Raw genomic sequence first — 72,089 nt, 5'->3', positions numbered from 1 at the left:
CTCCTCCTGAGGATTCTGCACAAGATTCAGGAGGAGGGGCATACACTCATACTGAAAACCCTGGTTTCCCCAAGGAGACTGTGGTTATCTCAAGTTTTGCAAGTGGTGATAGAATATCCATTTCATCTCCTTTTGTTCTACCTCTACTCCAAATTCCCCAGCTCAAGCCTTGCAAAATCCACAATTAGTTCACAGCAGGTATCCTTGGACATGCAAACCTCAAGAAAGCAGTCAACATTAACCACATGCGATAAACACTATGGTGTTTTTCAATCTATGTTTCTAAATAGACTTTTAAAACCTGAGTCCAATGACCCCTTTAAAATTCAGATTTCACTGAAGAGGAGTTCCTGAAAGGCTTAGCTTCGGTGACATTGCCAGCCTAACACTTATCAGTAGGCTTTTCAGACACCTTCCTATGACGAGATAAAAGTATCGAATTTAGGCAGTAGGCTACTTAAAGGTTTTAGGCTAAGAAAGTCAATATAGTCCATGTTCATTCACAACTTGGGATTTCTCTGTTGCTCTAAATGCTCTCCAGGAGTCATCCTTTGAGCCTTTGGAGCCAGCGCAGCTTACATGGCTATCTTTTAAAATATTTTTCTCAATAGCCATAAGTTCAACAGGGAGATGGGGGAATTGAATATCTTGATTATTTATTACCACTATCTCAGGCTTTTTCCTGACAGTGTGGTATTAAGACCAGACCCTTACATTTGTACGAAAAAATCATTCAGTATTCAATTTATCACAGGCGAGTAGTCTCCCTGTTTCCATTTCTAAGCTATAACCCAAAGGACCTTCTACCTTGGGTGTTTAGAGGTCTTTCCTACATTATTTGTACTGGAAGTGGTCATTCTGGGTATCCAATTCTATATTTGTTTCTTTTGGTTAAGGCCAACAAGCCTAAGAAAGTTTCTAATCCTACATTCAGCAGATGGAATCAGTTGGAAATAATTCAAGCACATCAGTCAATCCGAATGGATCCTCCTGATAGTGTTCAAGGGAGGTCTACATATCCATTTCTTCTAGTTGAGGTGGAATAGGGAATCTCCCCTTATAGATTTATTTAGGGCTGCTACACGGTCTTCTCAACAAAACATTGTTAACCACGATAGCGGTCAGTAGTTCGTTTCCCACTCCCTGGCTGGTATAAATGCCTACTAACACTACTTGCACACGTATGCAACAAAAAACAGAGCACATTACTTTACAGCAATGAGCTCACGGTTTAGGCTCTCAGTTTCATACCTGAGTGTAGCAGCATATCATCTCAGCACCATGTCACTCTGAGCAACAGTGCACTTTCAGACCGGTAGGAGTGACAGAGGTTACAGTGATCCTACCCTCCTTTCCTACTTTTTTTGCCCTTTTTTCTCCTTACTCGCTTCAACTGAATCACAAAATGGCGGCCAACACTTTCTAGTTGCAACAGCTCGCAGTGCTTGCATCCAATGAGCAGCAAGCTCGTGCTCGTAACGCCTCGGCCAATCAGATGGCTGAATTCCCAAATATCGATATCTGTAAATTTCAATATTTCTCCAAAACTACTGAATGGATTTACACCAAATGAACAAAAGTGATCTTTCTAGACCAAGACCCTTCTCCCTGCCAAATTTGGGGTAATTCCGTTCACATGTTAGACCTGTAGCATTGTCTAAAGTTTTCCATTGAAATTAACATGGAGAAAACACGTTTTGAGGCTCCCCCTTTTATCTCGGCCCCCATTGAACAATAACCCTCAAACTTTCAACATAGGAGCTGATATGAACATAGAATTTGTTTGTAAAATTTCATGAAGATTCATCAAATGACGCTAAGGTAATATGAAAAAACAAAATGCTCTTTCTATTGAAACTTGGTCCTAACTATCACTACCTACAGGCGACAGCCAGTAGGTAATATATATATATGTATATATATATATATATATATATATATATATATATATATATATATATATATATATGGATATTACTGCTCCCAGCTTGGTGTCGTCGTGCGAGGTGCACTCTAGGAGAGGTGAAGAGCTCCAAGCCCCAGCTCCAATAAACAGGTAAAAAGGCACCAGCCAGCTGTTTCCTATCCACAGTCCAGCTACCATCGTAGCCTTATGCATTTCAAATTCTTTCTTCCTCAGAGGCTGATGGTGATGGGGCCAGTATCCCATGAGCCTCTGACATGGAGCAGAGGTGCTGGATCTGAAGACACACGCAGACTGGGGCTCAATCCATGAGCTTGAATTACCCACAGTAAAGAAAGATGCAACGAGAATGAAATGGATGCAAATAATAATTTTTTCCGACCACAACTCCCACAAAGCAGCACGCAGTCTCAACACGAGCAGCCCATCAGAGGGCGTGTTATCAAGCTAGAAAAGGGACTGTGGTTGGATACTGCATGTTGCTTTCCTTCACCATCAGCCTCTGAGGAAGAAAGAATTTGAAACGCGTAAGGCTACAATAGTAGCTGGAATGTGAATAGGGAACAGCCGGCTGGTGCCTTTTTACCTGTTTATTGGAGCTGAGGCATGGAGCTCTTCACCTCTCCTCGAGTGCACCTCGCACGACGACACCAAGCTGGGAGCAGTAATACATAGGCGGCGGTCCTGCCGCCGAGGGGCACCACCCTTTGAAGCAGGGAGCGACGGGGGCCAGTATCCCACGAGCCTCTCACATGGAGCAGAGGTGCTGGATCCGAAGACACACGCAGACTGGGGCTCAATTCATGAGCTTGAATTACCCACAGTAAAGAAAGATGCAACGAGAATGAAATGGATGCAAATAATAATTTTTTCCGACCACAATTCCCACAAAGCAGCACGCAGTCTCATCACGAGCAGCCCATCAGAGGGCGTGTTATCAAGCTAGAAAAGGGACTGTGGTTGGATACTGCATGTTGCTTTCCTTCACCATCAGCCTCTGAGGAAGAAAGAATTCGAAATGCATAAGGCTACAATGGTAGCTGGACTGTGAATAGGGAACAGCCGGCTGGTGCCTTTTTACCTGTTTATTGGAGCTGAGGCTTGGAGCTCTTCACCTCTCCTCGAGTGCACCTCGCACGACGACACCAAGCTGCGAGCAGTAATACATAGGCGGCGGTCATGCCGCCGAGGTGCACCACCCTTTGAAGTAGGGGGCCACGGGGGCCAGTATTCCACGAGCCTCTGACATGGAGCAGAGGTGCTGGATCTGAAGACACACGCAGACTGGGGCTCAATCCATGAGCTTGAATTACCCACAGTAAAGAAAGATGCAACAAGAATGAAATGGATGCAAATAATAATTTTTTCCGACCACAACTCCCACAAAGCAGCACGCAGTCTCATCACGAGAAGCCCATCAGAGGGCGTGTTATCAAGCTAGAAAAGGGACTGTGGTTGGATACTGCACGTTGCTTTCCTTCACCATCAGCCTCTGAGGAAGAAAGAATTCAAACGCATAAGGCTACGATGGTAGCTGGACTGTGAATAGGGAACAGCCGGCTGGTGCCTTTTTACCTGTTTATTGGAGCTGAGGCTTGGAGCTCTTCACCTCTCCCCGAGTGCACCTCGCACGATGACACCAAGCTGGGAGCAGTAATATATATATATATATATATATATATATATATATATATATATATATATATATATTACCTACTGGCGTTCGCCAGTAGGTATATATAGTTAGGATAAATTCCCTATGGGACTTTTGAAAATTCTATGTCTAATAACTTTGGCGTTTGTGGATGGAATCGGCTGAAATTTTCAGGAAAATGGCACATTTTGTTTCTGAGCAGCTCCTGAAAATTTGGTGGGGTTTCGTCAAGGGGGGGCTGAGAAAAAAGGGGGGTCCCAAAACGCGTTTTTTGCATTGAGTTTTCCATAGGGCGGTTGGACTCACTTTTAGCTCGAACGGCTGAATGGATTTGCACGAAACTTGGCAAAATTGTAGGGACTGTTAGCCCGATGTGCCTTTGCTAGGTCTCAATATATGTGCTCCAGTAGTTTTTGAGAAATTAACGTTTAAATCAAGATATATATCTGTAACAGCGCTCTGGGCAGCGATCCGGTCCGCTTACTTTTCGCTTATCGGAACTTTGCGCGCAGAAAGCTGATTGGCTCTCCGGTGTCTGTCAACATTCTAAACAGTCCGGAGCGGCCGCCATCTTGTCTCTCGGTAGGATCGAGAGAGAAGAAGAGGTGAAAAACGAAGGGTGAATTTAATGAAAGGGGGCAAGGTATCCCCCTTTTGACCCCCTAGGAATGCTGTTGGGGTTATTAAAGGGACCCGTGGGGAAAAGAAAAAAAAAATGATTTTTCACGGTAGAAGCGCTTCACGGGCCGCGAACTGGGCCGCAAACTGGTAGCGAAACGGGAATTCGCCATTTTGTGCTTCGTAAATTAAATTACTAGTTATAAGTGGGTACGGGAGACGTATCCTAATCCCCTATGTTTCCTGAGGGTGGGTGAGGAGGCTGATATATGTTGATACATCTCTTCCAGCGGCTGTGCGTGAGCTTTTTTTTTTTTTTTGCTGCGTGACAGTCCGGAGCGGCCGCCATCTTGTCTCTCGGTAGGATCGAGAGAGAAGAAAAGGTGAAAAACTAAGGGGGAATTTAATGAAAGGGGGCAAGGTATCCCTCTCTTGACCCCCTAGGAATGTTGTTGGGGTTATTAAAGGGTCCCGTGGGGAAAATAAAAAAAAAATGATTTTTCACGGTAGAAGCGCTTCACGGGCCGCGAACTGGGCCGCAAACTGGTAGCGAAACGGGAATTCGCCATTTTGTGCTTCGTTAATTAAAGTACTAGGTATAAGGGGGTGCGGGAGACATATCCTAATCCCCTATGTTTCCTGAGGGTGGCTGAGGAGGCTGATATATGTTGATATATCTCTTCCAGCGGCTGCTCCATCTTGCCTTTTTTCGAATGCCACAATTTTGTCGTGCACGGCAGCCATTTTAGATGCCAGGCTGGTCCCAGGCTATCACCTACCCCTGCGGATGTAGTTTATGGCCCCAGCTGTAGAGAATTCAGACATGGCAATCCTCCTGATTCAGGCGTGTGAGTACTGATTTCAGTGCTAGTCTCCCGCCTCCCGATTTCTGCAAGCAAAAACCCGGGGGCATATTACTAACAACTAGCGATAATTTTTGTCTATAACTTGTTTAGAGACAAAAATTATCGCCGCACATCGGCGATTTTTATCGCAGATAAACCTTGCTATTATCGCAGAAAAGTCAGCGATATTCATGTATTATCGACCTAATGCTCTTAGCCATGTTATCCACCTCCCATTGGATAACATGGCTAAGAACTGCTCAGGGCAGGTGTTAGATTTTGGAGATATTCGCGCTTAGCGCGAATATCTCCAAAAGTTGGTAATAGAAGGTAGCGATGTTAGGGACTGTTTCCAGTCGCTAACATCTTGGCACGCCACTTTGCATGTCATTAGTGATAAGTATCACTGACATGCAAAGCCGGGCCCAAGATGGTCGCTATCTCCTTTTAGGTGTCACTAACTGGTGTTAGCGACAGCTTGATAATAGGGAAATCATTTTATCTCCGCTTTCATGGTTTTTAAAGCCAAAAAAGCGGAGATAAACCCCCTTGATAATATGCCCCACGATTCCTTGGGGGTTTCAGCTGACAGGGCTTGGTATTGTGTTACATGGTAATTTTTCCATGAAACGTCAGAGGGTCGATGTAGGGGTTCTAGAAGAGGTGATAAACCATTTAAGCCTCATGAACAAGCGCATGGTCTTTTAAAGATTTGTGAAGTACTCGGGGCGGCGGTGTGTGTGTGCCCTCTTTCAGGAGCGGGCGGGGGGGCACTGCCAGCAACTTGCCAGGTCAGGTAGTGTTCAACACGTGCATCACTCTTTCTCTGCCTGCTATTGCGCTCCATGCTTCGGAAAGGTAAGAAAAAGAACGTGCATTTGAGTTTGAAATGTCCGATCCTGCAGCAGCACACTTCCAAAGCCCACACATGACAATAACCCGATTCAAGGCCCCATTCACCCGTTTTTCAAAAAATAGATAACACTCCAACAAATTAAGGTTATAAAACTTTATTAACTTTTAACGATAATGAACAGAACAAAAACTAAAAACATTTAAACATTTATTAACACAAAAAGCAACAATGGTTAGAAGCTGTCTTTTGTGCGAATAGTCCCAAGGCAGCACAACGTGCAGAGTTCTGGACGGCACCCAGGTGATGTCGCCTGGGTGCCGCACTTGTTTAGGGATCCTACAATGCTGCTCCGAAAATTGGCGTGGGGCGTCCCGGGTGGGGCGGGGGGAGGCCTCGTCAGTAGCGGTCTGTTGTGCGAATAGTCCCAAGGCAGCACAACGTGCAGAGTTCTGGACGGCACCCAGGTGATGTCGCCTGGGTGCCGCACTGGTTTAGGGATCCTACAATGCAGCACAGAAAAACAGCGTGGGGCGTCCCGGGTGGTGCGGGGGGAGGCCTCGTCAGTAGCGGTCTGTGTCCAGTGTCACATGGCTGACACAACATGTACGACAGGCACCCAGGTGATGTCCAGTAAACTGCCGCACTGGTTTTGGTATCCTACAATGCTGCTCCGAAAATTGGCGTGCGGCGGCCCGGGGGGGGGGGGGGGGGAGGCGGCGTGAACGGGCCTCCCCAGGTGGCGGCCATCTAGCTGAGTTGCGCTCGCTCTTGCGGCCACAGCGTCTCGCTCACCATGTTGTGGAGTTGCTCCCACTCTTGCAGTGCAGCGATAGGCGGCTGCCACATGGCTGTCAAAATGGCGGACGGCTCTTCGGTTTTGGGCCTGGTCCACTGAAATGGCCCTGGGACACCTTGGAAGTCGGACGCTTGCCTGCTAGGGCTTGGGCTCCATTCTCGAAAAGCGTCCCCTCAGCCGTGAAGATTGTATAAAAGTCTTGGGGGCCCCCGACTCCCGTAGGCTTCCGGTGGGGAGCGGCTGCCATGATTGCTCGCGGAATGACCATGACGGAGCCACGAGATGGTGGTGCTCTCATGCTGACGCCAGCTTCAGTCTGAATGATCCAGAAACAAGGTGGGGCTTTCATCGTTTGGGAAAAAAAAATGTTCTAAACCAATGAAAAGTGTTATTTTTAGGTCATATGACCAAGCCTTCCATCTTTAGGAAACCAAAAGTAAAATGAACCAATGAAAAGTTTTATAAACAAGTCACATGACCTGTTATGCGACATAGGGCTACAAAAAGCGTAGAAAATCCGTTGGCACGTGAGGCGGCGTCAGTAGCGGACCGATGTGCGAATAGGCCGAAGGCAGCACAACGCGCCGAGATCCGGATGGCACCGAGGTGGTGTCCAGCAAATTGCCGCACTGGTGTGGCCATCCTACAATGCTGCGCCGAAAGACGGCGTGTCCAGCTGAATTGCGGTCACTGTTGCGGTACAGTGACTCGAACGCGCCGAGATCCGGATGGCGCCGAGGTGGTGTCCAGCAAATTGCCGTACTGGTGTGGCCATCCTACAATGCTGCGCCGAAAGACGGCGTGTTCAGCTGAGTTCCGGTTACTCTTCCGGCACAGTGACTCGAACGCGCTGAGATCCGGATGGCACCGAGGTGGTGTCCAGCAAGTGGCTGCACTGGTGTGGCCATCCTACAATGCTGCGCCGGAAGTCGGCGTGGGGTGCCCCGTTGGCTTATGAGGTGATGTCAGTAGTGGACTGATGTGTCAATAGGTCGGAACCAGCACAAGGCGCCAAGATCCGAATGGCAAGTCCTGGATGTTGAGTGCCTCAGTTGAGATTTCTGAGAAGTGCTTGTAGAACTGTCTGAAGCTTATTTGCACCTGCTGCAGCTTCACTAGGTCCGGCGGAACTTGTTGCCTTTTCCTTTGTGCTTCTTTTCCTACAATGCGTTTCTTCTGAAGACACGACCAGGTCCCTGAATGTGTGCAGGGGGACGCTATTGAATGAATGAACGCGCCGAGATCTGGATGGCACCGAGGTGGTGTCCAGCAAATTGCCGCACTGGTGTGGCCATCCTACAATGCTGCGCCGAAAGTCGGCGTGGGGTGCCCCGTTGGTTTATGAGGTGATGTCAGTAGCGGACCGATGTGTGAATAGGTCGGAACCAGCACAAGGCGCCCTGCACTGTTGAGCCTTTTTCAATGTCTGTTTTTTGTTCTTTCCCCTCCATCAAAAACAAAACAAAAATACAAGGCGCCAAGATCCGAATGGCAAGTCCTGGATGTTGAGTGCCTCAGTTGAGAGTTCTGAGCAGTGCTTGTAAGACTGTCTGAAGCTTATTTGCACCTGCTGCAGCTTCACTAGGTCCGGCGGAACTTTTTTCCTTTTCCTTTCTGCTTCTTTTCCTACAATGCGTTTCATCTGAAGACACGACCAGGTCCCTGAATGTGTGCAGGGGGACGCTATTGATTGAATGAAAATGGCGGCTTGACACAAAGCTGACTCAAGCGTTACTGTTGGTGCTATACAGACAAAAATTGGTTTTCAGTTTGTACATTCTTCAGGTTTTTTTTTCCATCCAAGTCTGATTGAGAGTTTGTAGAAAAATGGCTTCAGATTTTCCACATACTACTCTTCAACATTCTTCCTAAATGTAACAATGTGAAACTCACTAGGAGAACGGCTGTTTCTGTTTCCTTTCAAAATGCTGCCACCAATATTTTCTGAATAGAAGACACCATCTTGTAACATAAAGGGCCGAAAGGGGTTCTGGTCTGGCCGATGGTTGGTGGAGACATTTTGACTATATCTTGGACCTGCCCGGCCTCGCCCAAAATGGCGCCGGTATAAATGGGACTCGTAACTCTTTGCCCGCAAATGTATATCTAGAAAATGTTATTGTAAGTGGCCCTGTCGTATTTTAATTACAAAATGTACGTCCACCGATTCCGCAACTGTTAGACACCTTTGTTCTTGTCACCTAATGGCCCGCTCGTTACGTTCTTCTACAGTGTAAATGTCTCCTCATCATATACGATTTGAGTTTGCTCCGTGGCCGGCCCACGTGGTTATAGGCCCGTATTTGTATACTGACATTTTCACAATAAAGGTTTTTAAAACAAAACACGGTAGTAGTATTTTCATTTGTAAAGTTTTTACTTTTAGTGACTGTTTTCGAATCAGTAAAAGGCAAGTGAAATAAAGCAGTCCAATTACATGACGGATAAAAGGTATAATATGTAGGAACGCAGTAAAGATAAATGGTCAAGGGCAGTTGTGTTTTTCATGTCTGCAACATAAAGTGATCGATAAGAATCTGATAATCAGGCGTATCGGCGACTAAGACAGCAGGCCGAATCTCTTTTACTCAACGGCTCCGTCATGGAAGGAAGAAACGCCCTTTTTCTCGAGAAAGGAATATATTTTACTTGCAAGACAGTTGTAAATTTTCCGGGAAAGTACATTAGCCTGGAATATTATAACATATGTTTGAAAAAAAAATATTGTTCGAAAATAATAAAAAGCGTAATTTTTAGGTCATATGACCAAGCTTTTCATCATTAAATTAACAAAAGTAAAATGAACCAATGAAAAGTTTTATTAACAAGTCACATGACCTGTTATGCTTACGTTACGCGCTGCGCGCCGCGCCTCGGATCACTTCCGGGTGCGCTAACGCGGCGTGTCATAAAACGCATTACGCGACAACGTAGGTCAAGAATATAGTCTAAATGTCTCCACCAACCAGCGTTCAGAACACAACCCCTTTCAGCAGTCCAAAAAGTTCTGTTAAATGACAACAGAGGGGACAGGCAACAAGAACCATCAGTCAAAGAGGGGAGGGCAAGTTCTTCTCTTCCGGGTCATGTTGGGGCGCTACCGGAACTGATCGAATTGGTAGTCTACAGTGTTTCTGGATGTTTCAGACTAAAGCTGGCGTCAGCATGAGACCACTACCATCTCGTAGCTCCGTCGTGGCCATTCCACGAGCAATCATGGCAGCCGCTCCCCACCAGAAGCCTGCGGGAGTCGGAGGCCCCCAAGACTTTTGTAGAATCTTCACGGCTGAGGGGACGCTTTTCGAGAATGGGACCCAAGCCCTAGCAGACAAGCGTCCGAGTTCCAAGGTGTCCCAGGGCCATTTTAGTGGACCAGGCCCAAAACCGAAGAGCCGGCCGCCATTTTGAGAGTCCTGTGGCAGCCGCCTATCGCTGCACCGCAAGAGCGGGCGCATCTCAACTACATGGTGAGCGAGACGCTGTAGTCGCAAGAGCGGGCGGAAAACAGCTGAATGGCGGAAGAGGCACAGTGTAGCAAAAGCGGGCGGAATGGCAACTAAAACGATAAAGGGGCGCCCCACTACAGCTTGTCTTCAGGTCAAACGGATTGTGGGACAAGGTCCAGAATTGAAGAGTCATCAAAAGGCAAAAAGTACCGCCGGACCCCGGGAGCCGGCCGCCTATGTCGGGGGCGATCTCAGGCTACACCAGTGCTATAAGACTTGGGGAGGGTGTCGGAGCCAAGCGTCTTCTCCGAGTCCATGGCCATCACAGCGTCCCTCAGGGGCCTCCGTCAAGCTGTTTAGGAAGGTAACATATCACATTGTTTTCTAATGCAGTCAGGTCCACAAACGACACTCACTTACTTTGAGAATAGTGAAGCTGCAGTAGGTGGAAATAAGCTTCAGACAGTGTTACAAGCGCTGCTCAGAACTCTTAACTATGGCACCCAACATCTAGAACTTATGCTATTTGAGAATGGTAGTGACATCGAAGCATCTCAGGGACCAAAACCATTAACGTACTTTCACGTATGAAAATCTTACTTGGGGAGGGGGCAGGAGCGAAGCGCCCCCTCCCAGTCAGCGCCACCACACCGTATGTTGAAAATCTGAAGCCATCGTTCTACAAAGTCAACCAAACTTGGATTGAAAAATCTAGAAAAATGTACAAACTGAAAACCAGTTTTGGTCTGCATAGCATCAGTAGCAACGCTTGAGTCAGCTTTGTGTCAAGCCGCCATTTTGATTCAACAAAGCACAGGCATTGAAAAAGGCTGAAATTCAGAACTCTAAACTATGGCACCCAACATCCAGGAGCTTGGTATCCGGATCTTGGAGCCTTGTGCTGTTTTCGATCTATTCACACATCGGTCCACTACTGACATCATCTTATAAACCAACGTTATGTAAATAGTTTTTTAATAAAATGTTTTACCCTGTTTCTTTGCTGGTGTGTTGTCTATATTTTTAATATTTGCATAGGGTTTGTCATTATTTTGTGCGGGATGGGTGATGGAGCCGAGCTGTCTTGCAGCCCTCATGGTGTGGAGCTCAGTTCATCTCACTATTTTCGTATTTCTCAAGAAGGGTTGTTCCTAATATTTCTATTTTAGCGAGGTCAAAAAGAGATCCAATTAGTGGCCTACTGATTTTGCTCGATTACTTTTATTTTTTTTACACGATTTTTCACTATCTGCAAAGACTAAACAGAGTATTGCGACTTTGTGCTTGTTTGTAAATAGAGAATGATCCAAAGAGAACCAATTCTAAAACAGTAAATGCTTGGACAACAATCAATCAAATGGAGAGACAAGGAGGCACGACGGATTACAACGGGGGTAAAGGCCTGCGTTAACTACCCTTCAGTATCTGCAAAGAGAGAGTACTACTAAGGCAAAAGAGGGGAGGGGGGGGGCAGCGTTCAAAGCACATCAGCGTGCATAAATACGAAAATGTTTTTATCTATCACGTACTTGACATTTTAAAGCTTTTCATATTTGCTATTAAAAAACCAATGAAATTCACAGAAAAAACCATAGGTTATAGTGGATATATAGTTAGGAATTTGCATTTACAAAACCTTGAAAATTCAATGAAAAAACCATAGGTTATAGGCCATATATAGTTAGGAATTAGCATTTACAAAACCTTATTTTACTCGCATAAAACCATTGAAATTCCATATATAGTTAGCTAACTATAAGCGCTAACTATATATCGCGCACCCGCAATCCACTGCTGATGATGTCACATATTACATCATTCATGACATGGTCAGTGACATCACTGATGACATCACTGATGACATCTCAAATGACATCACTGATGACAACTCAAATGATATCAATGATGACATCTCAAATGACATCACTGATGACATTACTGATGACAACTCAAATGACATCACTGATGACATCTCATTTGTCATCACTGATCACATCACTCATGTGATAATACAATGAACCTCTTCAGACTCTAATATAACCTTACATACACTCAGTATAAACAGACACTCACAGACTGTCACTCATCCATGGAGTTACTCACACACCTAGTCAGTCATGCAAAGAATCAATCACACCTCCATTTCCTCAACTATACAGTTATACACATCTTACTTATTCAAACATATAATAACACATATTTACTCTCTTATATAATCCCTGATACAAGCTCACAGTGATCGATACAGCCACTCACACATTCACTGGCTCTTATGTTCAGTTATTTATATATCTCAACTCTCACATGTATTGTGTTTTACATACGTACTTACTTGCACATGTAGCAATGAGAAATCCATTCACTCACCAACACACCCATGCACAGTCAACCGCCCATATAGCTGTTTCCACATGCACTCTTGAACTCATACTCCTAGTGAATCAACTGCTTACACATCTATGCACAGAGTCACGCACCTCCCAGCCACCCACACACACACTCAGCCTCCCATTCAAATATTTGGGCAACCAATCAATAACCCATATGGCCACTCTTATAGCTACTGATCAACACATGCAGCAGCTTACACAACATCAAACATACTGATGCACGAATTAAGACAGTTTAGTCACTAACCCATGTACTCAGTGAGACACATTTAATCACTCACTCATACAGTCAGTCATGCACCTACTAAATTCTTCATCCAGACACTTATACATCCACTCATTCTTCAATATGTGAAACATATTTAAACTTTACAAACACATACAATCACTGGATGTTGTGATCAGTGATGTCATCAGTGATGTCACTGACCATGTCATGAATGATGTAATATGTGACATCATCAGCAGTGGATTGCGGGTGCGCGATATATAGTTAGCGCTTATAGTTAGCTAACTATATATGGAATTTCAATGGTTTTATGCGAGTAAAATAAGGTTTTGTAAATGCTAATTCCTAACTATATATGGCCTATAACCTATGGTTTTTTCATTGAATATATATATATATATATATATATATATATATATATATATATATATATATATATATATATATTACCTACTGGCGGTCGCCAGTAGGTAGTTATAGTTAGGATTGTTTTCCATAGGAAATCCTCAACATTCTATTTGGAATAACTTTGGCCCTGGTGGATGAGTCTTTGCGAATTTCTCAAAGAAGATGGCTAGGTCCGCTGCGCTCCTTCCCTGAAAGTTTGGGGGGGATTGGTCAAGTGGGGGCTGAGATATAAGGGGGGTCCCAAAACGTGTTTTCTCCATGTTATTTTCCATAGGACCTTTAGACTCGGCTACAGTTCGAATGGGTGAATGAATTTATAAGAAATTTGCCAAAACTGTAGAGTCTTGTTCGCAGATAACGCTTTTTTTGGAATGGTGTAAATCCGTTCAGTAGTTGTTGAGAAAATTAAAGTTAAAGCCAATTATATATCTATAGGTGCGCACACGTGCGCGCACCCAAACGGCTGCGCGTGAGCGGAATTTTTTTTGGCTGCGTGACGTCTGTTAACGTTCGATTAGAAGGAAATCAGGAAGTTTTGTCCGCCATTTTGTCACTGCGAGTAAATATATTGTTCATTTCAAAGCGTTGAAACATGGAAAGGGGAGAAGGTAGAGATTGTCTTGCTGCGTAGCTTTTCTCGGGGTGTGCAGTAAGGCCCTTAAACGCAAAAAGATATAATTTTTCCCCCCAAAAAAATACGGGGTGCGCGCACCTGGTCACGCACACCTATTTACAAGAGTGTGGAAATGGAGGTAAATCAGAAGTTTGAGTGCTTAGATATAAGGTGGCTCTGAAAAGAGCCCTTGTGTTAATTGAGTGTTTTCTGCATTTATAAGTAAGTACCGATGCAGAGCCTGATGTTGCAGAGGAAGATTCTGTTTCCCTCATTCGTGAAATGAACACCGTCTCTCCTATAGACGTCTTGCATGTGGTATCGCAAGTTGTTGTGGTAAATAGAACCCATGCTATAATCTCTGAGGAACGCAGAAACAGATTTATTTACATGTCTGCTTGCTTTCTCAAATTGTGCACAATGGTGATTGGACCAATTCCATTTCTGTCTTTGGCATATATTGGAATATACCAAGGCAGATCGAGGAAAAAGTGTCATCAATTGTCGAAAGGTGTCTTTTAGAAGCATTTCCAGACCTACCCCAGTGATTGTGCCTAGATCGTTCCCACCACAGTGCACAATTATAAGGTCTGGTTCTGGGAGATGCATAAAAGTTTTCACCAATGGAATCAATTGGTGACATTTCAATCCTCTTTTGGAAATCCATGTTATGTGTACATTTGGTAAGCTGAGGTTGCAAATTCGTCTGCTTACTGCATATTTTTCACTCCAGTGAATATAACTGTGTCCTATTAGACAGACCTTCATTTTCAAGGGATTTGTAGTCGTCCTCCGATCGGTTCTGGAAGTGGAATGGTAGTTAGAAGTTGAAATTCTAAATAAAGAAAAAGGAAGAGGCTGGGTGTGGTTTGAAAAATAAAAATGATTGGTTGATTGTAACAAGTGGAGATTGAACAGGTTAATGTTTATGTTACACGAAAAGTACTATTGGGTGTGAAAAAACAAGACATGTAACAGAGTTGTGGATTGGCAGGTGTTTCTGGAGGGAAAACAGTGTTCTTAGTTTGCTGTAGAACGTTGAGACATGAACTTTTGACCTCTGCCTTCAGCAAGGTGCAGAATGAGGTGTAACCATGGAAACAGCCGGAGATGGCAGTTGGTGATGGGTTCACTCTTTGGTGCCTCTGCATCTGAGTCTGTTCTCTGGTGGCTGGCGGACAACTGTTTGTTATTGTGGAGATGAAAGGGTGATAAGGAGAGAAATACGACATAGCGTCTGGCCTGTAGAAGCGTGGGAGCAGTGATTAACTCTGAGTGAAGCAGAACTGTGTCGGTGCTTAGTAACAGTAAAAAAGAAATGTTAACAGTGGTATAACTGTCTTTACGGTGCGCGACCTACTAAGAAAGAGTTCACGGGCCGTATTTGGCTTGCAGGTTCTAGTATCAGTAAGTGAGGTCGAGAAAAGAAAACATTCAGGACTTTATTTATGAAGGCCTTGCGCCACCGGTGCGTTACTTTTTCCCATTTTAAAAAATGAGGCACTGGCGGCGGAAGGTCTTCATAAATAAGGTCCTCAGTGACTACAGTTAAGGTTATGTGGAACCCATGAATAGTTTTTCAATATGAAATCATTTCAGTTGAGATTATGGATTAAAAGAGAAACCGTGAATATTTGAAATGTTTATTTAGAAATGTACTATTTTAAAGGCAAATCATTATGTAATATGAGTACAGAAATTGCAAAAAACACAGTAATTGGTATTGTCAGTAGTACATGGAATACAAACGCTATAGTTGAAGAAAAATGAATATAGTTGGAAAAAAACATTGTACAGTCTTATAAGGAAGTATATTATATTTTAATAAATGGAAGAAGGTTTCTGGCCTTTCAGTTTAGGAACGATATATGAAAATGCAAGTGGTTATACATCATTACTTTATGAATCAGCTGTCTAACAACACGAAATCATAATGTCCACTGTTAGTAAAGCAAATAGGTCTGTTCTTCAAAAGAAAATATGGAAAATAACGTGAAAAATATAGAAAACCAAAAGGAAATGAGGACGTCAATGGCTTGTTTGAGAGTTATTGAAGCATTGTTTAGGCAAAATAGGTAGCTTCTGCTTGTAACAGGAAATCAGTTTTATCATTTGAAATTATGTCAGCTATCCAATGGAAAAGAGTAAAGCAGTACTGATGATCTGTTATAATCGGAGCCTCTTTTACCATCAGAGGGCAGCTCGGTGGGTTTTCGATGTAGCTCGCTGTTAGGAAAGAGTTAACCGTCCATTGTGTAGGCAAAGTATGCAGCAAGTGCCTCTAACATGAAATCATTGTTATCATCTGAAAACATGTCAGCCATCCAATTGAGAAGATGAGAGGAGCATTCATGATCTGTCATTATTGGGGCATCTTTTACCATCATAGGGGAGCTCGGTGGGTTTTCGATGTAGCTCTCTGTTAGGAAATCTTGCGCCGCTGCGAATATATTCCAATGACCCAGAACTTCTTGTATCGCTGCAAAGGCCATAAACCCTCCGTTGTAACAAAGCTGTTCATGATCAAGTAACGGATTCTTGAGGTGATTGTAATTCGGTTCAGGAGGTACCAAATTGCAGAGACATAAATCCAGGGCCCACGTGAAATCACAGCTCAGGCAATGAAATACAGGCTGCACACAGGTGAAATACGAATATCGAAATGATAATCAATATGAAGTATTCAAAGTTGAGAGTGGTAAGGTGCCGTAGTATAGAAGCATTCTCTGTCGAAATAGTTCTAAGTGGCCCGGCTCGTTTGCGAAGGCAGGAGGGACATCCATTTTGAATTTCCCAAGATGGTACAGGAAACGGCGCAGCACTGCCGGTTGTATAGCAACTCCACAGAATTAGGTCGCCGGCTATGCAGTGGAGAGGAGCAGAATGACTTGATACATTTTCTAGGAGTCTAGTCACTTATATATTGCTTAGTGGTTATTAAAAAAGTAGCTTTTTTTTAACTGGAGGATGCGTTAAAAAATAAGGGAGTGATTTGAGGGAGTTGTAAAGCAAGGTCAATTTTTTTTACATCAATGCTGTTTTCTGTGAATGTTAGCTTAGTGACAGATATGTGTGTGAGCAGATGCAACGTTCAGTTTTAAATGTGACAATGGCGGTCTTGTTCATGTCTTCCGATTCAAGGTCGGTATTCGCTGCCAAATACAAAGATTAAGAAACGCATGCGTGGGGTACATAGTGTGCATTCTTAAAGGAAAGCAAATGAAGGGTTATTTTTACCGCGTTAGCATTGTCGTTTAAAAAGTTATAGTGATTTCTATTATATGTGAAGAAAGTGTCACTGATGAAGACTGAAAATAAATCCTTATAAATGATACGGACTGGTGTATTTTAGAAAAGGTGTGTAACATTACATGAATTGTGGAAAAAAAATAATGTAATTGAAAGTGTATGGTTTGAAAATGAAAAGTAGAGGTTTATAGTTCACGTTTTGAAAGCAGTTCCAGAGGGTCAGATGCATGATAGATTTATAAAAAATAGAACATGTTTTTAAATAGTATTTTGGAAAAAATATGTGCCTTTATGTACTATTTACATTATCTGCCTGTTGCGTATTCTTTGAGTTTTAGTAATTCTGTGTCTTATAAGTTTTCTAGGGGCGGTTTGAGGTTCATGGTGGGTTTGGGCAGGGAGGGTAGGTTGGGGGTTTGTAATAGGGGGTTCGGCTGGGGTGGAGTGCAGAGTTTAGTGAAAAGTGAGGGGGGCGGGGAGTTACGGTGTTTGGTAATGGAGCAGAGTCAGAGGACGCCACATTTGTGTTATGGGGTGCCACGGAAATATGTATTTATTCTCAGAGGTTTATTATATTAAGGATATATATCAGCATGGTGGCTCTTGTCGTTTTGTGGTTCTGTGTATGTTTATAATGCTGGCTCTGTAGTTTTTGTTTATGGACCTTATTACGACACACAGGGGAGCTACGTTGCACAGTTGGAGATCAGAGACTTAGGAAATAAAACTTTATAATTGTAAGGGCTGTAAGCGATAGAAATCGCCCGTTCTCGGTGTAAAAAATATCACCGCTATTGGTGGTATTTTCTACGGTGTTAGTACTCGAAGGAGAATAGTAACATATATGTGAAATAAAATTATGTAATAGGCTCAGCATTTCACATTATCTTGGAAAACAAAAGTTGCTTTTACATAGCAATAAGTCTCTTATAATTAAGGGACGGAGTGTATATAGTGCTATTTAGTACTCTGCTATGTGATTGATGTTGAATATTTCATAAGAGGAGGCTTTAAAAGTTTTTCGATAAACTGGTTTTCTAGGGAAGTGGGTGGAGTGTTCCGTGTAAATTGCAGAATAGAAACTAGTAAGAACCAATTGGAAGTGTTGTTTTAAAGTCACATGACTGCACATGCGTGTCTCGACGCGATAGGTGGGTGCGCGCACCCGGTCGCGCACTATAAGAAAGCGGCGAGAAAATATCAGCTAATATGCTCTTGAAGCTTGTTTTGGTACAAAGAGTTAGTTCTGAAAAGAACTTTTTTTTTTTTTTTTTTTTGGAAACAAGTGTTATGATGGTTTTGATTTCTTAAAGTTGCGACGACATTTTTCAGTATGTTATACTATCCAAATAAAGTGAAGAAATTTAACTTTTCTTGGAGCATTTATGACTCTCAATTTTGTGTTTAATTAGAGTAAAGCTTTGCTCTCCGTATACAAGAAGTTCTCCACAGTTCGTTCATTTCATGTGCACGTTCGCCAGATATCGTCTCAAGTCCATCTCAGCACTCGATGGAGATACAGGTCGTCCACCGGAAGATGTGCGGATTACTTCTGATGGTATTAGCGTGGCCTCCGTTTTTCTTGTCAAAGGTGGTCGCTCATTTTCATCAGATTCGGAAGATGAATGCGGAACGGTAGCCATTTTACCGAAGTCTTCGGGAAGATGTTCGACGTTGTTGTCTCTTGAGAGTAGAAAAGAAAGTGATGGAAGTGGGTGGAGTGCTGCGTGTAAATTCCAGAATAGAAACTACCAAGAACCAATTAGAAGTGTTGTTTAGAAGTCACATGACTTCACATGGGAGTGTCAGGTCCTGTACGCGATAGAAGGGTGCGCGCACCCGGTCTCGCACTAAAATAAAGCGGCGAAAAAACATCTTATAATATGCTCTTGGAGCATGTTTTGGTGGAAAGAGTTAGTTCTGAAAAGAACTTTTTTTTTTTTCTTTTTTTGGAAACAAGTGTTTTGATGCTTTTGATTTCTTAAAGTTGCTACGATATTTTTCAGTATGTCATACTATCCAAATAAAGTGAAGAAATTTAACTTTTCTTGGAGCATTTATGACTCTCAATTTTGTGTTTAATTAGAGTAAAGCTTTGCTCTCCGTATACAAGAAGTTCTCCACAGTTGTTGCATTTTATGTGCACCTTCGCCAGACATGGTTTCAAGTCCATTTCAGCACTCGATGGAGATACAGGTCGTCCACCGGAAGATGTGCTGATTACTTCTGATGGTAATAGCGTGGCCTCCGTTTTTCTTGTCAAAGGTGGTCGATCAGATTCGGAAGATGAATGCCGAACGGTAGCCATTGTACCGAAGTCTTCGGGAAGATGTTCGACGTTGTTGTCTCTTGAGAGTAGAAAAGAAAGTGATGGAAGTGGGTGGAGTGCTGCGTGTAAATTCCAGAATAGGAACTACCAAGAACCAATTAGAAGTGTTGTTTAGAAGTCACATGACTTCACATGGAAGTGTCAGGTCCTGTACGCGATAGAAGGGTGCGCGCACCCGGTCTCGCACTAAAATAAAGCGGCGAAAAAATATCTCATAAAATGCTCTTGGAGCACGTTTTGGTAGAAAGAGTTAGTTCTGAAAAGAACTTTTTTTTTTTTTTTTTTTGGGAAAGAAGTGGTATGATGCTTTCGATTTCTTAAAGTTGCTACTACATTTTTCAGTATGTAATAGTTTGAAAATGAAGTGAAGAAATGTATCTTTTCTTGGGGCATTTGTGACTGTCAATTTTGAGTTTAATAAGAACGAGGCTCTGCTCTCCATACAAAAGAATTTCTCCACACTTGTTGCATTTCATATGCACCTTCGCAAGATATGGTCTCAAGTCCATCTCAGCACTCGATGGAGATACAGGTCGTACACCAGAAGATGTGCTGGCCACCTCTGATGGTAATAGCGTGGCCAGGGCTCTTGTAGATGCTTTTGCATAATGCTCAGGATGCCTTTGTTTAACATGCCGCTGCATGGTGTGTATAGAAAAGGAATATTTTTTATTTGGATTTCCCCTTGAGAGCTCCGAATTGCATGTCGTGCAGGTTACTTTTGGCGCATTCACTTTCTTTTGATCTTCAGGATAAGTGAAAAATTGCCAAATGAAAGATTCCTTTTTTCTTCTTAACGGTGGTCGCTCATTTCCTTCAGATTCGGAAGATGAATGCGGTAGGGCAGCCATTTCAGCAAAGTCTTCCGGAAGATGCTCGACGTTGTTGTCTCTTGAGAGTAGAAAAGATTGTGAGGAAAGTGGGTGGAGTGCTTCATGTAAATTCCAGAACAGAAACTACTAATAACCAATTGGAAGTTTTGTTTTCAAGTCACATGACTTTACATGCGCTTCTCAGGACGTGTAGGCGGTGACATTATCTAGTTACGAACGTGATTACATACTTAGGAACTAGCATTCAAAAAAACTATAAAATTCACTGAAAAAACCATAGGTTTTACACACGTTATAGTTAGGAAGTAGCATTTGAAAAACCTATGAAATTCACTGAAAAAACCATAGGTTTGACACCAGTTATAGTTAGCTGGAAATTTTACTGACATAAAACCAATGAAATTCCACGTTATAGTTAGTTGGACTCACTATAACTTGCGCGTGTAATGCACTGCTGATGACATTACATATTACATCACTCATGACATGGTCAGTGACATCACTTATGACACCATCCAGTGAATGTGTGTCTTTCTAAAAAATAAATATGTTTTATATATGTATATGTAAAGGTCGAGGGAAGAATAAATGTTTAAATTATTGTCTTAATGAATGCTTTTTTCAAAAAGAAATGATTGGATAACTGGCTTATTAAGTGTACCTTAGTGAATACATATATTAGCGAGTAATGTTTAAATATTTAAATATATGTATCAGTGTTTCACTTTGTGAATAACTGGCTGCATGGATTGATGAGTACCTACATGTGTAGGTATTTGGGTTCTTAGATGTTTTTTTAGTATCAGTATGAGTGTTTCTATGGTTTTATGGGGGTATTACTAATCACATAGATGCATGAATGACTAACTCTCTCTTTGTATGTGTTTAGAAGACACCATATGTGCAGGACTGTATGGGTGGTTGAGTGTGCATAGTTTTATATGCAAATAAATGGATGTTCAATAGTTTATTTGCATGTGTGAGTATGTGTGTGAGTAACTTTTGGATGATTGTCGGTGTGTAACAGGATGTATAGGTGTATCACTACATATGATGAGTGAGTATATGTATGAGTGACTATATAGAACTGTTGGTGAATGAGAGAATGTGTATATAGATGGTGGAATTACTGAATTGGTTGTTGTAACTGGTATGGGTATCTCCATTTTTTTGAAAATGTTAATTTCTATTTTCCAATATGTGTTTTAAGGGTTACATTACACTTAAAGGAGGTCTGTCATCAGTGATGTCATGAGTGATGTCACTTACCATGTCATGAGTGATGTAATATGTAATGTCATCAGCAGTGCATTACACGCGCAAGTTATAGTGAGTCCAACTAACTATAACGTGGAATTTCATTGGTTTTATGTCAGTAAAATTTCCAGCTAACTATAACTGTTGTCAAACCTATGGTTTTTTCAGTGAATATATATATATATATACATATACATATATATATATATATATATATATATATATATATATATATATATATATATACATACATACATACATATATATATATATATATATATATATATATATATATATATATATATATATATATATATATATATATATATATATATATATTACACCAAGTACAAATCTGCTGCCTCGCAACAGATTGAATTGTTGATGTGGACGCACTCACTCGTATTTGCTGAAGTTCAAGGCAGCTTTATTTCAAAACACTGCCGTACCCAACGTGTTTCACCTTTCCTGGTGGCTTGATCACGGGATATTGCACCATTGAAACAGACATCTTTTATTTCTAAAAGCACCCATGTACTTCCGATTTCCGATGTGATGCATTGTGCTTAGTGTAGTTCATTATTAATTTGCTTACAAGGATGTACGTTTCTTATTGTGACTAAGTTTGAAAGTTCTCGTGTTTTATCAGTACTCAATTTAAAAACATTTTAATACATTGTTTTACTTGACTATCAATGCCTCAAGTCCATTATATGAGACTCAGTTCATTCAATTCATGGTCTCTGATGAGCTTTCATGATTGGTGTTCACAAGTCACACTTCATGAGGTCATTGCAGATTTGTTGCTGCTGTTTATGTTGCACCTTTTTCCTTTTGTGCTGCCAATTCATTTCTTATTTCTCTACAAACCTATTATTAGACGTTCACAAGAGATATACAGTTGTAGTACATTCCTAAATGCATTCAAATACAGTTAAAACCAAGTCAACACGTTTCGGTGGATCTTTGCTGTGCGCACCACCTTCCTCAGGACAGTTAAAAACAATTCTGTGAAAACAATATTAAAAACCAACATCATTCTATATCCACGGCATACATTTACAATACATCATGGCTAGTGTCAGTAGCCACATAGGTCAATAATAATATTCAAATTCACCGATTATTAAGATAGTGATATAATTTATTCCGATGTAATTTGAGCGTTAAAGAATAACGATTAATGAAAGATGAGTGGATTAACATCACTCCAAGATGGCCGCTAAAGTGGGTATGTTAAACTTTGTGGACCATATGGTAAAACAAGACCAACCATGTGATTTAGCCATGTGATCCATTCTTCGTCGTTAAAAGCATGAAGTAAGTTAACTGGGTTTCTCTAGATGAACCGCGGTAAACACAAACGAGGAGGCACCAGGTAAGAAGAAGCTGCGTGCTTGGCTTACGCTAAACGTTAAGAGAGGGTGGCGAACTTGATTTACCCTAAACCCTGGGGAAGCTATATTTCGGCATTAAGGGGGAAGTTCCGTTTGTGGAAATAAAAATAGGAGGGGGGAGCGAAAAGTCTCAATGTTTTTAAAAATACCTAAAAAGTGAGTTTCAACGTAAAACGGCAATCAGGAGCAGTCTTTGCAATGAAACAGATGTCCCTATTTTTTTAATCTCGTTGAATGCATTAGCACGCTGCGACTGCTATAATTGATGAATTCCCGGAAGAAAGCACAAAAAGAAATGAAATAAATCCTCTACATAGAGCAGAACCACACGGGAACACACTCCTATACCGGTAAGCTAGAGTACTGCTACATATGGATAAGAGAAGATCAGGCACTAAATATGAGCACTCTAAAGAATATGTGTACCCTGTTTTATAAATAGGTGCCAGTACTTATCCTCAAGAATAAAAAGGAATATCCTTAACGTGGAACTAAACTGAAAATTGAACAGAGAAATTGTCTTAATTGAGACCCATCACGATATAGCCAGTAAGTATATGGCATAAGAATAGTGAGTGGTGATAAAAGGATAAGAATTAGAGAAAAATAAACAATATGTATATTTTCCTTCAATATAGGACCACAAATAATACGGGTCTGGAATCAACCTCGTAATTAAACAACAAGGTTGATTGGTGAATAAATTAAAGGTACGCTAATACTGACAGTATATGAATGTTCATTACTAGATGAATCTAATGGTCATAAGGGACAACAACTGAGTGAATGTGGAAACGTATGCACCTAAATTGGAACACAAAATTAGCACAGGCAAAGGACTGAGTATGACAATAATAGACCCCTGCAACATTGATAACACTGGAAGGCAATGCAGGAATTGAGTATACAAATATAAACTTTTTGGATTGAGGGGCAATGTTTTGTGTAATGTGTTGTGAATAGATCTATGTAAGACTAATAACCCTGGAATACAATGCAGGCATTTAGTGTACAAACAATCTATCTTGTTGCAATCGATGGGTAATTTCATTAGATATGACTAAAAATCATTTGAAGTAGGATTTCCCTCTTATTTTGAGGTTTTCAAATAGTTTGATGTATTGTAAATTGGAATCTTCTTTATTTTTGTTTTTATAGGTGTACATAAGGTTCCTCATTTTGGTTTAGTCCTCTAGGGTCAAGCTTTCTAAATGTCACAATGTGTCGTGATTCTTTTTGTCTGAGGGCCCTTGTTCGATCCCCACCTCTCCCAGATTGTGGGATTTGTTCCAAGGCACAGAATCTTAATGACTCCCATTTTCCATCATGATGTTGTTCCATATGCTTCACAATAGCATTTGACCGATCTTCATGTGTCGTGGCCCGAGTGTGTCCCAGGATTCTTTTCTTCACATAGAAGGTAGTGCTCCCTATATAGCGCTTTTTACATGGACATTCTACCATGTAAACAACATGGATGCTCTTACACATTAAATCCTGTCTGATTATCCATTTTCTGCCTCTGCCCGTATCCACTGTTTTTGTTGGGATGTTTGGACTGCAATTTTGCATACTTTACATTGTTTACAGGGCCAAAAGCCTTCTCTTTAAAGCCAGGTCATTATAGGTGCTTCATGAAAGTGGCTGTGAACGATTTTGTCCCCTATGTTTTTTGCTCGACGATATGATTTTTTTGGGTGGTCACCAATAATTTTTGATAAGGTCGGATCAAACTTCAGAATTCCCCAGTGCTTTTTGATTATTCCTGTTAATTTTTTATTTTCTGCACTGTGGGTTGTTATCAATCTAATTACTGTTTGCTCCGTTTCTTTTGTTTTTGGTGTTTTCTGTAAGATATCTTTTCGATTTAGAGTTATCCAAGCTCCCAAATCCTGAAAATACCCAGCCGGGTTCCAGGAAGAAAAAGCACTCTCAAGCACGGCACAGTTCGTTAGCAGGACAGTTTATTCAAAGACAGACGCGTTTCGGGAGAGCCCTCCCTTTCTCAATGTTTACATCTGATACGGCGTGCGCAGCGCCATTATAAATGTTTGTAAGGCATTTCAAAACAAACATAGGACTAATTCTTGTTCGCAGCGCGGGGCGCCATCTTGGAATGTATAAATTCAACATATATTACACTAGATTGCTAATAAGTATACCACATCCTAATACTGCCGTGTATCGGCTAAATTGTTGTCTTAAAAGCAAAACCATATACTGTAAAAACATAATACATTTTATGGCCAAGACAACAATATGTTGTTGAGAATTACCCAACTTGCGACATTTGAGATGTCATCAGTGATGTCATCAGTGATGTCATCAGTGATGTCACTGATCATGTCATGAATGATGTAATATGTGACATGATCAGCAGTGGATTGCGGGTGCGCGATATATAGTTAGTGCAACTAACTATATATGAAATTTCAATGGTTTTGTGTGAGTAAAATAAGGTTTTGTAAATGCTAATTCCTAACTATATATGGTCTATAACCTATGGTTTTTTCAGTGAATTTTCAAGGTTTTGTAAATGCTAATTCCTAACTATATATGGTCTATAACCTATGTTTTTTTCATTGAATTTCATTGGTTTTTTAAAAGCTAATATCTGTAGCTGTAAAATTTATTTTTCTTTAAATCCAAAAATATATTTTATATGTTTATTAATTATTTTTTTTGAATATTTTTTTTGTTCGCTCCCGGTTCGCGAACCGGGAAGCTTTCCGTTAGCTCAATTTGATGCCGCGACCCGGTCCGCTAACCGGTAAACGTTCCGTTTGCGCAACTGCCGCGTTAGAAATCAACATCGTGAAGCGTCGCGGAAGCGCGACATATCACGTTGTCGCGTAATGCGTCTTATGACGCGCTGCGTTAGCGCTACCGGAAGTGCTCCAGTACGCGAACTAAGACGCGAAGCGCAGCTCCCCGGAAGCGATCCGGGGCGCGTCGTCAAAGCGCGACGTATCGCGTTGCAGCGTAATGCGTCTTATGACGCGCCGCGTTAGCGCACCCGGAAGTGTTCCGGACCGTGAACAGAGGCGCGAAGCGCAGCTTTCCGGAAGCAATCCGGGGCGCGGCGCGCAGCGCGTAACATAAGCGTAACAGGTCATGTGACTTGTTAATAAAACTTTTCATTGGTTCATTTCACTTTTGGTTTCCTAATGATGTAAGGCTAGGTCAGGTGACCTAAAAATAACACTTTTCATTGGTTTAGAACTATTTTTTTTCCCAAATGATGAAAGCCCCCACCTTTTTTCTCACTCTGACTTTCAACTTTGAGAAAGGAAGACCTATTTTGCTCAGTGGAAAATGGCTTCACTAGTAGCTTCAGCTGGTGGACCCCCACCACCACCACCACCTCCTCATAGGAAGAGAGGACCACCTCAACCGTTCCTTGCCAACACAGAGGAGGAAGAGGATCAAGAAGAGGAAGAGGAAGAACAGGCATCACAATTTTTACAAGAGGAGCCCCGGGTATCTCATCATAAAAATAGTTTCATTTGGCAGTTTTTTTCATTTCCGGAGGGACAGAAAAAAGTTAATGCTCGGTATTTGACGTGCCTAATATGCAAAGAGGACTTATCTAGAGGCACAAACAAGAATTATAGTTACGGCAACTATACTATGCACCGTCACATGCAGAGGTGGCATCCTCTAAATTACAGCCGGGCAGAGATGCGTGACCTGCAGGACAACCCACCAACTCCTGTGGCCAGGACATCAACACAGATATCTCTGTCAGGGCCAGAGGCACGGGAAACAGTGCCAAACATACAGGAAAACTTTGTCCACATGAAGATTGTCTGTATATATTGCGGTACCTCACTTTCATGTGCCAATAAGAGCATTAACTTAGTAAATAGAGCATTTGAAAATCACAAGTGCTCTAAACGCCCCAAAAAATTATTTTTTTTTTGCTCCTGTTGAGCCCTTTCCAATGCCTGTTTTTTGTTCTTTCGCCTCCAAAAAAACAAAAAAAAACATAAAATTGTTCAAAAAATACAAAAAAAACAAAAAATGTTCAGAAAATTAAAAAAAATATATAAAACAACAAAAACATTTAAAAAAAGTTCTTTTCAGAACTACCTCCCCTTTATAAAAAAATTGCTAGAATGTTTAGCACTCTGGCAAGCTCTATTTCTTTTGGTTCGCTTCCCGGTTCGCTCGCCGGTACGCGAACCGGGAGCTAACCCAAACATTTTTTTAAAAAAAAAAGAAGAGTAAGTACAATGGAAGTAAACAGAGAGTAATGTTAAAAGAAAGACAGCTATAGGGACTAAACCAGAGATGCTGTTTAATAGATTTATTTACGGAAGAAAAGATGGAAGAGGATATAATTGTGAAAAACAAAATAGATAAGGAAGTGAAAGAATCAAGCATTGAAAATGCAATAGGTCTCGCAATAGAAGAGTTTGACCTTTTGGTTTTGCAAATGGATGAGTGGCGTTGCGTGGATGAGTGGCGTTGCGTGGATGAGTGGCGTTGCGTGGATGAGTGGCGTTGCGTCGATGATTGGCGTTGCGTGGAAAAGTAATTTACAGAAAAACCACTGGAGACACTTTCACCAAATATACATTAGCTCATACTACATACCAATCCCTACCATTTTTTTTCATAAATTTGTTTGGAATTCCATTTAGCCATTTAGCCTGTAGACCTCTCTAAATACCCTGAGGCAAATTACTTCACAAAACACATCTGAAGTGTTGGAATTGACAACCAATGAAAATGTTACTTTCATTTTCATTTTGTTTTTACCTGACATTTGATTGGTTATGTACCTGAATATATATAAAGGAAGAGAAGGAAACACAGCCATTTTGACTACTACTTCCTGGTGTACATTTCAATAGGATTCTCACTAATAACTTCAACTTATTTTTAAAGGTAAGATGTTATTTTATAAATTTGAAAGGAGAACTATGTTATGCACTTTAAATTAATTTGGGAAAACATTTTCAGATAGTTATATAATGTCCCTCTGTAACAGTTACACATTGAGAAAGGCTTGTTTATTATAATTATGGATTGATTTAGGTTTCTATGATATAATTATGAATTTACTTAGGCTTCTTCACAGGCACTTTTTAATAGTACTACTTCACGCCTGAAACCATACAGTGCCCAAAGATAACTTCTCTGTTATAAACTCACAAGTACCTCTCTGAACTTAAACCCAACAGTGCCCTATCTCTACTGATATATTTAATTTTTATGCAATTTACAGCAAGAAAATGGAAGCACAACAGAATGAAATTAAAATTTCATTTCAAATTAAGATTGAAAACAATCCTAACGAAGAAAAAGAAGAAACAGACTTTTTGGATGACACTGTAAACGAAGAATTAATTAAATGTGTTGAAGAATGTGAATCATGGAATGAAAATGACGACATACCAGATGAATTAATGTTACAAATTCTTTTAGATTTTGAAAAATCAGAACAATAAATTTAAATTTTATAAGTTAAAATTGTTTGAGACATTATTCTTTTTTATTTGAAAATGCTGAAAAAGTACCCAAAAGATATAATATAAAATGAGACTTAAAATATACTGTGCAACTTTTTTGTGTTAGATAGTAAATAAAAAAAAACCAACAAAACAAACAATCAATTAACATACAATATTTGAAAAGTCTATCATTCTTTTTTCCTCTTTGTACGCTCCCCGGGCCGCTTCCCGGTTCGTGAACCGGGAGCTTCCCACGCAAAAAAAAATAAAAAAATCTTTTTTACCCCGCGGGGCCCTTTTAAAGCCTCCACATCAAACCTAGGGGGTCAGGGAGGATCTACTATGCCCCCTTATGGTCATTTCCCCCTTTGTTTTGGCCTCCTCTTGTCTCTCAATCCTACCGAGAGTCAAGATGGCGGCCGCTCTGGACTGTTTAGAATGTTGACAGACACCGGAGAGCCAATCAGCTTCGCTTCGCGAAGTTCCGTTACGCGTCAAGTACGCGAACCGGAGCGCTGCCCGGAGCGCTGTTACAGATATATATCTTTTTTTGAACGTTAATTTCTCAAAATCCACTGGAGCACATATATTGAGACCTAGCAAAGGCACATCGGGCTAACAGTCCCTACAATTTTGCCAAGTTTCGTGCAAATCCATTCAGCCGTTCGGGCTAAAAGTGAGGCCAACCGTCCTATGGAAATTAACATGGGAAAAACGCGTTTTGGTACCCCCTTTTTTCTCGGCCCCCCCTTGACGACCCCCCCCCAATTTTCTGGGGCTGCTCAGAAACAAAATGTTCCATTTTCCTGAAAATTTCAGCCAATTCCGTCCACAAACGCCAAAGTTATTAGACATAGAATTTTCAAAAATCCCATAGAGAAAAAATCCTAACTATATATACCTACTGGCGACCGAGGTATGCCTGGCAATTTGTGCTTTCCAATGTTGGTTTTGAAACCTCGGACTGCCTCTTAGAATATCCCAGCAGAAGGTTATTTGCAAAGGAGCAACCCGAATTTGACGGGGGAGCACGGGCACTGATCTGTTGTTCCACGACCCTGCAGGTATAAACACTTTGAGGCGGAGTGTCAGGGGACACAGGGGAGAACGTCTCTTTGAAAATGAACATTATTTGGCAAGACACCTTACCTCGAAAAGGGCATGAACAGCGCGAACACGCAACAGGCTCCACAGAATAACAGTTTTCACCTGATGTTTTCTGGGATTGGTAGTCCGTGACAAGGGACCACGCAACAGAAACTATGCGCACAATTGGGGCCAGCTGTACTCCATTACTTTGGGAGGAGCCAAGAAAGTTTTAAACGTAGGTGCTGCCTTGTTTTCAAATGTGAAGGCATCTGATGAAGACTCACGTCGAAATGCATTATGCCGCTTTGAATTAGCAAATAAAGCGATCTTCCCAGTATTCCCCGCTGTGTCCTTCTGGGTTTCTTGAAGAGGAGTTACCTATTGAAAATAATATGTATATATATATATATATATATATATATATATATATATATATATTGTGAGAAGTTGGCCTGATATATAATGCTCACTAATTCTTAGTGATCACTTTGTATCATGCCAAGCAACTCTTATGATGATGGTTGTAATTCAACCTTGTAGACCAGTTATCCTAGTGGTAACGTGGACAAAGCAGTCTTAGGCTAAACTCTGAAAGGCATGTGAAGCCAGCTGTTATACCATACACAACCCCCTTGAATACCAAATGAAAGGGACACCACACAGATATATATTGAAAATATATATTGATTTATTAACTATAAAATCCCCTGGACTCTTTATGAGCACAGAAGCACAAGCGTTAAATCACAAGACAGTTTAAAATACACAAAAGTTGCACAATATGGATGAGCCCTAGGGGCCACCTAAACCATATACTAAGAAAGTGGTATAAGAGATACCAGGAGGAAAGTGAAGAGGCCTAGGGCCTTGGGAATCGCTGGAGCTATTCGAGACTGGAGTTAACTAAGTCGGGAAAGGCCCACGGGACTCGGGTGCAATGTTCAAAGTGCACGCACTTTTCAATACAAAGTCTATGGTGCGTAAAAAGCACAAAGTTAGAAAGTTAGGAACCTTCCGAGTGACCTACGGAGCTGAAACTTAAAACACAGGCCCTTGGGATGTGTACCAGTGCAGGAGCACCGGCGGAGCTGAGTTACCTCACCCACAGGAAGCGGGTGCACAGGGTCGAAGTTGTGTCGGGTTTCGTCACGCTGGTCGATGGTGCTTGGAGCTGAAGATGCTGCAGGCGGCTCGGTGAGAAGAGTTCCGGTGGATCAAAGGGTGGATCTGAAGATGTGAAGACCTGAAAGCAGAGGGGACAGTGTTCAAAGTCACTAGCCAGTGACTACCGTGGAACCAGATTGGAACCAGGCGATGTCGGGTGCAAACAGGCGTTGTCGGGTAGCTTCTTTCTGCAGCCACGTAGATACCCGGGGTCGAGGACGTCCAGGAGTCGGTCACGAGCTGTCCCATGTAGGCTTCTCGCTGTTGGCGGTGTCGGCGACCTGATCGGAGCAAACAGGCCTTGGCAAATGCAAGCCACGCAGAAGTTGAAAGATGCTGTTCACTCGGACCAGCAAGGTCAGAGCGGGTGCTCCTTTTCACAGGAGCTTGGGTAGGTCTGGAGCAACCAGACCTGCTGTTTAAATCTTCGGGTTCGTCGCCAAGATGGCCGCTGACCACGTGGCTAGTGGCCGGGATGGCGCGTCGAGTGGCACAATGCAAAAGGGCCCCACGCAGATCGTGGAGATGCTGGAGGGCTGATCTTCGGTGCAAGGGCTGCTCGGTGGTGGGGGTTCTCAATCCCCAAAGCACAACGTCGAGGATGCCCCAGAAGCTGCGCAGTCAGCTTTTCGAGTGTCTTTCAAGAGGTCCGGTCCCACGTCACTCGGTGCCTCCACGGGTCCCTTCTTTGCAGGGACTGTGGATCGGGCTCTGAGAGGTCTGGGAGTCTGGTTCTTGTCGGGCTCTGGGCTCGGTCTCCGGCAGGAGGCGGCGGCAAAGCAGACGTCAAGTTGCTGGTTGGTACCTGTGTTCACAGGGTGGCCACTCCTAGGCCACAAGGGAGATTCTCTTCAGTCTTCTGTGCAGCAGAATGTCGAAGTCCAGTCTTCTTCTTGTTTAAAGTTGATTTCGGGATGATCTGCTGTGCAATGGCACTGCTCCCCCTCTTATTCCCAAACTGGGGGTGGATCACCTACTAGGTCCCTCCTCTGGGAGGAACCAGGAAGGGGGGCGGTTACACCCCCTTTCCTTTGTCCAGCTCCGCGCCAGGACTGGGGCTGGAAGGCCCCAGAACCGGTTTGGACTGGCCTATGCACGGGGACACCTTGTGTGCCCCGGGCATGTCTGATTCTATTCAGCCCTGTCCTACCCAATACACAAAATCCTGTCTGGGGTGGTGCTCGCACCTCCCAAGGCAGGAAACCCTTTGTCCAGGCCACCATCTGCCGAGTTTCGGTCAGCAGCAGGAGGCCAGACTTGTGTCTGTGGTGGCAGCGTCCATTTTGTGAAGCTGAGGCTCTGTTTAACTTTAACCGGGGTTAAGGCTACGCACATGTTGTGTCCCTCTAGAAGGGTGGAATGCTATCCCCGTCGCCAGAATTGGCGAGGGGATAGTATTCCAATTCGTATGACACCTTACTCGACATGTTTTGATAAAGCCAAACCAAAGATAGCATTTAACCGCGAGGATTATAATGCACTTAAGAGTATATGGTATGGCAATATCCCGGAACAGCTTAGGGAGTTGTTCCCGACAGCGGCAGACAGGCTCAGCTCATGCCAGAGCACCATCTCACATATTTCCACGCACTCTGCCTCCAGGATTGATGAGGCCTTCCATAGGAGTGGCTGATAGGAACATATGTGTCCAGTTTAGGGTTAGGCACAGACATACTGTACCTAAGTAAGAGGTGGTTACACCGACTTACCCCAGCTGAGTGATCAGCCAGTTGTGTCAAATAGGGAGGCCAGGCCAGGGGTGGCACAATACGTGCTGCAGCCCCTGGTAGGCCTTGGATACACCTATGCCCTGGGTACCTATGGTACACTGTTACGGGGGCCTATAAGGTGAACCAATTCCAATTGTGTTATGCACCTAAGGTACATGGAGTCCATTTTAAGGAGAGAGCAATCAGCCTGGGGCCCTGAATAGCAGGATCCCAGGCCAACTAAGTCAAAAACCAGCTAAACACCAGGCAAAAAGTTTGGGGGTAACCATAGTCAGATATCCACCTTCCTACATAACCCCCCCCCAAACGAAAGGAGATAAGGCTATCCTTGACCAGGTAAGCCTATATTGCCTAAGTGGCCATAAAAGGAAGTACCAGCTCTGGCTTGGTAACCCCCTGTCTCATGGTCCACTAAGCAATCCCTCACCCTAAGGGCATCTGAGGGTCTCCACCATAGGGAATCTCTACCTGTGGTGTGTCTTTGCAAAGTCAAAGGCTGGTGTTGGGATGGAGTACTGAAGTGAGTTTCCTCTGTAGGGCTCCGCTTCCTCCAATCACTCTCCACCATGTGTGCCTTTCTTTCTCTGACTGAGTTGCACTGTGCTCTCAGGGTCAACCTCTGGCTACCTAAAGCTGGAGGCTGGGTCCCTCTGTTTGGCTTACTGGAGGGACAGGTCAGGTTTGGGGCCTTTTGGTCCCAGGTTTGGCTGTGCCCAACAATATCCATCTGGGGGAGGTCCCTAACTACTTTTAAGGGGGATCCCTCAGGAGTTTTTAAAGTTTTCACCTCACTAGGGCTACTAGTTTCGGTGCCCCTAATCTGTTGATGGGGGTGCTTTATTTGACAGGGGGCCCTTTGGGTCTCACTGTCCTTCTTGTCCTCTGCAGCCCTGGGCTGAGTAAGGCAAGGTAGAGAGGGGCAGGTTACCTGCTCCAGACTGGGTCCCTCCTGAGAAGGGTCCACTGCCATCAGAGGTTCTGTCAGGCCAGGCCTAACAACCTCTGGGACAGTTCCTTCATCAGGGGTAAGATCAGTTCCATGAGGAGGCTGATCCTTTCCTAAAGTCTGGTGAGGGGGAGATTTCTCTTCCTCCTCCATGCTCTCTGTTTGGGTGGAGTGATCCATCATTTCAGGCTTCACTACCCATGTATCTGTTTGAGTTTGGGCTGTGGCCATCACAGCCCCTCCAACCTTTTCAGGAGGAGACTCAGTTTGGGTATGGGCTGTTACCAGTACAGCCCTGCTACTCTTTCCAGGAGGGAAGTTATCTAAAGATGGGGCTGAGGTTTGCTCAGCCCTCCCAACCTTTTCAGGAAGGACATCTTGAATTGGGGCTGTAGCCATTACAGCCCCACTAACCTTTCCATGGAGATTTACCATTCTAGAATGGGTTTGCTGTTCAACCTCAGCCCAGGCTGAGATTTCCAAATCATTACCCAGTAGGCAATCTACAGGCAAGTTTGCTGACACTGCCACTCTCTTTGGGCCAGTGACACCTCCCCAGCTAAGATTGACTACTGCCATGGGATGATTGGATTCTATGCCATCAATGTTTGTCACCTGATATTTGGCATCAGGTAAAAGTTGCCTTGAGGGGACTAGACATTCAGCCACCATGGTGATGCTAGCCCCTGTGTCTCTGAAGGCCTCAACTTTCAAGCCATTGATGAGGGGCTCCTGTCTATACTTGCTCAAAGTGTTTGGGCAAGCTGTGAAATTGGCAAACCCCATGCCAGTCTCATAGACAAGAGTATCTGAGTTAGGGGACCTGGATAGGCCAGAGTCCACCTGTCCTCCAAAAGTAAACCCACCCAAATTCTTGGGGGTGCTCCCACCACCTGGGGGACCACTACTAACAGTGACAGGAGGTGTTGGAGCCTTACCTGGAGGTATATTCTCCTTATTGCCATTCTTGGGACAACAGCTATCTGTTTTGTAATGCCCCACCTGTTTACAGGTATGACAATAAGGCTTTTTCTGGGATGTAGAAGTGTCTTGGGACCCACCCCCATTCTTGGAGTTTTGGGGCTCTGGGGAAGTCTTTTCCTTACTTTTATCCCCACCCTTCTCTTGAGGCTTGGTAGTCTCTTTCTTTTGGTCACCACCCTGGTTCTTAGGCCTGATCCTGGTTCTGACCCATTTGTCTGCCCTCCTACCCAATTCTTGTGGGGAGGTCAGATCAGAGTCAACCAGGTGCTGATGTAGAAGCTGATTTTGACAATTACTTAAGATTTGCTCTCTCATAATTAAATTATACAATCCTGTATAGTCAGTAACCTTACTTCCCAGCAACCAGCCCTCCAGAGCCTTAGTGGCACACTCAACAAATTCAGACCAGTCCTGAGTCTGTGTCTTCTGGGTATCTCTGAACATTAACCTGTACTGTTCAGTGGTTAAGCCTAACCCATCAATCAGAGCACTCTTCAGGACCAGGTAGTTTCTAGAATCCCCATCACTAACTGTGAGGAGTCTGTCTCGGCCTCTACCTTCAAAGGAGAGCCACAAGATTGCTGCCCACTGCTCCTGAGGGATCTGCTGTACTCTGCAGGCTCTCTCCATTGCAGTAATCCATTTATGGATATCATCCCCAGCTTTGTAGGGGGGCACAATCTTACTCAGGTTTCTATTATCAAAAGACCTGTCTTTATCCTTGTGGATATTGCTGCCACCAGTGGGTTCTATTACCCCACTCTCTCTAGGCTGTCTTGCTCTAGCAAGTTTCTCTTGGGCCAGGGCAATCTCTAACTCTTGTCTCTGGACTCTCAATTCAGCCTCTCTAATTTGAGATTCTCTCAATTTGGTCTCATGTTCCCTTCTCTGAGGGCTAGTCATCCTCCTTCTGGAGTGACCATGAGAACCTCTAGAAGCATAGGAGTTGTCAGAGTCACCCGAGTGAATCCTTCTCCTCCTAGGCTCCTGGTTAAGTCCACCTGGGGGTCTGAATGGGTTGTTACCTGATTCATTCCTAAGTTGACTTAAGTTAGCCTGGTTCAGTCTACTGACCAGCACCTGACTATCTCTGTCATCATCTGACTCACTGCTTTCCACCCCCTCCTCCTCTGATTCTTCCTCTTCATCTACCTGAGGAGCTCCAGTGGTGGAGGCTTCCTCATCTACCAGGATGATAGGGGCAGGGGGGTCTACAGTGTCATCCTCTGAAGGATGGCCTCCTTCAGCATTCCCTGTGGGGTTTGCTTTAGAGGTCTTTAGAGCCTCAGACTGATCCAAGAGCTCTCTTAGGTGGTCTGTAGTAGGGGAAGGCCCTGTCTTCAGACCCCTTAAGACACAAAGCTGTCTTAATTCCTTAAAGGGAAAAATAGCAAACTGGGATGGTGCCCTTGGAGGGTCACTCTCAACAGGAGTAAGTCCACTGGACCCCTCTGTTCCAGACATTGCTCTAGTGTGGGTGGATGTGTTGCAATCTACCTACACTGGTGTTTACCTACTAAACCTATCTAGTAGTTGTAGCTAGGGTGTGCTACTCCCTTTACTCTACAACAACTAAGTTCAGTAGAACTTAAGTATACTAGTCTTGTTTTATATGTACCTAGCAGGTACCTGTATGATCTTTCAAATGATAATCTCAAAGATTGTAATGGTAAAACAACAGCAAGCTCAGATCCCAATCCGCTGCTCACCAATGTGAGAAGTTGGCCTGATATATAATGCTCACTAATTCTTAGTGATCACTTTGTATCATGCCAAGCAACTCTTATGATGATGGTTGTAATTCAACCTTGTAGACCAGTTATCCTAGTGGTAACGTGGACAAAGCAGTCTTAGGCTAAACTCTGAAAGGCATGTGAAGCCAGCTGTTATACCATACACAACCCCCTTGAATACCAAATGAAAGGGACACCACACAGATATATATTGAAAATATATATTGATTTATTAACTATAAAATCCCCTGGACTCTTTATGAGCACAGAAGCACAAGCGTTAAATCACAAGACAGTTTAAAATACACAAAAGTTGCACAATATGGATGAGCCCTAGGGGCCACCTAAACCATATACTAAGAAAGTGGTATAAGAGATACCAGGAGGAAAGTGAAGAGGCCTAGGGCCTTGGGAATCGCTGGAGCTATTCGAGACTGGAGTTAACTAAGTCGGGAAAGGCCCACGGGACTCGGGTGCAGTGTTCAAAGTGCACGCACTTCTCAATACAAAGTCTATGGTGCGTAAAAAGCACAAAGTTAGAAAGTTAGGAACCTTCCGAGTGACCAACGGAGCTGAAACTTAAAACACAGGCCCTTGGGATGTGTACCAGTGTAGGAGCACCGGCGGAGCTGAGTTACCTCACCCACAGGAAGCGGGTGCACAGGGTCGAAGTTGTGTCGGGTTTCGTCACGCTGGTCGATGGTACTTCGAGCTGAAGATGCTGCAGGCGGCTCGGTGAGAAGAGTTCCGGTGGATCCAAGGGTGGATCTGAAGATGTGAAGACCTGAAAGCAGAGGGGACAGTGTTCAAAGTCACTAGCCAGTGACTACCGTGGAACCAGATTGGAACCAGGCGATGTCGGGTGCAAACAGGCGTTGTCGGGTAGCTTCTTTCTGCAGCCACGTGGATACCCGGGGTCGAGGACGTCCAGGAGTCGGTCACGAGCTGTCCCACGTAGGCTTCTCGCTGTTGGCGGTGTCGGCGACCTGATCGGAGCAAACAGGCCTTGGCAAATGCAAGCCACGCAGAAGTTGAAAGATGCTGTTCACTCGGACCAGCAAGGTCAGAGCGGGTGCTCCTTTTCACAGGAGCTTGGGTAGGTCTGGAGCAACCAGACCTGCTGTTTAAATCTTCGGGTTCGTCGCCAAGATGGCCGCTGACCACGTGGCTAGTGGCCGGGATGGCGCGTCGAGTGGCACAATGCAAAAGGGCCCCACGCAGATCGTGGAGATGCTGGAGGGCTGATCTTCGGTGCAAGGGCTGCTCGGTGGTGGGGGTTCTCAATCCCCAAAGCACAACGTCGAGGATGCCTCAGAAGCTGCGCAGTCAGCTTTTCGAGTGTCTTTCAAGAGGTCCGGTCCCACGTCACTCGGTGCCTCCACGGGTCCCTTCTTCGCAGGGACTGTGGATCGGGCTCTGAGAGGTCTGGGAGTCTGGTTCTTGTCGGGCTCTGGGCTCGGTCTCCGGCAGGAGGCGGCGGCAAAGCAGACGTCGAGTTGCTGGTTGGTACCTGTGTTCACAGGGTGGCCACTCCTAGGCCACAAGGGAGATTCTCTTCAGTCTTCTGTGCAGCAGAATGTCGAAGTCCAGTCTTCTTCTTGTTTAAAGTTGATTTCGGGATGATCTGCTGTGCAATGGCACTGCTCCCCCTCTTATTCCCAAACTGGGGGTGGATCACCTACTAGGTCCCTCCTCTGGGAGGAACCAGGAAGGGGGGCGGTTACACCCCCTTTCCTTTGTCCAGCTCCGCGCCAGGACTGGGGCTGGAAGGCCCCAGAACCGGTTTGGACTGGCCTATGCACGGGGACACCTTGTGTGCCCCGGGCATGTCTGATTCTATTCAGCCCTGTCCTACCCAATACACAAAATCCTGTCTGGGGTGGTGCTCGCACCTCCCAAGGCAGGAAACCCTTTGTCCAGGCCACCATCTGCCGAGTTTCGGTCAGCAGCAGGAGGCCAGACTTGTGTCTGTGGTGGCAGCGTCCATTTTGTGAAGCTGAGGCTCTGTTTAACTTTAACCGGGGTTAAGGCTACGCACATGTCGTGTCCCTCTAGAAGGGTGGAATGCTATCCCCGTCGCCAGAATTGGCGAGGGGATAGTATTCCAATTCGTATGACACCTTACTCGACATGTTTTGATAAAGCCAAACCAAAGATAGCATTTAACCGCGAGGATTATAATGCACTTAAGAGTATATGGTATGGCAATATCCCGGAACAGCTTAGGGAGTTGTTCCCGACAGCGGCAGACAGGCTCAGCTCATGCCAGAGCACCATCTCACATATTTCCACGCACTCTGCCTCCAGGATTGATGAGGCCTTCCATAGGAGTGGCTGATAGGAACATATGTGTCCAGTTTAGGGTTAGGCACAGACATACTGTACCTAAGTAAGAGGTGGTTACACCGACTTACCCCAGCTGAGTGATCAGCCAGTTGTGTCAAATAGGGAGGCCAGGCCAGGGGTGGCACAATACGTGCTGCAGCCCCTGGTAGGCCTTGGATACACCTATGCCCTGGGTACCTATGGTACACTGTTACAGGGGCCTATAAGGTGAACCAATTCCAATTGTGTTATGCACCTAAGGTACATGGAGTCCATTTTAAGGAGAGAGCAATCAGCCTGGGGCCCTGAATAGCAGGATCCCAGGCCAACTAAGTCAAAAACCAGCTAAACACCAGGCAAAAAGTTTGGGGGTAACCATAGTCAGATATCCACCTTCCTACATATATATTCACTGAAAAACCATAGGTTTCAGGCACGTTATAGTTAGGAATTCGCATTTGAAAAACCTTAGAATTTCAATGAAAGAAACAAAGGTTTCAGGGGCGTTATAGTTAGTTGGACATTTCACTCGTACAAAACCATTGAAATTCCCCTGTTATAGTTAGTTCAGCTAACTATAACTCACGCACCAGCAATGCTCTGCTAGTGACATCACATATTACACCTCTCATGACATGGTCTGTGACATCACTCATGACATCACTGATGACATCTCAAATGACATCACTGATGACATCACTGATGACATCATCCAGTGAATGTGTGTTTTTCTGAAAAATAAATGTTTATATATTTACATCTCAAGATCAAAGGAAGAATAAATGAGTTTATAAGTGTCTAAATGAAATTTTTTTGTAAAATTGATTGTATAACTGACTGATTACGTGTATTTTAGTGAATACATGGGTGAGTGAGTAATGTTTAAATATGTAAATATCTGTATCAGTCTCTCACTTTGTGTATAAGTAGCCGCATGGGTTGGTGAGTAGCTACATGAGTGTCTATATAGAATATTAGTTGTATTTTTGAGTATCAGTATGAGTGTTTGAGTGTCTGTATGGTCCGGTGGGGGGTATTACGTAGTGCATAGATGCAAGAACTCACTGCTTGTATGTGTTGAAGACAGCATGTGTGCAGGACTGTATGGGTGGATGAGTGTGTGTATGTGTGTGTTAGTGAGTGAATGACCGTCTCAATAGTGTATTTATGAGTAATTACATATGTTTTAAACTAGTATATGTGAGTATTGGTGCATATAAATGAGTATATGTGAGAGTGAGAGATTGGAAGAGTTCCTGTATAAATTAGTATGTGTTTCTATAAGTGATTGCTTAAGAGAGTAAGTATGTGCAGGTTTCTGTAACATTAAGTGTGGTGGTGTGTGTATAACTGTATATGTAAGTAAATTGATGCTTGATACTTTGTTTGCATGTGTGACTATGTGTGTAAGTAACTCTATGAATGAGTGTCATTGTGTAACAAGATGTATAGGTGTATGAGTACATATGATGAGTGAGTACATGTATGAGTGACTGTGTAGGACTGTTGGTGAATGAGTAGATGTGTGTGTAGATCTTGGAATTACTAAATAGGTGTGTTGTAAGTGGTATTGGTATGTCCATTGTTTTGAAAATGTACGTTTCTATTTTGGAATGTGTGTATCAAAGTTTATATTAGGGTGAGAGGAGGTCTGCCACTCTATCACTAGGATGATGTCATCAGTGATGCCATCAGTGATGTTATTTGAGATGTCATCAGTGATGTCATGAGTGATGTCACTGACCATGTCATGAGTGATGTAATATGTGACGTCATTAGCAGTGCATTGCAGTTGTGCAAGTTATAGTTAGCTGAACTAACTATAAAAGGGGAATTTCAATGGTTTTGTTCAAGTTACATGTCCAGCTAACTAAAACACCCCTAAAACCTATGATTTTTTCATTGAATTTCTAAGGTTTTTTAAATGCTAATTACTAACTATAACATGCCTGAAACCTATGGTTTTTCGATGAATTTCAATGATTTTTTAAATGCTAATTTGTAACTATAACGTGCCTGAAACCTATGTTTTTTTCAGTTAATTTCTAAGGTTTTTTAAATGCTAGTTTCTAATTATGCCTACAGAGGTAAGACATGTGAAAAAAGAAGGAAAAACACACAGAAAGAAGAAAAAGAAATGCAGAAAGAAGCAACAGAAGTCCTCAAAGATGAAGAAAAGTGCAGGAAGGAAGAAGACATGCAGAAAAAACAAACAGAGGAGCAGAAAGAGGTCTTGTTGCAAAATCATCCTGTACCCTCAAATTTTTCAGATGGGTACTGGTAGTAACTGACTCTGACTAACCAGTCCTAGAGCCAGTGCTATGCTAAAAGATACTTAGAATACAGTCAAAACACCTACATACACTAGGGAACACTATGTGTTGGGGTACTCCTGTGATTACCATGGCCTCCTCTGTAAGACCCTAGTACATAATAGGGCAGGGGGACTAAAACTACCTCTGAAAACGTGCCTCAGGGTGTGTTTTCACACTGGTGAAGGGAGGGGGGCTGAGCTGACGTGCGCAAACATGCCCTGTGGCCGTTTCAATTTGGTGGATAAAGTCCCCTTCAATCCTGAGTGCCCCTTGGGTCCAACTAGCCCACCAGATACCAACAGTAAGCGCCGTTGCAGAGCTCTGTAAAAAGGGGCACGTCCTGGACCACCTCTCTGCAACGCAGTGCAGTGGTGCTTACTGGAAGCACCTGGTGGGCTAGTTAGCCCCCAGGGGCCCTCAGGATTGAAGGGGAATTTTTTCCCCAACTTAAAATGCGCCACAGGGCGTGTTTGCACACGTCACCTCAGGCCCCGCCCCCTCCCTTCACCACGGTGTAAAAGCACCCTGTGGCCGTTTTAAGTTGAGAGATTAAGTCCCCTTGAATCCTGAGGGTTCCTAGGGTCAAACTAGCCCACTAGGTACCTCAAGTAAGCGCTGTTACAAAGAGGTGTAAAAAGGGGCACGGCCTGGACCACCTCTCTGCAATGCAGTGCAGTGTCACTTACTGGAAGCACCTGGTGGGCTAGTTCACCCCCAGGGGCCCTCAGGATTGAAGGGGAATTCATTTCCCAACTTAAAACTTGCCACAGGTCGTGCTTGCACACATCACCTCAGGCCCCGTCCCATCCCTTCACCACTGTGTTCTGTAAACGCGGCCTGTGGCCATTTTAAGTTGGGTGATTAAGTCCCCTTGAATCCAAAGGGTCCCTAGGGTGAAATAAGCCCACTAGGTACCTCCATTAAGCGCCACAGAGCTGCGTTGCAGAGAGTTGTAAAAAGGGGCGTGGTCTCTGAACACCTGCCTGCAACGCAGCTCCCTGGCGCGTACTGGAGATACCTAGTGGGCTAGTTGGCCCTCAGGGACCCTCAGTATTGAAGGAGAATTAATTCCCCAACTTACAACTCGCCAGGGGGTGCGTTTGAACTGGGGTGGTGGAGTGAGCTAAAGAATGACGATGGATTAAAGCCAGATCAGTTGACTGGGGGTGAGTGTTTGATTTGCTCAAATGCTCCGTCCATCATCCCCTTTGGTATCGCTTTGTTCGACCTGAGTTGGCAGAGTATGCCCAGACGTGGGTCCCTTGCTCACTCTGCCACTGTATTCAAGATAGCCTGGCTGATGAGAGTTATGAACCCGAAACCGGTCCCAGGATGCTGGTTTCCGGTGCAGGAAAGTCATGGCTTGGCAGTTTGGGCTGGACTGTTCCCATGAGGCACAGGGTCAGACTGATTTGCATATGGCCATGTCTGAATTGGGGTGGTGGAGTGAACTAAGGAATGATGTTATGTTATGCTATGTTATTTTATTTTTATATAGCGCAAATTGCCACTGGTCTCCAAGCACTTTAGAGAGGAAGCAGAGCACTGCAGGACTGCTGGGCAGCGAGCTACACAGATGTCAGTGTTACTCTGAACAGATGCGTTTTTAGCAGCTTTCTAAAAGGGAGCAAGGCAGGTTCCCTACGTAAGGACTCTGGCAGGTCATTCCAGATCCTTGGCAGGAGAATCGAAAACTCTCTGCCCCCTTTAGTCTTAAGGTAGAAGCTAGAGGAGGCTAATCTACATGCTTCAGAGGAACGTGGAGTGCTATTAGATCAGACACTCACTTACAAGGACCACGTAAATCAGGTGGCTAGTACCTGTTTCCGAGCCATCGGAATGCTAAGAAGAGTGTTTCCCTATCTGCCAGACTGCCATAGGAAAACACTTGTGCAGGCATTAGTCATCAGCAGAGTGGATTACTGTAACGGCCTTCTATTAGGAGCAAATGAAGGGCAGCTTAAAAAGTTACAGGTGATCCAAAACACGGCAGCAAGGGTAGTCCTCAATGCTCCCCCCAGGACTCCCTCCCTCCCACTGCTGATTAGGCTCCACTGGTTACCAGTGAGGAAGCGAGTGCAGTTTAAGACCCTATGCACTATCCACAAAAGTGTGATAGGCAAAGGCCCAAAATATCTGGCCAATATCTTCCAGCCTTATGCCCCTGGATGAACCCTGCACTCTGGCAACCAGCAGCTTCTGCAGGTGCCTAGAATAAAAAAGTCCAGACAAGGAGGGGGAGCTTTGGCCCATCTTGGACCAAAGCTTTGGAATTCCCTACCTCTCGAGATGAGAACACTCACTAATCATCTGACCTTCCGTAAGGTCTTAAAAACACATCTATTCCCCAGTAACTGATCCCCCTCTGTCAATATGTACCATTCATCTATCCATAATCATCTGAGGATATTCTTACTGGCAAAGCGCGGAGATACCCCTCCGGGGGTCTATTCAGGCGCTATAGAAGAATATAAAATAAAATAAAATAAAATAAGTAGGGTCCGTCCCGGCACGTACTTTTGTACTCTATCTTTTATATATTGTGGCGCATTTCCATATATGGCCTTGTGGGGCCCGCTGTACTATCGGCAGCCAGTGTAATTTATGCAGCAAGGGGGTAGCTCTTGTGAGCCTAGGTAGGCTAAAAATTAGCCTAGCTGCGTCATTTTGGACCACCTGCAACCTCCGTAATAGCTTCTGCGGGATGCCTAAATAAAGAGCATTCCCATAATCAAGCTGGGAGATAACCGTGGCTGATACAATTGATTGTAAGACGGAGGTGGAGAGAAGCGGGACCAGTTTCCGTTGTTGCCTGAGCAGATTCATGCATACACCTACCACTGTCGATACCTGGCTAGACAGCGACAGTTCAGAGTCAATCTTCAAACCCAGGCTTTTTACTACTGCTACTGGGGTTGGAGCCCCTCCTAACTCCGGGGGCCAGAACAATTCACACCAAGGGCTATTTTGAACTGGAACAATAAGCACCTTGGTTTTGTCTGGGTTCATTTTTAGTGAATTCACTGCCATCCAGTTTACTGTGTAAGTGAGAAGATTTCTCACGGATACTTGAGCCTGGCTTGTATGGTCAAGGTGGACCAGGAGTTAGGTGTCATCAGCGTAATTAAAGGACCTGGCAGCCCCTACCTGTGAGCGCCTCCACCAAGGGCTGCTGATGATGGATTAAACCCAGATCAGTCGACTGGGGGTGAGTGTATGATTTGCTCAAACGCTACGTCCATCATCCCCTTTGGTATCGCTCTGTTCAAGGAGGAAGCAAATGTTGTAAGTGGTGGGGATGACTGCAGTCTCTGTGCTATGGTTCTTTTGGAAGCCGGATTGAGAGATGTTCAGGATGTGGTTCTCTGTGATGTGCTTCATCTTTAAATTCTTATGCAAGAGGGGCGTTTCTTTGGGTTAGGAAGGGATATTGGGAGTGAGTTCTATATGCTGCCCTCACTCTTGAAGAAATGTATACATTGGCCCTGTGTGAGATTAACCCCTTGGGTGCGGCCGCGATTCTGCGCCTGTGCGGCAGAATCGCAAGTGGGCGGGTTCATGACGGCCCCCAGCCGTCATCAGCACACGAGCACCGTAATGCATGACGGCTGGGGACCGTCATCAGCACCAAATGGGTTAAGGGAAAGAGAATGGCACTTTCATCCACCAGAGAGTCTACATTTTGGTAGTGCACAATTCTTTAGTGGCTTGGCAATTGGTTATTCACAGCTTCTAATTCAGCACAGTAATATAGGGAGACTTTAATTGCATTCTACATTTATACCTCAATAGACCTATATAGCTGAGATACCCGCCACCCCCTCTCAACACAATCCCCAAGGATGGGAAACCGGAAACAGTTCTGAACTTTTGGAAGACGGGAGGGAGTGACCCTCCCGGCCGTATTTATTAAAATATGAAACAAAATTAAAACATTAAAATAACAGTTTCATATTATGTACAATTTCATTACCACATTGCGATGTTTGGCTAACCTTAACATATTCTCTAATACAAAGGTTCTCCTAGCCGAACTAACATCCTACAAACATTTAACTTGAAATTTTGAAATTGTACATCCTAACGTTTAAGGGCCAACGGCAAGGTCGTAACCGGTGTCAAGATCCCTAAACCAGAAATATCCCCCTCACTTGTGAGGGGCGACCGCACAGAGGTGTACCTCAAGTGCAACTACCAATTTCCCTTGACTTGACGGGGGCCCCAATAAACTCGACGCCACTTAAAGGTCGTCCGAGGACTCGTGTGAGGTATCTAGAAGGTAGCGTAGACCCCCCCCAAACCCCACACAACTTACCACATCTGCCGTCGCAGATGTCCTGGCCCCGGGAAATTCTCCAGGAGGGGGCTGTAGCCCCTCCTACCCAGGAAGGGGCCTTGACCGCCTTTCCTTTCCTTTCAGCGGCCCATCCTTAGATCCTTAGAAGGGACCGCCTCCCCGTTGAGGGGCCAATGGCCACCTCCCTCGAGCGCTCCCATCCGTAATGGGTGACGCCCACTCATAGGGATCTTCCAATTAGTGCTCACCGATCATGACCTTACCGCCCGACCAAAATAAATACGACAATTCTAAACTAAATGACTAATTTACTTAAAAGACAGTAACAACAACAACTTTATTAAAAGCATGCTTACTGATCAACACTAGAGCAGGATTACTTTATTTGCAAAACATACCACAAATTGACCATTCTTTATTGCATATTCAAAAGTTATCACGATAATAATCCGAACCTGCAAACAAAATTAGAGTTACCACATCAAGCTTTATTCAAAACCACTTGCTGTCCTCAGGGGCTGGTGGGTGGGTCAAAATTGGCTCTTCGTTCCGTCTCGAGCTCACGTGCAGCGAGGTGGTGCAGCTTCAGAGCACAGGAACAAGAGGATGCTTCCTTGGCTTGTTGCTCCTTTTATCCGTCTTCAGGGCGGGCGTAAACCCGCCCCTGCCTGCCCCAAGGGCGTGGCCGGCCGCGTCAGTGTCTAGGCCAGCCCACTCCAGGGCGGGAAAAAGGCGCGCCCCGGCTACGCCGCTTCGGGCATACCAGCCGAGACTCGCCTCCCGCCCAAGATGGCTTCCCGGGGGGATCGTGGTACTCCGCCATACGTTCGGGGGGACCGAATGGTCGCCCCTTTCCATATAGCTGAGATACCCGCCACCCCCTCTCAACACAATCCCCAAGGATGGGAAACCGGAAACAGTTCTGAACTTTTGGAAGACGGGAGGGAGTGACCCTCCCGGCCGTATTTATTAAAATATGAAACAAAATTAAAACATTAAAATAACAGTTTCATATTATGTACAATTTCATTACCACATTGCGATGTTTGGCTAACCTTAACATATTCTCTAATACAAAGGTTCTCCTAGCCGAACTAACATCCTACAAACATTTAACTTGAAATTTTGAAATTGTACATCCTAACGTTTAAGGGCCAACGGCAAGGTCGTAACCGGTGTCAAGATCCCTAAACCAGAAATATCCCCCTCACTTGTGAGGGGCGACCGCACAGAGGTGTACCTCAAGTGCAACTACCAATTTCCCTTGACTTGAAGGTCGTCCGAGGACTCGTGTGAGGTATCTAGAAGGTAGCGTAGACCCCCCCCAAACCCCACACAACTTACCACATCTGCCGTCGCAGATGTCCTGGCCCCGGGAAATTCTCCAGGAGGGGGCTGTAGCCCCTCCTACCCAGGAAGGGGCCTTGACTGCCTTTCCTTTCCTTTCGGCGGCCCATCCTTAGAAGGGACCGCCTCCCCGTTGAGGGGCCAATGGCCACCTCCCTCGAGCGCTCCCATCCGTAATGGGTGACGCCCACTCATAGGGATCTTCCAATTAGAGCTCACCGATCATGACCTTACCGCCACAGGCCGGATAGTTGACCGGCTATCCGGACCCCCCACAACACTCCTACCTAAAGGTCATGTCTTAAAGTCTTTAGCCAAGCTATCAAGTCTCCTATGAGTAACTCGTTCCCCACCCGGGACAAATGCACACCATCCCCCAAATACATACTGTCACCAGTAATACAACCATGCGAAATAGAATGCAGTGTATTGGAACGGAACAATCTACTCACTTTGTTATTAATTTTCCTTACTGAATGATTCAGAGCAGAAACAGAAATAGCCCCCCGCCATACTTTTCGTGGGATCATATGGGACCACGCAATTGTGCACCCTGGAACTCTCCTTGCTAACCAACTTACAGTGGAAAGCATCGCCTCAAGAAGAAGTCGTCTACCAGTGGTGACCAAATCATTGCCCCCAAGATGTACTATGACTATAGACGGCGGTGACCTCGTCCGCCCTAGCAAACCCTCGAAAAATGATTGAAACTGGTCAATACAGAGACCGCCCCTTCCGTAGAAGGACACACTGTACCCGTATTCCCCAGCCACGTGAATCATGTCACCTGCTTTGAATACGTCCGCGGCACGCCTCACGTATGAGTGGCCCACGACCCACACCTCCTTTTTCACAGCCGGTGATGTCTGACCGCTGGCCCGGTGTTGGGTCGACTGCATAGTCCGCCCCGCCTCGTAGGCTTGCGCAACTGAAACCAAACAAAAACAAGAAGCGTGAGTACATCATTACAGCTTCACAACATGTGCAACTGCACATACCTTTTATAACAATCGGAGGACCAACGCCCCACACGTTTAACTTGTTCGACATTCAGACCCCTGGCTGTAGCCTCTGTAGCAGCCCCTATCCGAAAGGAATGGGTCCCAAACTCGCCCGGGTTCAAGCCCGCAGCGGCAATCGACATCGCAAGCACCCGCTGAAACTGAAACCTCGTCAGTGGGGTGGCATCAGCGTGTCTCAACAAGGTCCCCCCCCATGATGCCACCCTTTGTGCTAAATATTCCTCTACACAACTCACAGGGCACATGGAGGACCCGGGAATCCTTTGTATGATTATGCAATCACCCATCGCACCCTGATCGGTCTTGGACCTGACAAACGAGACAGTCATTGTCCCCCCTCTGACCTGAACGTGCTCTCGGCACAGTCCCCCCATCACATCCTGCTTGTTCCTTGCCACTAGTTCGCTTACCCGCATAGCCCCATGGAATGCCAGCGTAAAAGCGGCTCGGAATAACACTGTTTCATACTGGGATGAACACGTTGAGTATGGATAATAACAGGGCCAACCTATCCAAACCTATCGGGCGCCTTTCATCTACTCTGCGACCCTCAAGGCGTTGCCACCCACGTAGCGCTTTTTGCACAACGAAAGACGCTGTCGGGTCCTGGATCCCATGAGCCCTAGCCACAAAGGAAATGGCGGCCCGATGCCTCTGGGCCGTAGCCACTGATTTGCCTGCCTGATGTAAAGACAGCAGGAATTTCACTACCAACTCCTCCTGGCCCCAAAGCTCCCCTCTAGCAGCCCCCAAAAAGGCCCAATAGGAACGGAACGCCCCTTCATATGCCTTCCTCGTCCTGGGTGCTAAACTCTCTCCCACGAGGTTACGAAGTTCGGGGCACCGAGAGACCAGAGAGCTTCGGGAAAGGGTGCCGCCACCGGGTCCGCTGTGGGCAGAAAACCCCAGAAGGCCTGCATACGAAAACGAGAAAGCGCATCAGCCGCCTGGTTCATTACCCCCGGCACATGTCTTGCCTTAAATAGCACATTCAATTGCATACACAGTAATACAATTTCCTTGAGCAATCTCAGAATCCATTTGCATCGTGCTGCCTGGCTATTGATACACTCAACCACGGTCATGTTATCAGACCAGAATACCACAGAGTGATCTCTGAACCCCTCGGGCCAAGTTCTCAGGGCCACCAGAATGGGGAAAAGTTCCAGAAAAGCAATGTTACTTGTCAGTCCACTATCATGCCACCATGACGGCCATTTTCGTGCCGACCACTGAGTGCCGAATATGGCACCAAAACCAATGCTCCCTGCCGAATCTGTCCACAGCCCCAGCTCCTCAGAGGACACCGCCGGTTTGTTCCAGACAATTCGACCATTGAAATCCGCCAGAAATGCCAACCAAATGCGCATGTCCTGGCGAACCTCTGCCGAGAGCCTTGTGCGATGATGACCCTCCTTCAGGCCGACCATGGCTTGAGCGATCGAGCGGGAAAAGGGGCGGGCCATCGGTATTACTTTTAGGGCAAAATTCAACTGTCCCACCAACTGTTGTAATTGATGTAGCTTAACCTTAGACTCACTTATACACGTTTGCAGGCATGCCCTGAATCTTAACACTTTGTCTCCTGGTAAACGAAAACAACCTTCTTCAGAGTCGAGCTCGATCCCCAGAAACTCGAGGCAAGTCGAGGGACCCACAGTCTTACCTGGTGCCAATGGCATGCCAAACTGATTCATCAAGACACAAAATTCATTCAAAGCCTGTCCACATTCCGGATCCCCGGCTGCCCCCAGAAACAAAAAGTCATCGAGATAATGCATAACATGTTGAAACCCCGTCTTCTTTGTGAAGACCCATTGCAGGAAACAACTGAACTTTTCAAAATAGGCACAAGATATAGAGCACCCCATTGGCATACACCTATCCATGTAATAGTGACCCTGAAACATGAAACCAAGGAGACGTTGATCGTCTGGATGTACCGGGAGCAACCGGAACGCTGACTCGATATCAGATTTTGCCATCAGCGCACCGGGCCCCAGGCGATTCAATATGGCTACGGCCTCATCGAAGGATGCGTACCGCACCGAACACACTTCCGGGTCTATCGTATCGTTTACGGAAAGACCACGTGGAGCTGATAAATTATGTATCAGCCGAAACTCACCTGGGTCCTTCTTGGGGACCACCCCTAAAGGGGAACAAACAAAGTTAGCTACTGGTGGCGCATTAAATGGACCGGCGACTCGACCTCGAGTAACCTCTTTCCCGATCTTTTCCTGTACCACGGTCGTATGTTGCAAAACCGATATTTGGTTTTTACATTTCGCTATACCCTGAAACTCCCCTACTGGGATGCGGAAACCATATGAAAACCCGTTCCGCAACACCCCAGCGGAAGCGTGATCCGGGTATTCGCTGAGCCAGGGAATCATTGCCATGGTATCAATCGGAGTAGGTAAAGGCGCCCCTCGGACTATATCAGACCTGTTTGGCGCCTCCTCTACCCCCGTTATCACCCGTTTTGGCTCTGCACATGGACTCAGGATGGGATGATTGCCCACACCCACCACATTCGTGCCTAAATTTGCATGACCCCTGGGGCCTCGTACATTTACCCCTGTTGAAGTTCCAACAAATCCCCCTTTTACCTGTGTTGCCGCTCGGCCTCGAGTGGTTGTCGTTACTCGTACCTGATCGAAAGGGCGTCCCAGCATATTGGCGGGAGGATTCACCCACGCTACTCCCTACCAATGGCAACTTCAACATACCAGTATCTTCCATTTTGGACCAAGACACAGAATCATAACAATCCCAAGTTAAGTTTTTATCATGTTCTTTCGCTTTTCTGAAAATATTATCGTAACAGAACCATTGATTGCCCTCGTGTGATACAGAATACCCCATGATCCGTGTCTGATAAATCGGCAATTCGGACAGCAATTCGGGCCTACGTTCACCCATGATGGATGTAAAAATCCCCCACGCTCTGCCCCAAGTGCCAATGTTTTCATTTACCTTAAAGGCGGCCATCTTTGCGCGCCAAACACTCGGATGCATGAGCTCCTTCTGGCTCTTAACATGCTCCATCTCATAATGATCGGTAAGCAACGAGAAGATGTTTATATACTCCTCTGCCCATATCTTCTCTTTAATTGCCAGAGGGACATGCTGACCCAACTTTTCCCTTCGTGAGGGTGCAGACTCATCCCTCGCAATCGGCAATGGCCGCTTACCTGAACCGGAAGCTGTATCTGTGACTGGACCTGTCCCAGGTGGCTTCTCTACTGCCGCAGCCGGCGATGGTGCCTTCGCCGCTTCCCTTGTTTCACGCAGTTGCTTCATCAACACCTGCGCGTCGTCAGCCGTGGCGCCCTTGCTACCTTTACCCAACCACGCTGCTAATTGTGCTGCCAGCTCGGGCGGCATATCCTCCCCGGACACGGGGGTGACCACCACGGGAATCGGATTCCCCTCTTCCGGCACGGGAGTTGGTTCTTCGAGTGGGGTACAGGGAACCGGGATGTCTCCCCCAGTTGCTCCCCTTCTGGGCCTCTTGCCTTTTCCTCCCGGAGCTGCTCCTGCCAAAGGACGTTTCGGTCCCCCTTCCTCGTCTTTGTCCGCCATTCGCCTCTTTAGGTCGGTCACCTCTTTCATAAGAACACGCAGCCTCTGGTCGGTAGTCATTCGCTTTCCCGCTTTCTTGGGCATTCTCCAACCGAGTATCTGCAAAACAAACAAGAAAGATTACAACGCCTAAAATTGGCTCTTCGTTCCGTCTCGAGCTCACGTGCAGCGAGGTGGTGCAGCTTCAGAGCACAGGAACAAGAGGATGCTTCCTTGGCTTGTTGCTCCTTTTATCCGTCTTCAGGGCGGGCGTAAACCCGCCCCTGCCTGCCCCAAGGGCGTGGCCGGCCGCGTCAGTGTCTAGGCCAGCCCACTCCAGGGCGGGAAAAAGGCGCGCCCCGGCTACGCCGCTTCGGGCATACCAGCCGAGACTCGCCTCCCGCCCAAGATGGCTTCCCGGGGGGATCGTGGTACTCCGCCATACGTTCGGGGGGACCGAATGGTCGCCCCTTTCCATGTCCCTCCCAATAAACAATCAGAATCTTAACCGTATATTAGAGCAAGAGCAACTATTGTACCTAAAGACGCACAGAAATCATAACAGTAACACATTTAAATTCTATTTAACATATGGATTATTTCTTGATGTTCAAAGATGCTTCTTCCTGGCTATGTACCTGCATGCATCTGGCTCGCACATACTCTGACCAGTAACTGGCTCGTACTTGTAGAAGTAAACATAATGACCCCCCCCCCCCCCTTAAACATGGGATTTCAATTAGAACCTTCATTAGACATTGTGCTCTAATCTGAAATAGCTTTAGCTATTAAGGAAACTTCAACCAAAATGTTCAGTTCGAAACAATACCAGAGGCTATTAAGGCAGACATTCCAGGGGCAATATAGTTAAGTATATCGGCGTTCTGTGATCCATCCACCACAGCATAACATTACTGCACCATGGAAAGGATCTCCTCAAGCGATTGCATGAGCAGACAAGAGATGAACATACTTTACACAAAATTCAGTCTAAACTTCGCAAGTTTTACTACTCCGCTGTCAGAGAGGTTGAGCATATAGACAAATATTCTGTAGCTCGAATATCTGTTGAGGGCGGGTGCACCGATGAGACCCTTGCTCTACTGATGAGCGTTCTGTGGTCTCAGGGCATAGTACATTTTATTCAGTGCTCTCAAGAAGCGCCTCTATATGTCTTCTCTCTGATTGTTAGGCATTTTAGAGCCGGATTTACATCTTGGCGGATGGGTTACTTCGTCACGGAGGTGACAGATATCCATCCTCTGAAACATTAAACCCATTATATTCTTTTTGGATTTATATTTCAGCGGCCCGGATATCCATATCTGTTGTGACGTAGTCACCCTTTCTCCAAGAAATAAATCAGGCCCATATTCAGTATTGTGAGGGGCTCTGTATTTCCCTTACTATCAGATATCACTGACTACCTTGAAAAATTGATAATAGCCCAGTTAAAGACTGAGCAGAGAGAATGTTTATTTGCCCCACTGACTCCTGATGAAATTAGAAGGGTTATCAGGAGTATGCCTAATGTAAATGCCTCTGCTGTTGGTGGATTAACTACCAATGTACCCAAAAATATGTAGACGAACTGACTGCATATTAGGACACATTTCGAAATTGCATTGGAGAATATTCGCCTCCCATTCACTATGTCTGAAACTCTGATAACTATACTCAAACAAGACAAGCTGCCAAACCTGTACTCATCGTAACCTCTGCTTTCACTCCTGATCAGGGACTCTAAAATGTTTGCATATATAAGAGCCGACACTCTTAGCTCCATTATTCTTGGCTTGTTTTACCAGAAGAATTGGGCTTTGTTCTGAGAAGAACAACAGCTGTTCAGCTTAGGGCAGGCATTCTGCAGCACTTAGACAGATGGAAATGTCTATGACGATTGTTTTTGTTCATGAAGATACACCCCTTCTAGCACAACAACTATCAATCTGCTATGTAGACAGCCTTGCAACATGCCGAAAGGAAACCTACATCGGTGCTGCACAGCCAAACGTCCGCCTGCGCTGGAAAAATTCAGGAATGCACTGTGTAATGATAAATATAGCAAATTCCTGCCCTTCCATGCAGCACTGCAAGGTGGATTGCTGCGTTGTTCTGTGTGAATTTTTGACCAAAATACAATGGCCCTTATTTATGAGGCCTTGCGTCAGTTTTGCGCCGCCGGTGGGTCACTTTTTGTGACGCACCAGTGGCGTAAAATATGTGCCTTGTTGCGCCATATTTAAAAAGTGATGCATCTAGGTAGATGCGTCACTTTTTAAACCCCTGGGCCCTTATTTATGAGGCCTTGCGTCAGTTTTGCGCCGCCGGTGCGTCACTTTTTGTCACGCACCAGCGGCGTAAAAAATGCGCCTTGTTGCGCCATATTTAAAAAGTGACGCATCTAGGTAGATGCGTCACTTTTTAAACCTCTGCGCCACATTATACCTGCGTCAGGTATAATGTATGCAGAGGGGGCGTTCCCCCGCAAAAAGCCTCGTAATAGTGACGCAGTGAAATCTATGAGATTTCACTGCGTCACTTTTAGGATGCTGTTGCGTCAAAATCTTGCGCCTGCCTCACAGCAGGCGTAAGACTGATGCAAGCCCATTCACATGGGGCTTTCCCCATGTGAAAGGACGCATTACTGGAGTTGCGTCACTTTTGTGACACGCTCCAGCAATGCGTCACTTTTGCGCTTACAGATACGTCAGAAATACTGACGTACCTGTAAGTCCTTGCAACATGATGCGTCATACATTAAATATGACGCATCATTGGTGTCGCAAGGAGTGCGCAGTGAAAAGTGACGCATCGCTGTTTTTACGCAGCGATGCGTCACTTTTCATAAATGAGGCCCCTGGGGCCTTATTTATGAAGGACTTGCGTCAGTTTTGCGCCGCCGGTGCGTCACTTTTTGTCACGCACCAGCGGCGTAAAAAATGCGCCTTGTTGCGCCATATTTAAAAAGTGACGCATCTAGGTAGATGCGTCACTTTTTAAACCTCTGCGCCACATTATACCTGCGTCAGGTATAATGTATGCAGAGGGGGCGTTCCCCCGCAAAAAGCCTCGTAATAGTGACGCAGTGAAAAATATGAGATTTCACTGCGTCACTTTTAGGATGCTGTTGCGTCAAAATCTTGCGCCTGCCTCACAGCAGGCGTAAGACTGATGCAAGCCCATTCACATGGGGCTTTCCCCATGTGAAAGGACGCATTGCTGGAGTTGCGTCACTTTTGTGACACGCTCCAGCAATGCGTCACTTTTGCGCTTACAGATACGTCAGAAATACTGACGTACCTGTAAGTCCTTGCAACATGATGCGTCATACATTAAATATGACGCATCATTGGTGTCGCAAGGAGTGCGCTGTGAAAAGTGACGCATCGCTGTTTTTACGCAGCGATGCGTCACTTTTCATAAATGAGGCCCAATGTTGTTAGTGACACAAGAGGCCCTTCGACTGCCTATGCTTCCTATGCAAGGCCTTAACTGCAGTGAAAAACGGAGCACCATTATAGTATTTTAAACCATGTACAAGAGAGGATTTTGTACAGCGCACATCCTGAACTAAATCATGTAAAGTTGCTTAGAAACGTGATGATCACTGAAAAGAAAGTAGAGGGGAGAAAATGAACGCGGGTCTCACAGTTTGGTCAAGGTAGGAAGCTGTGATTGAAACCTGTGTGTCAGGGTGAGGACCGAGCAAATGACTTTGCTCTGTGTTCCATAAAAGCATCTAACTGCCCTTAGAATCTAATGCAGGGACATTTACATTATACTCTGTATTTTCTTTGATAAGACGGGGCAACGTCGGTGGAAACACTCTTCTTCACGCTACAGCTAGACCTTGGGTAGAAATAGTGCAGGCATCTTGCTTCACGGTACAGGCACAGCTAGGGTAGGGTAGCATCAGTACAGGCAGGATCAAATCAGGCAACAGCAGTGCAAGCTTTAATTACTCAAAGACTAGGAAGGGTGTGGCAATAGCAAAGTAAGCTTCCCTCTCTCACATGAGGCGATAGGTTCAATCCTCCATTTCCTCAGAACAGATCCAGCATTGCACTTGTGAAAGTAAGCTCACAGAACATGAACGGTTAAGGCGTCAGGGACACGTAGGCCATAGATATTGGGAACAGAGACGTAACTCACTGGGAGCAATGTATAGGTGGATAAGTGGGAGAGCAGGCAGGTTCTAACACCATCCCCACTTAGTTAATATGCCATGTCAACACCCTGAATATCCAGCTGCTATCACTGTGAGACCTGTTTGAACGGATTCTTTGTTTTCCATACATTGAGAAATTGCAGTGAGCCAGTAGGCCATTGCTGTTTGGAACAGCCTTGCCAGTCTGTGTAACTATGCTGTAGCCAGGCACTCACGTATCAATCTCTTTGAAAAGGTTTTGAAAGCGCGTGTATCAGGCTGTGTGAAATACCAGCCTCAGTGCTGCACATGTTCTAATGTCGAGGGCTGCCTGAGGCAAGAGAACTACGCAAATACAAGCACTCGGAACCAGATATCTCTCTGCTTCTAGATTTCACTCTTCAAATGCAAGAGGCCGGATACATGTTTTTGCCGGTCAAGATGAAACTGCAAACGCCGAACATAGGGCCTTATTTATGAAGGACTTGCGCCGCCGGTGCGTCACTTTTTCCCATGTTAAAAGTGACGCACCGGCGGCGCAAGTCCTTCATAAATAAGGCCCATAGAGTACAGAATGCTGGACCCTGCCAGACAGAGACGTTTTAAGGCATGGGCAAGGTGGGCTCTGGCCCAGGGCCCCAGCCATTCAGGGGGCCCCCTGATAGAGCCAGCTCTGTTATGCAGAGACCCCTGCCCTGATGATCTTGACCTAATTCTTAAACAGATTGTTTTAAGTACTGTTTTCCTTTCATTTAAATTTTTTTAACAACTGTTTTTCTTACGTTTTTTCTTCACAATAAACACACACCAGGCACACGTTGGTTCATTAAGTTGCGACACGCAACGATAACTGACAAAGAAAAGGAAGAACATTTCTGAAATGCGTGTCATTTACATCTTTTTGTGTCCAATGAATCCTTTAAAGTTTCACAGCAAATTATACCACTTATATGACATCTTTTATATCTTGCCCGGCATCAGGCACATTGTCTTGGGTACATGACTGGGGTGTCAGTGATGATGTTCCTAATACGTCTTACACTGTGCAACTGCGCTGTGCCTGCGTTTGTCACGATGTGCTCCGTAATTGTGGAGGAGGGGTGTTAACGAAACTGTGGCAAAATAATACTTAACAGGCTGGGGATTTCAACTCTGAGGCTTGCGCTTAGGTACCTTGGAGCAACTAACTTGGTGTTAATGTCTGTCATTTGTGCTCTGGCGCTGGCTGCTAGCTTGGCATAGGGCATGTTCATGGTTGCGCTTATTCGGTGGGTTGGAATTCTTCACCTCACTCCTTTCCGCTTCTCCTCCCCGAGTGCTCTTTTCTTTGGTATGCGCTCTTGAGGTGTATCATCTACAGGAGTCTGAGAGGGCGTGGCATTCCCTTGTGTGTGGGTCAGTGCAGTTAGGATTACATCCCAACTTGCAGATTGGGGGATCTTGCGGATTCCAAGCGTGTCCTCGCATCTGAGTGCAGTGCTTTCTGCTTTGGTCCGTTTAGCATGGAGCCTCTCCACATTATTATGAGTGGCGGGTCAGGATCCTTCTATCTTTTTGTGATTCGCCTTTTTTCCACTGCCAACACCAGATCTAAAAATCTAGACGTGGTTTTATTGTTGCGGCTTCTATGATATAAATACAAAAGATATTTGTGGCACTCAAAAGGGAGTGCGACCTGGGCAGTGCGCCACTGTGTCGGCTACTGCCGTCCTATATTCTGTTAATGTGGGGCACGCCCATTGTGTAGCTAGTCCGCATCTAAATGCATACACCTGGGGCATTTGGTGTCTTGGCGTCTAAAGTATTGATTGATCTTTGCTGGCATGAGGTACGCTCTATGGGTGATATAGAATTTTATTTGTCGCAGGCGCGCATTCCTTGGAACCTGGTTAGAGCACGCCAATACCAATACCCATTCTGTGGCTGTGAGCTGGTGTCCTATGTCTGCCTCCCAGTGCTGGCGGAGGGTCGATAGGTTTGCCGCCGTGTTATGCCTGAGGGATGCTGCAAACCATTTGACAAGGTGCCCACATTGATCCATAACGTGTAGGAATTGTATGGGGAGGTGTGTCTCTGGTTCGGTAGGCAAGTCTCCCCATTTAGCTGTTATCAACGCTAGTAGGGAGCGATGCAGTAGAAATTGGCCGGGATGTAATTCCTCTTCATCCATTAGCGTCGTATATGGGACTAGTGTGCCTGCTCGATATAGATCCCCCATGTCCTGAATTCCGGCAGTGTGCCAGCTTCTGAGTTTGGCTGCTGTGGTTACTGTGTGACCTCTGGGTGTTCTCTCCAGAGGTACTGCTGGAGCGTATGGTGTGGTTTAAATGGGTGTTATACAGTGCACTACGGAAGCTCTTGTAGGCCATATTCAGCAGTAGTGAGTCCGTCGGCTTGGCTTTTTAACATGGGTGGAATATTACCGCTAGCTCTGTGATCTGTAGGGGGGTTGTGTGGTTGCTGTGTCTCCACTGTGGCGGGCAGCAAACCATCCGACAACCCATTGTATTTGGGCTGCTAAATACTACTGTTCCAAGTGTGGAACTGCCAGGCCACCCTGGTCCACCGGTAAGTAGAGTTTGCTGATCGCCACCCTGTGTCTAGATTTTCCCCATATGAAATCTTTCACTAATCTTTCGAGGGGCTAGAGAAGAACAAAGGGATGGAGTGTGGGAGATTTGTGAAATAATACAAAAACCTGGGCAGTATTACCATCTTTACTATGGCCACTTTCCCTGTCACTGATAGTGGGAGCATTCCCAAAACACCATCTTAGAGCGGACTGCGGTCAGTGCTCTGCCCAGGTTGTCATCTTCCAAGTCTTGTGGGCTTCTGTATATTCGAATGCCCAGGTAGGGGAATGTGTATGCACACCAACGGACACGTATTCCGTCGAGCACATACTCTGGGTCACCGCATTGTTTGCTGAAGGGATACAGGCAGGATTTATTGATGTTTACTCGTAGTCCTGATATAGAAGCAAAGTTTTCCAATATGGTTGCTAATGTCTGTGAGATGCAGTGGATGTCTCTTATGTATAGCAGAAGATCGTCCACATACAAATATATTGTGTATGTGCCGTCTCCTAGCGCAATTCCGTCTGGTATCTCCGTGCGTATTGCTTCTGCTAGTGGCTCAATCACCCGTGCGAAGAGCAATAGAGACAGAAGGCAGCCCTGCCTAGTCCCTCTGCGCACTTCAACGAGGCCGAATATGTAGGAGCCTGTTTTAACCCTCGCAGTAGGGGCACTATACAGCAGCTTCACCATGTTGAGAAAAGACTCCCCCAGATGATATCGCTCTAGTGCGGCAAATAGGAATTCCCACTCCAGGGAGTCGAATGCCTTCTCCAGGTCTAATTTGAGGTAGCCTGCTCTTGGCCATTGGGTTTGCGAATACGTGGCAAACCTAAAGAAGCGCCAAAGGTTTAAGGAGGTGCTACTCGAGGGTACAAACCCATTTTAGTCACGGTGACCTAGGGAGGGGACCACCTGCACCAGTCTATCCGCCTAAAGCTTTGCTAGTACTTTGAATCTACGTTAAGTAGGGTAAGCCTTTTTCTTTTCATTTACTATTAATGTGGGTGATGTGTGAGTTTATTACAGACAATTTTCAGAGAAATTATGTGTCTAAGTTTCATGAAGCGTTCATATAAAAGTGTCTTTTAGATCAAAACCGGACCTCATGTATGAGAAATGGCAAGGTGTCACAGTGATTATTTACAGCAATATTAGTGAGCTGCTGTGTGTTGCAATATTGAAAGCACACATCACGATCACTGAATTTTAGGTGGAAACACATTTAGAATTTGGACGAGTGTACCTGTGCACTTTCAGTGACTTGGCCAAAGAGGGCATGAAAGAGCTGAAAATGGATCATGAAATCAAAATTGTCCCAAACAGGGGCCCCCAAAACACGTTTGGCCCAGGGCCCCCAAAATCCTTAAGATGTCTCTGCTGCCAGACTCAGAAGAAAAAAGGGGCGCGAGTCTCTTACGATTCCTTCGCCACAGCAGGCTATGAATGCACTGAAAAAAGATCCTGCTCTGCTGGTAAAGGTGGCGATGAAACCTCAATGACCCATTCCTCGTTGGAGGACACAGCTTGGGTTGCTTAACATAAACAGTAGACGATCCATCGTCTCCAATGTAAACCAGACAGAGATGACTCTTCATGTTGATTAAGTAAACACAACTGTACGTACATTACCAACACTGCCTGGGGTGCAGCTTGTGATGTTTTCATATAAAGTTCTACTGAATAAAGGCCTATTGTTGACAGTTTATGTAACATTGTATCTATGCGCATTGGGTAGTACGGGAAGATTCTTGGGGAGAGCAGCTGACTATCTGGATGTAGCCTCCACTGGCCTTGATGTGGTCCCTGGCCTTTATCAATGAGTGTTGGGCTCGCTGTGCTGTGCCCTAAGCAGGTGTTTGTTTTTCTGTGAGTGGGGGCGGGTCGAATTTCACAGACTGTTGTAGTTTAGGATGCGGGTGGGGGAGGATGGGGGGGGGTGCTTTGGCAGAACAGTCAAAGTTAGATAAAGGATCTTATTCTGGCAAGGGGGGAACTACTGAAAAACTTCCCAAACTGGGCATCTGAGCAGAATGATTGTCTTACGAATGAACATCTCACATGAGGTCAGCAAATCTAAGCTTAAGCTACTTATGGCCTTGAACAACCATATGATTGTGCATAATGTCTTGGCTCACCTGAAACGGCACTCTATTGATGTGGCACTTACAGAGGAAACACACCTCTACCGCAAGCCCGCTGGTCATCTAAGGGCATATTTATTAAAGTTTTTCTTCACTCTTGCACCACGCATCGGGGTGCAAAAGCAACGCAACTCTTATGTTTTATTTTTAAAACCATGCCAGGCCATGCCAGACTACCATGCATGGCCTTGCTTGGTTTAATAAATCTAAAGTAACAAAATGCTGTACAAATCCCTGGGTTGCACTACTCTGGTACAGCGAGGCGTTTCATTGATGGTGGGTGATTCCACGCATCCATCCATGTATTTTGATGCATTCTCAGATTTACCATCAATGATAGACCTGGGAACGCGTCAAAATGTTACGCCCCCACCCCAGGTGAGGCGTAACGAGGAGAAATATCTTTATTTCTCCTCATTACTTCCTCTTTCTGTGTGTGTATTCTGCAGCACACATCACAAGAGGAAAATGCCTTAGGGGACTGTTTTTGTGCAGGAAGTTATTCCTTCCTTCGCAAAAATAACCATGCTTACAACACATGTACCCTTGCACTATGGTGTAAGAGTGCCTACGTTGCCGCTAAGCAGGACACTGTATTCAGCTCTCACTCCTGATGGAAGATATTCATTGACCCTGTGTAAAATTGAGGGAAAGAGAACGGCTCTTGCATCCACTCAAGGGTCCAAATTTTGATAGTGAAAAATTCTTTAGTGACCTGGCAATGGGTTATTTCAACCTTCCACTGTAGAACAGCAATATGGGGGAGATTTTGATTGTATTCTACATCTGGAAATCGATAGATCTTTGGTCCAAAAAAAACAATTAGTAACAGCCCATAAACTGAACTGTATATTAGAGCAAGAGCAACTATTGGATATAAAGAGGCATAGAAATCCTTCTAGTAACACATTTTCATTCTAGTTTACAGCGTAAACCATGCACTCTTGTACTGATTGTCTCTTGATGTCCAAAGATGCAACTTCCTGGATACGTACCTGCACATACTCTAACCAGTCACTGATGCTTAAAGAACTAAACATTATGGATAGGGGCCTGCCCCCCTGCTTTTCAATGGGTTGCCCGCTGAATCGTTATGAGACATTGTTCTTTGATCTGAAACAACTATAGCTATTAAGGAACACTTCACCCATAATGTGAACATTTTGAACCTGTACAAGGGCCTACTAAGGCATACATTCCAGGGGACAGTATAGCTAATGTAGCGATCTTGATGCTGCGAGACCCTTAGCCCAGAAGGGCATGCACACATTGTAACACTCTTTGGCCAGGAGTAGCCAGAGAGCATAAATAAACGGGTGGGGGTCTCTCGTGGCTTTTGGCCCAGACTAATTTACTGTGTGCTTGTGTCTTACATTAGCTCCTTGCTGCTAGGCCAAGTATCTCTTATCAAGCAGCGATACACTGGCAACAAGGGTGGGCCCCCATCGTCCACACACTGCTTCAACCCCCCTGTCTGTCTTGCACCTGCTCCCTGCCTGATGGCCCCACAGGGAGAAAAATGACGCCTTTGCAGACAAACGTGAAGACCACGTGCCACACTCCTCTGGCCCCTGCTGTAGTGTCGAGCCTCAAGGGTCGGCGGCAAACTATTGCCACATCAAAGTAGGCCAAAGAGTCAAGCGACGCCAGGCTCGCCCGCCTCAGACCTACATTGCGGCCACAGCGCACGGTACAGAGTATCGCCTTCTCCCCTACCTGGGCCCGCACGTCTGCTGGAAAGCCTGGCAAAGCATTGCGCTCCTAGTGAAAGCCCGGTAAGAGCCCTCTTTTGCTCCTGTCGAGACGCACACATGAGCAGTTCGCCCCCTGCTGTTCTCTAGTGACACGGACGTTGCAGCGGCTCCAACGCCAGTGCGCACATGGAACAGGCTCCGCTGTGGCTTCCAGGGAGCAGAGTCCTCACCGCGCTGAGATCAGGCCTTGCTTTGGTAAAGCCTGATCACAGCCTGCAGGGGAGTGGGAGTTACATGCCCAGAGACCAGGAGAAGAGGCTTCTAACAACCTCAAGGCACCACCACCACTAAAGCACCACAGCAAGACAGTCACAGTGCAAGGCACACAGTGCACGTGTTAAGATGACCAGGCAGCGCAAGCAGCGCCACAAAACCTACCACCTGCCCAACAATAAGGGCTGGAGTTCTGGACTTAATTAAGGTCCAGAGGTGTCAGGGACAACACCCGAAGACCCCTGAGTTCTACCTGTCTCGGTGCACAAATAAACAGAAACACGGGCTTCTCGATGGTGGCGTCAAAGACCAAAGGTTTATTACTACAGGGATACAGAAGTCACAGAAACTACACACGGGCAGATTCTAGGAGCCTGTTCGATTTGCACTAAGTGAGTTGCTCCTTAAATACACGTTTTTTAGCCGTGGGCAACATTCTTCACATACTAGTACATTTCTTAAACTTTGCATCCTAAACAATAAATATTTGGCGTCAAACAGGAACCGTCAGAGAATTTCTGATGTCAAACATTACGAATGAGGGGTTCCCACTGTTCGATCATAATCCCATGTCATCTTCTCATTCAGGAGCCGGACCGCCTCATCGTAAATTTCGTTACCTCCCCCTAATAAAGGCCCAGAAGGAAAGGAGCAGAGCCAGGTGTAGAAGATAGAAAAACAGGATAAGAGATGTTTGTGGGTCGTAAATGGGCAAGGCTACCGACTTCGGCCGCCTAATCATGATCAGGCCAACGAGCACGAGAACCAGTATAGCAGGACTGGCCTCAGGCAGAGGAGGCAGCTTCTGCCGAGTCATGCGGCCACAGCGTTTCTGACTTAAGGTGCACGTGTCATAAACAAGGTGAATCGCCGGCTAAAGCCTACGTGTCCTTTAAGCGAAATGAATTGATCAGAGGTCACTGTTTGTTCATTGACTATGTGAGGGCAAGAATACAAGACGGATGCCATATTCTAAAATGGATGCCATCGGTGTACCGGAAATGTGCTCATAACAAGAGTGCTCTTGCTCGTAGCATAGCGAAAACACCAGGATATACTATATGGATCATTTAGGGTTCACTGGTACCGAAATTTTTGGTTTACGACGATGTTGAAAACACGGGTTTGAATCGTCACGGAACCTCAGATCCTCCTTTTGCCCTTACATAGGCAATTACTCACTCTATGTCAGGGTCTATCTCGATGTTCATCAGGTCAGTGATATGTTGTTGTAGCATTATTCTTTCTCGCACCTTGTCTCCCAACACAGGCGGTTTCCTTAAACAGGTTGCAGCACAGAGGCTACACAAGGCAGGACCACACTGGATAACAAGACAGCACGAGAATAGGAACACTAAGACAATACCAACGACCATCAGAACCTTCCATCCCCACGCTGATAATAGAGTCCCAAGCCATTCCATTAACGACCAATTTCCCTTGTCTACATGAATAGAGTCGGAAATCTTGTGTAGTTTAGAGATCGCTTCGTACACTGTCGGAGCATTATTGGGGATATAAACACAGCAGCTCGATTGGATCATTCTGCATACCCCACCTCGATCTGCAAGTATTACATCAAAAACCATACGGTTCTGTAATGTCATGAGACGATCCGCCTGGATCTCAGCTGTTAAGTTACTAAGGGCACCAGCAGTTTCTGTAATAGTAGACTCAACTACCCGTGTTAGCTGACGTAGATTTCTACTATTGGCCATAGGCCCCCAGAACGGAAGGAAACCTTTGAAGAAGTCTCCGGCTTCCTGACCAGCGGTGTCTTCCTTGCTGAAAACACCTCTTACTACTCTGGTTTTGTGATAGTTTGGGGCAGCTGTGTATGTCGGAGGCAACAGTCGGGCAATATAGCATGAACCTGAAAAGTCAGCAGGCAACCATGTATATGCCCTGTCTCGACAGATGAAGTAGGTACCCTTAGCAGTTAGGAAGGCAGGGGAAGAGTTTGATGGATACACGTAAGTTTCAACACAGTCACTCTTCCCTAGCCGAGCTCTTGGATTTCTCCCATTACCTTGCAAGCAGAATTGAACTTGGTGATGTACGACCCAAACTGGAGTGGAGCTCTTACGCTGGTTTTCACCCAAACTAATGCTATACTCCGTAGCATTCCAACTCAAATAAACTTGTAGCTCATCCTTAGGGATAAATGGGGTGTTATTGACGTCTTTAATCATGTCAGTTATTCCCTTTAGCAAGGCTTTATTAGCGGAGTTATACTTGGTGGAACGTGGAGGACGCGGGGGATAGGTCTCGAGGGCATAGACAAATACAGTCTGAAAGGCCCGACATGATCCATTATAGCTAAAAGGCAAGACCAGGTAGGGAATGCCTTTATCCATAGTGTGTGGTATCAAACCGCACACCCAGCAGTCCGTGGTGTTAACTACCAGTTGGTGTTGATGCAAGAGCTGTACAAAAGTGTTATTTATGAATTCTGAGCGTCGAGCTTGCTCATGCTCAGGAAACAGATGAAAGGAATGAAAAGAAGCAACAGTAGGAGAAACAATAACATGGGGAGGTACTGTAGTCGTGATCGGTGCAAAGATTAAATGAATACCAAAGGCAATTCCACCCACCAACGTTATTAAAATAATCAAAAACGTAATTGCACATTGCATCAGAAAACATTTGTTATGTAGAACTTTGTATAATCTATTTCTGCGAACATAAATTACATTCTCTTGGTGCAGCCCAGGAACTCCATCTTCTACAACCGCTCGTGACCACTGATGATATGTACGTAGTTGAAAATGCCTCTATCAGCCCTGGGAGTTCCCAGAACTAACAGAAAGACCGACCTTGTGTCTGGCCCCCGCAGATTCAACTAGGCACAAAGCCACGACCCTACGGCGACCCAGACGGCAAGGTAATAGAAACAACAGAAATAAACAGGGAAATACAAAATATTCAGCAAACTTCCTGGCTGGAGGCAATGTAATAGATCAAATATGAAAAATAGGCAGTTTCCTGCTTTATTTGTCCTTAGAATGAGAACGAAGGTTGTATCTCAGTTTTCCTGGCGTTGTTTGATCCGGGAATAGTCTGTTTCCAGCAGGGGCAACAATGTTCGAATTCGCAGATGACAAATGTTCGTTCGATGCAGTGTTCTGGTCAGTGATCAAAGAAGCAGCTTCGGGGGGGGAGTCAGAGTTTGGTGAATCAATTGTTAGTTCTGCATCACTGAAAGGAACATATCTAGGAACAGGTTCTGTATCAGAGGCACCAATTCCTTGTCTAACCCAGTTGTCATAAGGGAGTGGAAGGGGTACACGCTTAGTGTGAGTGGCGTGAACCCAATTTTTCTGGCCAGCCACACGTACAGCAGTCCTTGTCGCCAAGAGCACTTGAAAGGGGCCCACAAACTTCGGTTGGAGATTCCTGGTCCGTCCGAAGTTTCTGATGACGATGACATCGCCGGGTTTCAGCTGATGACCTGGACTTTCCGGAGGCTTTGGCAATGCATCGAAAACCTGTTGGTGAATGAGACTCAATTTAGCAGTCAAGTCAAAAAGGTAATCAATTAACATTGGGTACTCTAGCTGCTTAAATTCTCGTGGTCTCGGTACCCCCCAGACATTTGCAGGGCGACCGAACACAATCTCATATGGGCTAAGCCCTACTCGAGAGTGCACAGTCGCTCTAGTGGATAACAAGGCCAGCGGTAGTGCATCTGGCCAGGACAAACCCGTGGAGGCTTGGATCTTAGCAAGTTTCAGTTTAAGAGTACCATTGTACCCTTCAACTAAACCTGCTGACTGGGGGTGGTTCGCACTATGAAATTTCTGCTTGATCCCTAAGCCTGTACACATACTCTGCATAACTTTCCCTACGAACTCACTCCCGTTGTCTGACCATACAATCCGTGGCATTCCATATCTGGGGAAGTATTCTTTTAGGAGTATTTTAGCAGTGGACAAGGCAGTGTTATCTTTTAGCGGATATGCTTCAATCCACCTCGAAAAAGCACAGACTACCACTAGGACATATTTAAGGTTATTACATCGGTCCATGTGGATGAAATCCAACTGAATCACTTCGAAGGGGCAAGAAGGAGGAGCGAAGTGTCCAGCAGGTGTGGGGGTTCCCTTACCAGGATTATGCATCAGGCATACCATGCAGTTTCTAACCACTCTTTCTGCACACTTACTGATTCCATCATTCTTCCAGACTGGGGCCAACATCTTACAAATCCCTTTAGAACTGATGTGCGCTGCTCCGTGCGCCATTATTACCACCGCAATCACATACGCATCAGGCAACATCCAACGCTGATGCTCCGACAAATCAATCCAACATCCACTCGAGTCCAATTTACCCGTTTTCTCTTTCCATGCAATCTTTTCCTCTTCAGTCGCTTCTTCCTGAATTGCTTTCACACTTTCCACTGTGTCCTCACACATTCCCGATTCAGCAACCCATCTTGCAGACGTTGCAACATACATCCCACTCATCGTATTCCTAGCTGTCTGTTTAGCTATCTCATCAGCAAAAGCATTTCCACGACCAACATCATCCGTAACCGCTCGATGAGCACTGCACTTCACAATCGCAACTTCAGTCGGTAAGGTTAGAGATTCCAACAAGTCATTGACTAGCTGACCATGCTGGATCTTAGTCCCATGGGACGTAATAAAACCTCTTTCCTTCCACAGTCGACCAAAACTATGCGCTACGCCGAACGCATACTGACTATCTGTGAACACATTCACTCTCTTTCCCTTTGCTAAGATACACACTCTAGTCAATGCAATTAATTCTGCAGCTTGGGCAGAATTCTGACTCACTCTTGCAGTCTCCACAATCGTACTCAATGTCATTACTGCATAGGCAGCTGTCACATTACCATTCTCCAATTTAAAGCAAGACCCGTCAACATATAACGTGCCATCTGGATCTGGTAACGGAGTGTCCTTAAGATCAATCCGTCCTTTTGTCTCCTCCTCGGTTCTAAAACAACAGTCATGAGGTTCAGAATCACTCGACTCCTGGCTAGTCGGCAACAGTGTTGCTGGATTCAGTACATTGCATCTTTTAATCTGAATACGACTCGCTAGCAGTGTCAGCTCATAGCCTGATAATCTAGCACTGGTGAGGTGCTGAGTCTTCGTTCGGTTCATGAGTGTATCCATGGCATGTGGAACCATGACCACCAGCATATTGTTCATGACCAAACCAGCAGATTGTCGAATGGACACTGCAGCTGCTGCTGTAGCTCTTAAGCAACTTGGCAGCGCTCTGGCTACCGGGTCTAATGTTGATGAAAAATATGCACAAGGACATTGTTTATCACCAAATCGCTGCGTCAAGACACTCAACGCACAACCTTCTCTCTCGTGAACATAGAGTGTAAATGGCTTACTGTAGTCAGGTGTACCCAACACCGGAGCTGAACACAGTGCATTTCGTAACTCAGAGAAACTTTGCTGACGTTCGTCAGACCATGGCACCGGACTCGGAACACCTTTTCCAGTCAGGGACACCAATGGTTTTGCCAAGAGAGAAAAATTTGGGATCCATTGCCTGCAGTATGAAGTAATACCTAAAAACGCGCGCACTTCTCTCTGTGTGCTAGGAACATTCATCTGCGTAATTGCTTTTATTCTCTCCTGGGTCAACCTTCTTCCCTCCTTTGACAAGAGATGACCTAAGTAGGTCACTTCTTGGCAACAATATTGCAGTTTGGAAGGTGACACCTTGTGATGTAAATCAGACAAATGATGTAGTAGGGAAATTGTAGCTGTTTTGCAAGTTTCCTTGTCATCAGCAGCCACTAGAAGGTCATCCACATATTGCACCAAAGCAGAACCAAAAGAATCTAATTGACTTTTTAATGCCTGACTGTAAATGGATGGGCTTTCACAATAGCCTTGTGGAGCGCGTTTAAACCTGAAACTTTGACCTCCTAGAGAGAAGCCGAAAATATCTCTGCTTTCCTCGGCTATCGGAATGCTGAAAAAGGCATTTTTCAAGTCAATCACTGAAAACCATGTGGCTGTAGCAGGAATCAACGTCAACAATGCAGTAATGTCTGGAACCACAGGAAACTGCGGAATCACAATTTTGTTAACCTCTCTAAGGTCAATTACAAATCTGTAGACTGGAGGTTTTAAAGGATCAGTGCGTTTTAGAATCGGCAGGACAGGACTGTTACAGACATTTCCTCTTGTTTCTTCTATTATGTCTTTCTGGATCAAATCTTGCACTATCAATAAAAGCGCACGTTCGCCTTTGCTAGAGATCCTATATTGTGGAATTCGTGGGAATTTGACATTTGCTTTCAAACTTACTACATAAGGAGGAATTTCCAAAAGACCTACATCGTTAGGACCAGTCGCCCAAAGAGTATCAGGGAGAGAACGCAGCTCCAGTGGGAGCGCATCCATTGACAAGTACATCGGGGAGATGACTCTTTTACCCAACGTAAGCTGTACTCCTGACGGAGAACAGTACAGTGTCGCATACAGGCGTTTTAACAGGTCTAAACCAAGCAGATTTTCATTGCAACCGGTCGTCAAAATCAGGGGTGCTTTTAATTGACGGGGCCCAACAGAAATAGATAAAGGACCAGAAACAGGGTTGTGAACAGGGGCGCCTGAAAAACCTACTGAAACGTTTGTTAAGCCGGACAAAGGTGCGCCAGGGAGTTTCGCATGCATGATAGAACTTTTTGCTGCACCAGTATCCAACAGAAACGGTTCGACCACACCTGATGTAGCTACTGCGACATAAGGCCCACTCTGATCTACTGGAACTGATACTACTCCCTCTCTTTGTCCATGCCTGTCCTAGTACTCATTTTGTTGAATTTCCTCGCTAACCTCACAGTAGTCTTCAACATGGTACTGTTGAGATCTACCAGGCTGTACAGATTGTCCATTTCGCTGATCGAAATAATTAGAAGGACGATCATTAGTCTGCGGAGGCATAGTACCTCGTCCTCGGCCTCTAGGAGTTTGCGTAAAACCACCACGACCTCTCTGAACTGGAACACTATTATTTTGTGCTAGGACTGGACACTCATTCTTATAATGACCTTCCTTTTTGCAGTAAGCACACTGATTCCATTGGTACTGCGGTCTTTGGGAACCATAATCGGCCCTCTGATATGGCCCTTGCTGTGAGTTTGTCTGATTTGTGCGAGGTGGATATGCCTGTTGCAAAAGGACTTTAGTTTTTAAATCTTTTGTTTTCTTTTCTGACTTTTCTTTCTCTTCTTTATCTCTATTTTCATAGTACTGAGCAGTTGCAAGTATTTGCGCAGTCGTAGAGACAGCCCACGCACTTTCAGAATCTTTTAATTTATTACTAAGCTCTGGTAACAAATTGTGCACAAATTTATCAACAAATAATCTCTGGCCTCCCTCCGGGCTCATATCCTGTCCACTGTGATCTACAAAAGTTTCTTCAAATCTAGTGAAGAAGTCGGAGACGCTTTCGTCTTTCTTCTGCTTGCATGCGGACAATTTGTCCCAATTAACGCGCAATGCTGGCATCAAAGTTTTCATTAAATCAATTATCCTACCAGGTAAATTAGCAATTAGAGGTTCGGGCTTAGAACCACCAATTTGTTGACCATCTGCCGCTATTATAGCTGGCCAATCACCACCAAGGGCAACTGGATGATTTTCGGTACGAATTTTAGCCCAAATAGGTTGCGGCACTACATTGCCAAATAGCATGTCGATGTCTGCTAAATTCATTACGCAAGCTTGAACCGTCTGAGTCAGCTCTTTATAATACCCGGCTGGATTTTTACGCGGATCTGGCAAAGCCTGTTTTACTGCTAACACTTCAGCTCGTTTCCACGGAATGTGTATCCACACTCTCTGGAATTGTGCTGGAGCTGCTAAAATACCATTGACCGCAACAGCTTGAATGGCTTCGCGCCATATTGGCGGAACCTCCCTCATCGGATATTGACGACCTTGTTTTGTGCTACGTTTCTCTAGGTCCCTTGGTGAGCGGAGAGAGGGATCAAACCTATAGCCTAAGATCAGTTCCATTGCTTCTTTTACATCCTGGCCTACTATCATACCTGCAGCAAACTTTTGTTGAACATGAATTAATTCATCCGGAACTGATTCAGAGTCGTCCTCCTCCCACTCCTCACGCAAAAGGGAACACATTACATCGAACACATAGCGTTGTGTCGGTTCATTCTATTGCATAAATGTTTCCAATACATCTCGTACATTATACCTTCCAACTTCCGAACTCCACCTAAGGGCTGTGGAATCTAATATTCCTCATTCTTCAATACTAGGAAGCTGACTACGTCTCTGAGTAGATTCAGAGGCAGGAGTCTTAATTAGAGTTTTGTAGAAAGGAGATAGAATATTAGTAACAGATTCAGTGATTCTCCGACAAACAGAAAGCGGAGTCATATAGCTTGCAGAAGTTTTTAGTAGAGTACTAGTTGGAACAGATGAAGCAGTAAGAGTAGGGGTAGCAGGCAAAGTAACTTGCGAAACAACAGGTATAAGCGGAGCAGGCATAGGCAGAGGAGCGGGTGCCGTAGGAATATTGTTAACCACAGGGAGTGCAGGAGCTAGATTCAAGGGAACAGGAGCAGGCATCCCAGGCTGTCCAGCAGCCGGTAACAAAACATTTGGCAAAGGTGGAGCCGTAGCACCCTGTGCATACGGTGGAGGTGACCTCAACAAGTAAGACAACAGGGGATCCTTTTCAGGGTCCTCTACTGGCTTAGCAGCACTCGATGGCAAGGCAGGGTAGCACTTGTCAATTGCCAAATTACGTTCTCTATCAGCTATCTCTATCGCTTTCTCAGTTTCATTGAGTTGCAGCTGCTTAGCAGACTGTATTAAGGTCAACTCTTGGTCTTTTTGCTCTCTCTTCAATTTTTTAATCTCTCTTTGTTTGGATTCTTTTCGCCAACAACGGAAAGAATCAAACATTGCCGGCCCGGCTTTCTTCTTAACAGTTTTATTTCCAAATTATCAAGGATTTCAGGTTCAAAACTACCATGTAGTGGCCAACTAAGGACACCATCCTTTTTCGTGTAACGGACCCACACCTCATTATAAGATATAGGACCCACACCATGTTTGCAGTAGAGTTCATAAATAGGAGTTCCAATAGGGGGAACCGGACATGAGTCCTCCAACTGGGAATCCCTGTTGCAACCAAAACATGAAAACATACAGTTTTTTCGACTTACCATTTTACAAACCGGAACACAGAACAAACACAAACAAAGATGCGCAATCGAACTTTAGAACTTAGGCCTACCAAATGAACAAATGTATCGATACCCAAACCAAACCAAAGATTATCGTAACGAGAACAACCAGTGATAATATACAAAACCAAGTCAAACCAGAGAACTAAAAGGATTATCCGAACAGGAGCAACCAATTTATAAATCCTTACGAAGTAACCAAAAGAAACTAGCAACCACTTAATACTTAACTGAGGCACTGAAGACCTCACCAAGGAGAAACCCGTCTACGTCTCGCCGTACTAAGGTCTGCACCTCGGTTCCAAGACAGGGCGACAGTCAAGGCAACGGACCTCTGCAGCCGTCTGAACGGGAACCCTCGTGGAAGAGAACGTCGGGCCACTTTTGCGATATACCGGGATCGATGAAGTGGGGCGCCTCCCTCTGGAATCTTCACACGAAGCTTCTCGAAATCTTCAGGCTTTTGGACCGGTACCGAATGACGTCGCCCGACGTGGGGCGCCAATTGGACTTAATTAAGGTCCAGAGGTGTCAGGGACAACACCCGAAGACCCCTGAGTTCTACCTGTCTCGGTGCACAAATAAACAGAAACACGGGCTTCTCGATGGTGGCGTCAAAGACCAAAGGTTTATTACTGCAGGGATACAGAAGTCACAGAAACTACACACGGGCAGATTCTAGGAGCCTGTTTGATTTGCACTAAGTGAGTTGCTCCTTAAATACACGTTTTTTAGCTGTGGGCAACATTCTTCACATACTAGTACATTTCTTAAACTTTGCATCCTAAACAATAAATATTTGGCGTCAAACAGGAACCGTCAGCGAATTTCTGATGTCAAACATTACGAATGAGGGGTTCCCACTGTTCGATCATAATCCCATGTCATCTTCTCATTCAGGAGCCGGACCGCCTCATCGTAAATTTCGTTACCTCCCCCTAATAAAGGCCCAGAAGGAAAGGAGCAGAGCTAGGTGTAGAAGATAGAAAAACAGGATAAGAGATGTTTGTGGGTCGTAAATGGGCAAGGCTACCGACTTCGGCTGCCTAATCATGATCAGGCCAACGAGCACGAGAACCAGTATAGCAGGACTGGCCTCAGGCAGAGGAGGCAGCTTCTGCCGAGTCATGCGGCCACAGCGTTTCTGACTTAAGGTGCACGTGTCATAATCGCCGGCTAAAGCCTACGTGTCCTTTAAGCGAAATGAATTGAT

Source organism: Lissotriton vulgaris, chromosome 5 (assembly GCF_964263255.1).
Source record: "Lissotriton vulgaris chromosome 5, aLisVul1.2, whole genome shotgun sequence".
NCBI lineage: Eukaryota > Metazoa > Chordata > Amphibia > Caudata > Salamandridae > Lissotriton > Lissotriton vulgaris.
Note: the sequence above shows the minus strand (reverse complement) of the source record.